Source organism: Tachyglossus aculeatus, unplaced genomic scaffold (genome assembly GCF_015852505.1).
Source record: "Tachyglossus aculeatus isolate mTacAcu1 unplaced genomic scaffold, mTacAcu1.pri SUPER_34, whole genome shotgun sequence".
NCBI lineage: Eukaryota > Metazoa > Chordata > Mammalia > Monotremata > Tachyglossidae > Tachyglossus > Tachyglossus aculeatus.
The window spans coordinates 2,354,805-2,426,893 of NW_024044839.1; the positions used below are offsets into that span (position 1 = coordinate 2,354,805).

The 72,089-nt window shown below is 47.8% G+C and overlaps 2 protein-coding genes across 3 annotated transcripts; both read left to right on the forward strand.

The window, feature by feature from the left end:
* The first annotated feature begins 15,859 nt into the window (after positions 1-15,859).
* ENPP7 (ectonucleotide pyrophosphatase/phosphodiesterase 7) lies at positions 15,860-27,933 on the forward strand. 2 transcript variants are annotated; one of them, XM_038742087.1, is made up of 7 exons: positions 15,860-16,155; positions 17,177-17,322; positions 19,631-20,257; positions 21,307-21,526; positions 25,197-25,238; positions 26,237-26,336; positions 27,693-27,933. In XM_038742087.1, exons 1-6 carry the CDS (start codon positions 15,903-15,905, stop codon positions 26,317-26,319), a joined length of 1,371 nt encoding a protein of 456 aa, XP_038598015.1. In that variant the 5' UTR covers positions 15,860-15,902; the 3' UTR covers positions 26,320-26,336; positions 27,693-27,933. The 2 variants fall into 2 exon arrangements, with proteins under 2 accessions (XP_038598015.1, XP_038598014.1); XM_038742086.1 differs by having other exon boundaries at positions 26,237-26,329.
* Positions 27,934-49,147: 21,214 nt separating this feature from the next.
* CBX2 (chromobox 2) lies at positions 49,148-62,348 on the forward strand. The gene is given in 6 exon segments (XM_038742051.1): positions 49,148-49,259; positions 49,348-49,391; positions 53,665-53,730; positions 57,922-58,027; positions 59,410-60,027; positions 60,029-62,348. Coding segments are annotated over 6 exon segments (1,506 nt in total). The 5' UTR covers positions 49,148-49,187; the 3' UTR covers positions 60,629-62,348.
* The last annotated feature ends 9,741 nt before the right edge of the window (positions 62,349-72,089 follow it).

Below are 72,089 nucleotides of genomic sequence, written 5' to 3' on the forward strand. Positions count from 1 at the left end.
ATTATTATTATTGTAAGTGCTTAATAAATGCCATTATTATTATTATTATTATTATTATTATTATTATTATTATTATTGTTAAGCGCTTACTACGTGCCAAGAACTGTACTGAGTGTTGGGGTAGATATCAGATCATTGGGTCGGACACAGTCCCCGTCCCACATGGGGGTTCTGGTCTAAGGAGGAGGGAGAATGGGGATTGAATCCCCATTTTTCCGATGAGGAAACAGAGGCCCGGAGAAATGGGCTTGGAATGCCCTCCCTCCTCAAATCTGACGGGCAACAACTGTCCGCCTCGTCAAAGCCTTACTGAAGGCCCATCTCCTCCAGGAGGCCTTCCCTGACTAAGCCCCCCTTTCCTCTTCTCCCACTCCCTTCTGCGCCACCCTGACTTGCTCCCTTCATTCCTTCCTCCCTCCCCGCCCCACAGCACTTCTGTCCATAGCTGTCATTTATTTATGTATATTTATGTATTATATGTGTATATTATTTATGTCTGTCTCCCCCCTAGACTGTAAGTTCGTTGTGGGCAGAGAACATGTCTGTTTATTGTTACACTCTCCCAAGCCTCTCCAACTCCCCCGTCTTACCTCCTTCCTTTCCCCACAGCACGTGTATATATGTATATGTGTTTGTACATATTTATTACTCTATTTATTTATTTATTTTACTTGTACATATCTATTCTATTTATTTTATTTTGTTAATATGCTTGGTTTTGTTCTCTGTCTCCCCCTTCTAGACTGTGAGCCCACTGTTGGGTAGGGACTGTCTCTACATGTTGCCAACTTGGACTTCCCAAGCGCTTAGTACAGTGCTCTGCACACAGTAAGCGCTCAATAAATACGATTGATTGATACAGTGCTCTGCACACAGTAAATGTTCAATAAATACTATTGAATAAATGAATAAAATAAAAAAGCCAGTTCCTTTACAGGTCCCCTCCTTCTCCAGCAAGTTCGTTCAACTATTAATCAATCAATCAATCAATCGTATTTATTGAGCGCTTACTGTGTGCAGAGCACTGTACTAAGCGCTTGGGAAGTCCAAGTTGGCAACATATAGAGACGGTCCCTACCCAACAGTGGGCTCACAATCTAGAAGGGGGAGACAGAGAACAAAACAAAACATATTAACAGAATAAAATAAATGGAATAAATATGTACAAGTAAAATAAATCAATAAATAGAGTAATAAATCCGTACAAATATATATACATATATACAGGTGCTGTGGGGAAGGGAAGGAGGTAAGGCGGGGGGGGTGGAGAGGGGGAGAGGAAACAATGAGAAATGGAAGGGATTGGTTTGGCCAAAGGCGAAAAATGGCTCAATTATTCCCTCTTCCAGACCGTGCCAAAAGCACTTCCCTGCATCCTTCCCGGCGGAAGGATTAGATTCTGTCGGAGGCTGGAAAATATCTGGAGAGAAAAGGGGAGAAGTGGGAAGACTGTTTCCCTTTCCCACGTACACACACGGGAGAGTTTTCACCCGCATGCAGGCACACGCTACCCAGGCACACACCAACTGCATGCATGCCCATTCTGCCCCACAACATGCACACACTCACCACATGCATACGGCACACATACATACACTGCACACACTGCATGCACGCAGTGAGCACACTCCCTCCTGGGGGCATGTGCGTGCACACTAATGCATGCAAACCACGTGTGCTCACACTGATGCATGCACTGCACGTACACACATAATTCATGACCCCCCCCCCAACCTTTCTACACACTGCATGTGCCTACACATTGCAGCTCTTTGGGTAAATGAGGCTTAAAAATATAGTTTGGCATGGATTATTTCAATATCTCATACTCCACAAAACGAATATTCCTGATATACCTGGATATTTTAGGGAAAAGCATATTTTGGCAAAGCATACGAGCAGTTATTCACACTTACACAACATTATACATATTTTCTCATACCCACAGTTTTTCATATTATTACCGTCAACCCAAATAACTTGTACCTACCCCCAGGATTAGTAGAGGGCTTAGCACGTAATAAGCCCTAGTGGAAAGAGGACGGGCCTGGAAATCAGAAGGACCTGGGTTCCAATCCCGGCTCCACCACTTGTTCATTCATTCATTCAATCGTATTTATTGAGCGCTTACTGTGCGCAGAGCACTGTCCTAAGCGCTTGGGAAGTACAAGTTGGCAACATATAGAGACGGTCCCTACCCAACAGCGGGCTCACAGTCTAGAAGAGGGGACAGTCTAGAAGGGGGGTGACCTTGCCTGCTGGGTGACCTTGGGCAAGTCACTTCACTTCTCTGGGCCTCAGTTCCCTCATCCGGGAAATGGGGATTAAGACTGTGAGGTCCATGACCGTGCTCAACTTGATTAGCTTGTATTTACCCTAGCGCTTAGTACAGTGCCTGGCACTAAGTAAGCGCTTAAAAAATACCATAAAGAAAATTAAAATACAACACACAGAATGGCACCCTTCTGGTTTAGGCTGCTGATGAGGGTCCCTACAGTCAGGCCCAAGGGGAAAAGTGGGTGGGATTGATAACACTGCGGAAGGGTGTTGGGCTGGCAGATATTTGCAAGGCTACATCATCATCATCATCATCATCAATCGTATTTATTGAGCGCTTACTGTGTGCAGAGCACTGATCGACCCCCGGCTCACGTCATCCCCTGGGCCTGGAATGCCCTCCCTCTGCCCATCCGCCAAGCTAGCTCTCTTCCTCCCTTCAAGGCCCTGCTGAGAGCTCACCTCCTCCAGGAGGCCTTCCCAGACTGAGCCCCTTCCTTCCTCTCCCCCTCATCCCCCTCTCCATCCCCCCCATCTTACCTCCTTCCCTTCTCCACAGCGCCTGTATATATGTATATATGTTTGTACATATTTATTACTCTATTTATTTATTTATTTTACTTGTACATATCTATTCTATTTATTTTATTTTGTTAGTATATTTGGTTTTTGGTTTTTTTGTTTTTTTTTTTCTCTGTCTCCCCCTTTTAGACTGTGAGCCCAATGTTGGGTAGGGACTGTCTCTATATGTTGCCAATTTGTACTTCCCAAGCGCTTAGTACAGTGCTCTGCACATAGTAAGCGCTCAATATATATGATTGATTGATTGATTGATTGGGAAGTACAAGTTGGCAACATATAGAGACAGTCCCTACCCAACAGTGGGATCACACTCTAAAAGGGGGAAGATGAAGTCAAATCCTGTGAACTGACAGTCACCCACAGCTTCTTGCTGGCCCTGAGGTGTGGCGAAAAGTGTCCCCTTTTGAAAAATGGGGAAGAAATAATAATAATAATAATAATAATGGTATCTGTTAAGTGCTTACTATGTGCCAGGCACTGTACTAATCGCTGGTGTGGATACAAGCAAATCAGGTTGGACACAGTCCCTGTCCCAAATGGGGCTCACTGTCTCAATCCTCATTTTACAGATGAGAGAACTGAGGCACAGAGAAGTGAAGGCACTTGCCCAAGGTCACCCAGCAGATAAGTGGCTAAGCCAGGATTAGAACCCAGGTCCTTCTGAAGTCCAGCCCTGTGTTCTACCCACCAGGCCATGCTGCTTCTCTGGAATAATAATAAGTATAATACTTATTAAGTGCTTACTACACACCCAGCACTGTACTAAGAACTGGATAATCAGGTCGGACACAATCCCTGTCCCACATGGGGCTCATCGTCCAAAAAGTACTGAGTCTCCATTTTACAGATGAAGAAACCGAGGCCCAGAAAGGTAAGGTGATTTGCCCAATGTCACACAGCAGGCAAGTGGCAGAGTCAGGATTAGAACCTGGGTCCTCCGATTCCCAAGCCCGGGTACTGGCATGCTGCTTCAAAAAGGAGGAAATAGAAAGGGAAAAGGAGACAAAATACCATCAGCCCTGGTTCAGTTATTTTCTCAATCGATCAATCAATCAATCGTATTTATTGAGCGCTTACTGTGTGCAGAGCACTGTACTAAGCGCTTGGGAAGTACAAGTTGGAGACATATAGAGACAGTCCCTACCCAACAGTGGGCTCACAGTCTAAAAGGGGGAGGCAGAGAACAAAACCAAACATACTAGCAAAATAAAATAGAATAGATATGTACAAGTAGAATAAATAAATAAATAAATAGGGTAATAAATAAATAAATAGAGTAATCTCACTCTCCGCTCCCCTTCCATTCCTTAACTCCGGGATCTTTGAAAACAGACGATGCGTAAGGGGGTTAAAATGTGTTCTTTAAACACTCGAACACACTCTGTCATCAAGAAAAATGATGTTGGCGAGAGAGAGCCCCGCTAGGTTGGTGGCAATTTTCCAGATCCCGGCACCTAGGAGTGTTTATCAGTAAATTCTGGGCATTTCCTGTCTCAGCCACTGATTTCCTCCTCCAGTTTCTCAGCCTGAAGAGAAACCACTAAGCAAGTCAGTTGTCAGGCAGGCTCCGAGGAAAATCATAATGACTAGAAAAAAACAAAAAATAAAAAATCAGTCCGCTTTTTCTCCCCAACGAAGATCTAAGTGATTATGAGGCTTCACCATTTCTCCTGCAGATTCTATTGGGGTCATTCAGAAAGGCAAATTGCAGCACCTTGAGACTGTCCAGTGTTTAATCCCATTTTGAACTCTGACTTGTTATTTGACAATGCAGCACCCAAGGTGTTGAAAAGAGAGACTGGAAGAGGAAGGTGGTGTTGGAAGAAGTAGCTGTTTCAAAAGCTTTATTTTATTTTTTTATGGTATTTGTCAACCCCTTACTCTGTGCCAGGCACCATAGTAAGCGCTGGGGTAGATACAAGGAAATCAGGTTGAATATAGTCCTGACTTGTTCCTCATTTTATGGATGAAATAACTGAGGCCCAGAGACCTGAAGTGACTTGCCCAAGGCCACACATCAGACAGGGAAGCGACAAGGTGTAATTGGATAGAGCTCAGACCTGGGAATCAGAAGGTGATGGGTTCTAATCTCGGCTCCACCGCTTGTCTGCTATGTGACCTTGGGGGATCACTTCATTTCTCTGTGTCTCATTCATTCATTCATTCAATCGTATTTATTGAGCGCTTATTGTGTGCAGAGCACTGGACTAAGCGCTTGGGAAGTCCAAGTTGGCAACATATAGAGACGGTCCCTACCCAACAAGGGGCTCACAGTCTAGAAGGGGGAGACAGAGAACAAAACATATTAACAGAATAAAATAAATAGAATAAATATGTACAAGTAAAATAGAGTAATAAATACGTACAAACATATATACATATATACAGGTGCTGTGGGGAAGGGAAGGAGGTAAGGCGGGGGGGATGGAGAGGGGGACGAGGGGGAGAGGAAGGATGGGGCTCAGTCTGGGAAGGTCTCCTGGAGGAGGTGTCTCAGTTACCTCATCTGTAAAATGGGGACTATGACTGTGAGCCCCATGTGAGATACAGCTCGGTGGACAGAGCATGGCCTTGGGAGTCAAAGGTCATGGGTTCTAATTCCGGCTCCGCCAACGTGTCTGCTGTGTGACCTTGGGCAAGTCACTTAACTTCTCTGAGCCTCAGTTACCTCGTCTGTCAAATGGGGATTAAGATTGTGAGCCCCATGTGGGACAACCTGATCACCTTGTATCCCCCCAGCGCTTAGAACAGTGCTTTGCACATAGTAAGCGCTTAACAAATGCCGTTATTATCATTATTATTATAGGGATTGGGTCCAACCTGATTACTTTGAATCTAACCCATCACTCAGAACAGTGCCTTTCACATAGTAAGCGCTTAACAAATACCATTTAAAAAGCACATACTCCCATAAACACACAAACTCACTAACAAAGATACACAACTTCTCCCCTGTGCATACCCTCACACACAATTCACGTACCTTTGAATTTTATTTATTGAGCGCTTCTGTGTGCAGAGTACTGTACGGAGCACTTGGGAGCGTATTTAACCAATCAATCGTATATATTGAGCGTTTGTTATGAGCAGAGCACTGTACTAAGCGCCTGGGGGAGTCCAATACAACAATATAATTGACACATTCCCTACCCACATCGAGTTTACAGTCTAGGCCAGGACTGAGGGGAAGTCAGGGGAAGGGGACTGAGCCCCTTCCTTCCTCCCCACCTCGTCCCCTTCTCCATCCCCCCCATCTTACCTCCTTCCCTTCCCCACAGCACCTGTATATATGGATATATGTTTGTACATATTTATTACTCTATTTATTTATTTATTTTACTTGTACATATCTATTCTATTTATTTTATTTTGTTAGTATGTTTGGTTTTGTTCTCTGTCTCCCCCTTTTAGACCGTGAGCCCACTGTTGGGTAGGGACTGTCTCTATACGTTGCCAATTTGTACTTCCCAAGCGCTTAGTACAGTGCTCTGCACATAGTAAGCGCTCAATAAATACGATTGATGATGATGATGATGGATGGTGGGCGGGAGGTGAACCAATGAGCAGAGAGAACCCATTTTAGGCTGCTCAGTGGCTCTGCCTGGACCCCAAAACAGAAGGACGGGGGAGGGAGGAGGAGCGAGACGGCAGTGAGAAAAACACTTTAAAGAGGGAAAAATAGCTATAAGTGGTGGTGAAACTCTCCAGATTAATGATATATTTTTAAACATTTTCTCATTAACTTTCTGAGCGCTCCCCAGGGTCTCCTGTCTGGAAGCAGGGGCTGGAAAACTTCACAGGGTGTTGGAGAGGAGGGGGTGTCTGGGTTTCTTTAAATGTCTTTCCTGCAAATATCCCACATAGAGAAGCAGCGAGGCCTAGGGGAAAAAGCCCAGGCCTGGGAGTCTCTCTCTCCCTCCTTTTTTTTAATGGTATTTACTGAGTGCCTACTGTGTGCAAGGCACTATACTAAGCGCTTGGGAGAGTTGCCATTTGCTTGCTGTATGATCTTGGGCAAGTCACTTAACTTCTCTGTGCCTCAGTTACCCCATCTGTAAAATGGGGATTAAGACTGTGAGCCCCACGTGGGACAACCTGATCACCTTGTATCTACCCCAGCGCTTAGAACAGTGCTTTGCACATAGTAAGCGCTTAACAAATACAAACATTATTATTATTATTATTATTATTACTTCTCTGTGCCTCCGTTATCCCTCCTACCTACCCTGTGAGTCCCACATGGGACAGGGACTGTGTCCAACCTAATTATTGTACCTATCCCAGCTCTTAGAACAGTGCTTGGCACATACACATACCATTTTTTTAAAAAAAAGCCAGTTGGAAGGGATTGGAGCCAAACCTTTCGGTCTTCTTATCATTATGGTTCTCATGAACCTGAGAGGAGGACAGGATATGGACTCACTGCTTCGGGGTGGGGGGCCTCTTTATTGATTGATTGAAAATGGCACGGGCTTGGGAGTCAGAGGGCTTGTGCTCTAATTCCGGCTCCGCCACTTGTCTGCTGCTGTGTGACCTTGGGCAAGTCACTTTACTTCTCTGTGCCTCAGTGACCTCCTCTGTAAAATGGGGATTAAGACGGTGAGCCCCACGTGGGACAACCCGATTACCTTGTAATCCAGCGCTTAGAACAGTGCTTGGCACATAGGAAGAGTTTAACAAATACCATTATTATTATTATTATCATTATCATTATTGATTGAACACTCGCACGTTTACGCCTCCACCTGGCCCTCCTGCGCCCCCTGCCGGAAAAAGCGGGGCATCACACCGCAGTCGCCCGAGTGCGCCCCCTGCTGGCCGCAAGGAGCAAGTTGCTATGTAGTTACATACTGCCACCTGGTGGTCATTTGTGAGACTGCTGGCTGTACTTCCATATAATAATAATAATAATAATAATAATGGTATTTGTTAAGCGCTTACTTTGTTCCAAGCACTGTTCTAAGCGCTGGGTTAGATACAAGGTCATCAGGTTGTCCCAAGTGGGGCTCACCGTCTTAATCCCCATTGTACAGAGGAGGGAACTGAAGCACAGAGAAGTGAAGTGATTTGCCCGAGGTTACGCAGCAGACAAGTGGCGGAACCGGGATTAGAACCCACGTCCTCTGAGTCCCAAGATCGTGTTCTTGCCACTAGGTCATGCTGCTTCCCTTGTTTTATATATATATATATATATATATATATATATATATATATATATATATATATATACACACACACACATACATACATACATGCATGCATATATATATACATACATGTATATATACATACATGTATATATATACCCTGTTATATGAACATATATATATTGTATATTGTATGTATATGTATATATTATGTGTATATATAGTGTGTATATATATACTGTGTGTGTATGTGTGTGTGTGTGTGTGTGTGTGTATATATATATATATATATATATATATATATATATATATATACACACCCTGCTTGGCATATATATATACACACACACCCTGCTTGGCATATATATACCAAGCAGGGTTGCGGTAAACAATTGGAAGAGGAAACGTGGCTCAACCTATCAATCAAGGGCAGTGGGTAGGGACTGTCTCTATATGTTGCCAATTTGTACTTCCCAAGCGCTTAGTACAGTGCTCTGCACACAGTAAGCGCTCAATAAATACGATTGATGATGATTTACGAACGCTCACTGTGTACAGAGCACTGTACTAAGCACTTAGGGGAGGACAATACAACAGAGTTGGTAGACATGTTCCCCACCACTAGGAGTTTACAGTCCAGAGGCCTGTAAGAAGATTCTAGTGGCTCTCTGTTCCCCCAAATTATTATTAGTATTAGTGTTCCTTCCATGGTATTTATTAAGTGCTGACTTTGTGCCAGGCACTGTACAAAGTGCTGGGACAGATACAAGCTCATCAAGTTGGACACAGACCCTGTCCCATATGGGGCTCACAGCCTTAATGCCAGTATTATTATTATTATCATCATCATCATCATCATCATCATTATTATCATTATTAATCCCCCATTTTACAGATGAGGGAACTGAGGCACAGAGAACTGAAGTGATTTGTCCAAGCAGACAAGTAGTGGAGCCAGGATTAGAACCCACGTCTTTCTGACTCCCAAGCCTATGCTCTATAATAATAAGCGCTTAGTACAGTGCTCTGCACACAGTAAGCGCTCAATAAATACGACTGATTGATTAATAATAATAATGGCATTTATTAGGCGCTTACTATGTGCAAAGCACTGTTCTAAGCGCTGGGGAGGATACAAAGTGATCAGGTTGTCCCACGTGGGGCTCACAGTCTTCATCCCCACTTTACAGATGAGGGAACTGAGGCACAGAGAAGTTAAGTGACTTGCCCAGGGTCACACAGCTCTATATACACTAGGCAATGATGCTTCTCTTATATACTCGGCGACGGTTACTGAATCTCCCCCTTTTAGACTGTGAGCCCACTGTTGGGTACGGACTGTCTCTATATGTTGCCAATTTGTACTTCCCAAGCGCTTAGTACAGTGCTCTGCACATAGTAAGCGCTCAATAAATATGATTGATTGATTGATTGATTGATCAACTAATGGGAGCACCAGATTTAGACACAACAGAACACAAGAGAGTAGGTAAAAACAAGCTTTGCCCTCAAGAAATTTACAGTCTACTGTGGTAAGAGGACCGGATTAGTGGATAGAATAATAATAATAATAATTTTGGTATTTGTTAAGCGCTTACTATGTGCAAAGCACTGTTCTAAGCACTGGGGGGGCTACAAGGTGATCAGGTTGTCCCACTTGGGGCTCACAGTCTTCATCCCCATTTTACAGATGAGGTAACGCAGGCCTGGGAGTTGGGAGGTCCTGGGTTCTAATACCGACTCCGCCACGTGCCTGCTGTGGGACCTTGGGCAAGTCACTTCACAGTTCCCTCATCTGTAAAATGGGGACGAAGACGGTGAGCCCTGTGTGGGACAGGGACTTCGTAGCGTGTACGGACTCCAGCACTTTGTACAGCGTCTGGCACATAGCAGGAGCTTAAGAAATACCATAAAAAAACTAAGTGCTGAGGAGAGTACAATGCAGTTGGAAGTCTCCGTTCCTGCCCTCAAGAAACTTTCAGTCTACTGTGTGCAGAACACTGGACTAAGCGCTGTAGATTGCACTACAGTTGGTAGTTACGAACCCTGCCCTCAAGGAGTTGACAATATTCCACCGCTCGTGTTGAGGGTTACAATCCTTTTAATAATTGAGGTATTTGTTAAGCACTTAATACTTGCCATGCACTGTACTAAACCCCGGGGGAGGGGTCCAATCAATCAATCAATCAGTCAATCGTATTTATTGAGCGCTTACTGTGTGCAGAGCACTGTACTAAGAGCTTGGGAAGTACAAATTGGCAACATATAGAGACAGTCCCAACCCAACAGTGGGCTTCAATTGTATTTATTGAGTGCTTACTGTGTGCAGAGCACTGTACTAAGCGCTTGGGAAGTACAAGTAGATCACGTCCCACATGGGGGTTCACAGTCTAGATGGGAGGACTAATGGGTATCAAATCCCCGATTCACAAAAAAAGGGAGGCGAGAGGGAACTGAGGAAAAAAGGATAGTATCTGCTAAGCGCTTACTATATGACAGACACTGTGCTCGGCGCTCCGGTGGATACGGACAAATGGGGTTGGACACAGTCCCTGTCCCATGTGGGGCTCGCTGTCCCCACTTCACAGAGAGGTAACTGAGACACTGAGAAGTGAAATGACTTGCCCAAGGTCATGCAGCAGACACGAGGCAGAGCCGGGATTAGAACCCAAGCCTTCTGACCCCCAGGACCGGGCTCTAGCCGCTACATCACGCTGCTTCTCATCTAAGCAATAAAAGGAGAGGGAAGTAAAGAGAAGCAGCGTGGCTCAGTGGAAAGAGCCCGGGCTTTGGAGTCAGAGGTCATGGGTTCGAATCCCACCTCCGCCACATCTGCTGTGTGGCGTTGGGCAAGTCACTTAACTTCTCAGAGCCTCAGTTACCTCATCTGTAAAACGGGGAGGACGACTGTGAGCCTCACGCGGGACAACCTGATCAACTTGTATCCCCCCCCCCCAGTGCTTAGAACAGTGCTTTGCACATAGTAAGCGTTTAACAAATGCCGTCATCATTATTATTATTCTTATTATTAAAGTGACTTGCCCAAATCACGCAGCAAGCGTCGGAGCTGGGAATGTCTGGGGTTTGCAGCTCTAAACTGTAAACTCACTGTGGGCAGGGAATGTGACTGCTTACTGTCAAGCACTTAGTACAGTGCTCCGCATCATCATCATCATCATCAATCGTATTTATTGAGCGCTTACTATGTGCAGAGCACTGTACTAAGCGCTTGGGAAGTACAAATTGGCAACATATACTGTAAGCGCTCAATAAAAATGACTGACTGAATGAATGGCTCTGGTTGGTCTTTTCTCCCTCCTTAGATCATCAGCTCCTTGAAGGCCAGAACGGCTTCCTCTCCTCCCTCGAGAGCCCCCACTCTCCAAACCTCACCCAACGTTCAATCAATCAATCAATCGTATTTATTGAGCGCTTACTGTGTGCAGAGCACTGTCCTAAGCGCTTGGGAAGTCCAAGTTGGCAACATAGAGAGGCAGTCCCTACCCAACAGTGGGCTCACAGTCAACGTTGTGCACAGAGTGGATGCCTGGGGCGGCAGTTAATTCCACCTCTAGCCTTCTCCCCAGTTCATCCCACTCACGGTCCCTCCGCGCTCATCCACTTTTACGGCTCAGAGATTACATCGTGGACATCTGCTGACGGAGTTCCCAATACTCTCGAGTTGCATTTTTTCTTTTTTAATCTCCAAGACTGCCCGTTTAATGGTTTTACACTGGGGTTTTATCTCGGGAAATCACCCTCCGCTGATGTGCTCATTGAGCTGACTAGCAGATAGGCCCTTAAAACCCCCAGGTAACCAAAACAACATTCCCAATTTATTCTTCCCACCCACACACCCTGCTGTAAAACTGATTCATTTCTTCCCAGGGAGTTCGGAACCCTGAAGGAACAGTCCCGGGGTGGGGTCGGACATCAGCGGATTAAGGAGAGGCAGTGCGGCCTAATGGATGGCGCGCTGACCTGGGACTCGGGTGGACCTGGGTTCTAATCCTACACTCACACCCCGCTGTAAAGCTGATTCATCTCTTCCAAGGACTCCAGAATGCCGAAGAAAAAGTACAAGCGTTGCACGCTTCAATCCGTCGACGAGAAGCAGCGTGGTCTGATGGAAAGAGCCCGGGCCTGGGAGTTGGGTGGACCTGGGTTCTAATCTAGGCTCCGCCACTTGTCTGCTGTGTGACCTCGGGCAAGTCACTTCACTGGGCCTCAGTTCCCTCACCTGTAAAGTGGGGATTAAGACAGTGAGCCCTAGGTTTGACAGCTCGTTGTGGACTGGGAATGTGTCTGTTTGTTGTTGTACTGTCCTCTCCCAAGCACTCAATACAGTGTTTTGCACAGAGTAAGTGCTCAATAAATATGATTGAAGGAATGATTGACAGGTACTATGTCAATCAAGTACCTGTCAATCAAGAGAAGCAGCGTGGCTCAGTAGGAAAGAGCCCGGGCTTTGGAGTCAGAGGTCATGGGTTCAAATCCCAGCTCCGCCAATTGTCAGCTGTGTGACTTTGGGCAAGTCACTTCAATCAATCAATCAATCAATCGTATTTATTGAGCGCTTACTATGTGCAGAGCACTGTACTAAGCGCTTGGGAAGTACAAATTGGCAACACATAGAGACAGTCCCTACCCAACAGTGGGCTCACAGTCTAAAAGGGGGAGACAGAGAACAAAACCAAACATACCAACAAAATAAAATAAATAGGATAGAAATGTACAAGTAAAATAAATAAATAAATAAATAGAGTAATAAATATGTACAACCATATATACATATATACAGGTGCTGTGGGGAAGGGAAGGAGGTAAGAAGGGGGGATGGAGAGGGGGACAAGGGGGAGAGGAAGGAAGGGGCTCAGTCTGGGAAGGCCTCCTGGAGGAGGTGAGCTCTCAGCAGGGACTTGAAGGGAGGAAGAGAGCTAGCTTGGCGGAGGGGCAGAGGGAGGGCATTCCAGGCCCGGGGGATGACGTGGGCTGGGGGTCGATGGCGGGACAGGCGAGAATCTGTGAGAATCTTCACTTCTCTGTGCCTCAGTTACCTCATCTGTAAAACGGGGATTGAGACTGTGCGCCCCATGAGGGACAGCCTGATAATCTTGCAGCCTCCCCAGCGCTTAGAACAGTGCTTTGCACATAGTAAGGGCTTAATAAATGCCATTATACTATGTCTAACCCAATTATCTTGGATCTACCCCAGCGCTTAAAACAGTGTCTGGCACATAGTAAGTGCTTAACAAATACCAATATTATTATTATTATCATCAAGTGATCTGCTCTCTGTCAGAACATTTCTAATCTGACCAAGGACAATATGGAGTGAGGAAAAGAGATGTGACCCTTTTTTCCACCCAGCTAGACCAAAGGTGGTATTTCTTATCTGCATCTGTGGCTCTCCTTGTTATCAGAGGGCAGACTGGGCCCAATGTTCATGTCATATGAGGAGGAAGATTCTCCGATGGGAGATTCCTGGTACTTCTCCTTTTATCAACTTGGAAATACCACCCTGATAAAGCCTCTCATCATTCGATAAGCCCTGAACAGATAAAGAGAGAAAGTTAAGCACAATTCCTCCAAGAGGCCTTCCCTTACTAGGCCCTTCTTTCCTCTTCTCCCACTCCTTTCTGCATCATCCTGACTTGTTCATTCATTCATTCATTCATTCAATCGTATTTATTGAGCGCTTACTGTATGCAGAGCACTGTACTAAGCGCTTGGGAAGTCCAAGTCGGCAACCTCTAGAGACGGTCCCTACCCAACAGCGGGCTCACAGTCTAGAAGGGGGAGACAGACAACAAAACAAAACATATTAACAAAATAAAAGAAATAGAATAGTAAATATGTACAAGTAAAATAGAGTAATAAATCTGTACAAACATATATCACCACCTCCTGCCCCCAGCCCCAAACCACATGTCCATATCCATACCCACAAGACGCAGCATGGTGTAGTAATAATAATAATAATAATAATGATAGCATTTATTAAGCGCTTACTGTGTGCAAAGCACCGTTCTAAGCTCTGGGGAGGTTACAAGGTGATCAGGTTGTCCCACAGGGTGCTCACAGTCTTCATCCCTATTTTACAGATGAGGGAACTGAGGCCCAGAGAAGTGAAGTGACTTGCCCAAAGTCACACAGCTGGCGATTGGCAGAGCCGGGATTTGAACCCCTGACCTCAGACTCCAAAGCCCGGGCTCTTTCCAATGAGCCACGCTGCTTCTCTTGTAGAGCTAGAGCCCGGGCCTAGGAGTCATCATCATCATCAATCGTATTTACTGAGCGCTTACTGTGTGCAGAGCACTGTACTAAGCGCTTGGGAAGTACAAATTGGCAACATATAGAGACAGTCCCTACCCAACAGTGGACTCACAGTCTAAAAGGGGGAGACAGAGTCAGAAGGTCATGAGTTCTAATCCCGACTCCGCCACTTGCCTGCTGTGTGACCGTGGGCCAGTCACTTCAATTCTCGGAGGCCCAGCTTTCCTCATCTGTTAAATCCTAATTAATCAGTCTAGAGGGAAAATCCGAGTTCCGTTTAATGGATCGATCAATGGTATTTATCGAGCGCTTACTATGTGCAGAGCACTGTATTTTGCTCTGGGGAACGTATTTAATCAATCAATCATATTTATTGAGCACTGTACTAGGTACAGAGCATTTGGGAGAATATTTAATCAATCAATCCATGATATTTATTGACCACTTACAAGAGAACTTCCCTAACTAAACTCTCCTTTCCCCTTCTCCCTCTCCCTTCTGCGTCGCCCTGATTTGCTGCCTTTATTCATCCCCCTCCCAGCCCCACATCACTTAGGTCCACATCTGTCATTTATTTATTTCTACTGATAACTGTCTCCCCTTCTAGACTGTAAGCTCATCATGGGCAGGGAATGTGCCAGTTATGTTGTCGTATCATCCTCTCCCGAGCACTAAGTCCAGTGGTCTGCACAGTTAGTGTTTAATAAATACTCCTGAATGAAGTATTAAGTGCTTGGGAGAGTCCAACAGAACTAATCCATTCTAAACCCACAGTGAGCTTACAGTCTACGGCTACGTGGACACAGCACGGGCCTGGGGGTTAGAAGGCTGTGGGTTCTAATCCCGACTCTTGCCAACTTGTACTTCCCAAGCGCTTAGTACAGGCTCTGCACACGGTAAGCGCTCAATAAATACGATTGAATGATTGAATGAATGACTCTGCCACTTGGCCGCTGCGACCTCGGGCGAGTCACTTTACTTCTCTGGGCCTCAGTTCCCTCCTCTGTAAAATGGGGATTGAGACTGTGAGCCCCAGGTGGGATAAGGACTGTGTCCATCACGGGGCCGTCTCTAGATGTACGTATGCTTGGTTTTGTTCTCTGTCTCCCCCCTTTTAGACTGTGAGCCCACTGTTGGGTGGGGACTGTCTCTATATGTTGCCAATTTGTACTTCCCAAGTGCTTAGTACAGTGCTCTGCACATAGTAAGCGCTCAATAAATACGATTGATGATGATGATGATGATGATGATGATGATTTGCTCACATCCACCCCAACGCTTAGCTTAGTGCCTGGCACCTACCAAGTGCTTAACAAATACCAATATTATTACTATTAGAGGGGAAGACAGACATTTAGCACTTTCATGCATCGGTCATTTTCAGCCATTCAATCGTATTTATTGAGCGCTTAATGCGTGCAGAGCGCTGTACTCAGCACATTTCCCCCTCCCAATGCCCCCGGGAGGGAGGGTTTAAGTACCCTAATTCATCCCTTTATCTGCCCGGAAAGTTCTTCCCCAGATAGGGCTGGATGAGAGTGAGCAGCTGACTGCAGGACTTTGCTCTGGTCCCTTGAAGAAGGCCAGCGCCGGACTCCAGGCCGAGTCAGATCGTCCGGCATGGGGGGCCTCCTGGTCATCCTCTGGCTGGCCCCGGCCCTCCTTTCCCCGGGGACCGGCATCCCCCTCCCCGGGAAGCCCCCCGCGGCCTCCAAGCTGCTCCTGGTGTCCTTCGACGGCTTCCGCTGGGACTACGAGAGGGACGTGGACACGCCCAACCTGGACGCCATGGCGGCGGCGGGGGTCAAGGCCCTCCACATGACCCCGGCTTTCGTCACCATGACCAGCCCCTGCCACTTCACCCTCGTCACGGGTGGGTCCTTCGTCGCCGGGGCCGGGGGACGGAGGGGAGGGGGGCGGACGGGGCAGCGGCGGGGAAGCAGTGCGGCCTAGTGCATAGAAGCCGGGCCTGGGAGCCAGAAAGTCGTGGGTTCTAATCCCGGCTCCACCGCTTGTCTGCCGTGTGTGGCCTTGGGCGAATCACTTCAATGGGCCTCAGTTACCTCTTCTGTAAAATGTACTTTCCTGGAGAGCAGAGAATGGGGAAAAGAACGCTAGAGCCGTCCTCTGGAGCTCAGATCGTCCCTCCGTCCGTCGATCAATCAATGGTATTGATTGAGCGCTTACTGCGGGCAGAGCACTGGACTAAGCGCTTGGGAGGGGACAAAACAACAGAGTTGGTCGACCTGCTCGTAGGTCATGGGGCTTAAGACTGTGAGGGAACATAATAATAATTAAAGTATTTGTTAAGAGCTTACTACATGTCAGGCACTGACTACGTGTCCAGCAAATTGGGTTGGACACAGTCTCTGTCCCACATGGGGCTCACAGTCTTGATCCCCATTTTACCGAAGAGGGAACTGAGGCCCAGAGAAGTGACGTGACTTGCCCAAGGCCACACAGGAGCTGGGATTAGAACCCATGACCTACGAACAGGTCGACCAACTTTGTCCTCTCTCAAGCGCTTAGTCCAGTGCTCTGCCCACAGTAAGCGCTCAATCAATCAACATCATCATCATCAATCGTATTTACTGAGCGCTTACTATGGGCAGAGCACTGTACTAAGCGCTTGGGAAGTACAAGTTGGCAACATCTAGAGACAGTCCCTACCCAACAGTGGGCTCACAATCTAAAAGGGGGAGACGGAGAACAAAACCAAACATACTAACAAAATAAAATAAATAGAATAGATATGTATAAGTAAAATAAATAAATAAATAGAGTAATAAATATGTACAAACATGTCAATACCATTGATTGATTGATGGATGGAGGGAGGATCTGAGCTCCAGAGGACGGCTCTAGCGTTCGTTTCCCCGTTCTCTCCTCTCCAGGCAAGTACATCGAAAACCACGGAGTGGTGCACAACATGTACTACAACGTCACAACCACAGTCAGACTGCCATACCACGCCACGCTGGGTATCGAAAGGTGGTGGGACAATGGGTCCCTGCCTATCTGGATTTCTGCCCAGAAACAGGTACTGCCCCCATCCCCGGCCCCCACCTCAGCCCCTTGGGCAAGTCACTTCCTTTCTCTGGACCTCAGTTTCCTCCACCGCAAAAGGGGGATTGAGACCATGAGCCCCACATGAGACAGGGACCATGCCCAGCCCAATTTGCTTATATCCATCCCAGCGCTTACAGCATAGCCTAGTGGATAGAGTACAATCCTGGGAGTCAGAAAGTCCTGAGTTCTAATCCCTGCTCCGCCTCTTATCTGCTGGGTGACCTTGGGCAAATCACTTTTCTCTGGGCCTCAGTTCCCTCATCTGTAAAATGGGGATTAAGATTGTGAGCCCTGTGTGGGACAGGGACTGTGTTCAACCCAATTATCTTGTATCTACCCCAGCCCTTAGTGTCTAGCACATAGTAAGTGCTTAACAAATACCAGAATTATTATTATTATTACTATTACAGTGCCTGGCTCATAGTAAGTGCTTAACAAATACCATTTAAAAAATTGGAGGGGGTAGAGGGTGATAAAGTAATAATAATAATAATAATAATAATAATAATGATGGCATTCGTTAAGTGCTTACTATGTGCTTACTACAATCAATCAATCAATCGTATTTATTGAGCGCTTACTATGTGCAGAGCACTGTACTAAGCGCTTGGGAAATACAAATTGGCAACACATAGAGACAGTCCCTACCCAACAGTGGGCTCACAGTCTACCAGAATTATTATTACTATTACAGTGCCTGGTTCATAGTAACTGCTTAACAAATACCATTTAAAAAATTGGAGGGGGTAGAGGGTGATAAAGTAATAATAATAATAATAGTAATAATAATGATGATGATGATGGCATTTGTTAAGCGCTTACTATGTGCAAAGCACAAATAACGAATACCAGAATTATTATTACTATTACAGTGCCTGGTTCATAGTAACTGCTTAACAAATAACATTAAAAAAATTGGAGGGGGTAGAGGGTGATAAAATAATAATAATAATAATAATGGCATTTGTTAAGCGCTTACTATGTGCAAAGCACAAATAACAAATACCAGAATTATTATTACTATTACAGTGCCTGGTTCATAGTAACTGCTTAACAAATACCATTAAAAAAATTGGAGGGGGTAGAGGGTGATAAAATAATAATAATAATAATAATAATGGCATTTGTTAAGTGCTTACTATGTGCAAAGCACAAATAACAAATACCAGAATTATTATTACTATTACAGTGCCTGGTTCATAGTAACTGCTTAACAAATACCATTAAAAAAATTGGAGGGGGTAGAGGGTGATAAAGTAATAATAATAATAATGATGATGGCATTTGTTAAGCGCTTACAATGTGCAAAGCACAAATAACAAATACCAGAATTATTATTACTATTACAGTGCCTAGTTCATAGTAACTGCTTAAAAAATACCATTAAAAAAATTGGAGGGGGTAGAGGGTGATAAAGTAATAATAATAATGATGGCATTTGTTAAGCGCTTACAATGTGCAAAGCACAAATAACAAATACCAGAATTATTATTACTATTACAGTGCCTAGTTCATAGTAACTGCTTAAAAAATACCATTAAAAAAATTGGAGGGGGTAGAGGGTGATTAAGTAATAATAATAATGATGGCATTTGTTAAGCGCTTACTATGTGCAAAGCACTGTTCTAAGCGCTGGAGTAGACTGGGAAGCAAATGGAAAATGAGAAGCAGCATAGCCTAGTGGAAACATCCCAGGCCTTGGAGTGAGAGGACCTGGATTCTCTTCCTGGTTCTGCCACTTGTCCGCCGTGTGACCTTAGGCAAGTCACTTCACTGGGCCTCAGTTCCCTCATCAGTAAAATGGGGATTAAGACTGTGAAACTCATGTGGGACGGGGACTGTGCCCAAGACAATCCGCTTGGATCTACACCAGGGCTTAGTAGAGTTCCTGGAACATAGTAAGCGCTTAACAAATACCTTAAAAATACAAAACAGTAATCCTTGACCCAAATAGGGGATGCTCACAGTGGAGCTGAGAAGCAGCAGAGCCGGGATCAATCAATCAATCAATCAATCAATCGTATTTACTGAGCGCTTACTATGTGCAGAGCACTGTACTAAGCGCTTGGGAAGTACAAATTGGCAACACATAGAGACGGTCCCTACCCAACAGTGGGCTCACAGTCTAAAAGGTGGGCTCACAGTCTAAAAGAGATGAGAACCCAGGTCCTTTGACTCCCAGGGCTCTTTCCACTGGGCCTCGGTCTTGCTCCTCTGCACACGGTAAGTGCTCAATAAACACGATCGACTGACTAATTCACCCGAATTACCATGACTAGGGGCTGAAGACAGGCTCCTTCTTCTACCCCGGCGGCAACGTGACCTACCAGGGTCAGCCTGTGACCCAAAGTCGGAAGGAGGGGGTGGGCCACAAGTACAACAACGAGACGGAGTGGAGGCAGAACATCGACACGGTCCTCCGCTGGTTCGTCCAGGATGACCTGTCCCTGGTCACCCTCTACTTCGGCGAGCCGGACTCGACGGGCCACAAGTACGGGCCCGACTCCCCGCAGAGGAGGAGCATGGTAGCCCAAGTGGACCGCACGGTGGGCTACCTGAGGGACCGGATCGAGAGCAGCGGGCTCCGGTCCGTCCTCAACCTCATCATCACCTCGGACCACGGCATGACCACGGTCAGGAAGAAGGCCGACGACCTGGTGGAGTTCCACAAGTTCGAGAATTTCACCTTCCGGGACATCGACTTCGAGCTCCTGGACTACGGGCCCAGTGGGATGCTGTTGCCCAAAGAGGGGATGTTGGACCAGGTCTACGACATTTTGAAGGACGCCCACCCGAGGCTGCATGTCTACAAGAAGGAGGACTTCCCCAGAAAGTTTCACTATGCCAACAATTCCCGGATCACCCCACTGGTCATGTATAGTGATCTCGGCTACGTCATCCACGGGGTAAGACGGTGGGCCGGGGTGGGGGGCCGGGGAGGGGCCCAATCCTGCCGAATCGTCCTCCCGATCGCCGCTATTTATAGAGCACTTGCTGCTGATCATCATCATCATCATCAATCGTATTTATTGAGCGCTTACTATGTGCAGAGCACTGTACTAAGCGCTTGGGAAGTACAAATTGGCAACATATAGAGACAGTCCCTACCCAACAGTGGGCTCACAGTCTAAAAGGGGGAGACAGAGAACAAAACCAAACATACTGACAAAATAAAATAAATAGAATAGATATGTACAAGTAAAATAAATAGAGTAATAAATATGTACAAACATATATACATATATACAGGTGCTGTGGGGAAGGGAAGGAGGTAAGATGGGGGGGATGGAGAGGGAGATGGGGGTGCTGGAGAGGGTGATAGCAGTATTTCTTAAGCACCAAACAGTGTACTGAGCGCTGGGGTAGACAGAAGCAGCCCGGTGTAGTACAGAGAGCCTGGAAGCCAAAAAGTCATGGGTTCTAATCCCGGCTCTGCCACGTGCTGTGTGACCTTGAAGTCCCTTCACTTCTTTGGACCTCAATTACCTCATCTCTAAAATGGGGATTGAGACTGTGAGCCCCACATGGAACAGGGGCTATGTCCATCCTGGTTTTCTCGGATCGACCCCATTGCTTACTAAGTACCTGGCACAGAGTAAGCACCTAACAAATACCATTAAAAAAAATGTGGATAGAGCCCAGGCCAAGGAATCAGAAGAACCTGGGTTGTAATCCTGGCTCTGCCCCTTGTCTGCTGGGTGACTTTAGACAAACCACTTCACTTCTCTGGGCCTCAGTGACCTCATCTGTCAAATAGGGATGAAGACTGTGAGCCCCATGTGGGGCAGGGACTGTATCCAATCTGATTAGCTTGTATCTACCTCAGAGGAGTGACTTGCTCAAGGTCACCCAGCAGATAAGCAGCAGAGCCGTGTGTCCCCCCCTCCAGAAGGTTGGGAGCGAAGGGGGACTTGGAGGCGAACAGAAGACTTAGTCTGCCCCCTTTCCCTTGCAGAGAATCAACGTCCAGAACAACAACGGCGAACACGGCTTTGACAACGGGGAGATGGACATGAAGACCATCTTCCGAGCCGAGGGTCCCAGGTTCAGGAAGGGGCTCGTGGTGGAGGGCTTCGAGAGTGTCCACGTCTATGAGCTCATGTGTAAAATTCTGGGCATCATACCCGAAGAAAACGATGGCTCCCTCAATGTCACTCTGCCCATGCTCATTCAAGGTCTGTGGGGGACAGAGGGTGGTAGTGGGGTGGTCTTTGTAATAATAATAATCATAACGGTATTTGTTGTTAAGCGCTTACTATGTGTCAAGCACCATTCTAAGCGCTGGGGTAGATTCAAGCTAATCAGGTTGGATGCAGTCCCTCTCCCACATGGGGCTCCCAGACTTCATCCCCATTTTACAGAGGCGGGACCTGAGGCACAGAGAAGTCAAGGGACTTGCCCCTGATCACGCAGCAGACAAGAATAATAATAATCATAATCGTGGTACTTGTTAAGCGTTTACTATTTGCCAGACACAGTACTAAGTTCTGGAGGAGGTATGAGATAATCAGGTTGGACTGATTGACTCATTCACACACACACACACACACATTTCCATTCATTCATTCAGGTGTGTTTATTGAGCGCTTACCGTGTGCAAAGCACTGTACTAAGCACATGGAAAGTACAATTCAACCCAATTCAGAGAGCTTTCTCAGAGAGTGACACACAGTGAGAGAAACAGATGGAGACAGAGGGAAAGTCAGACAGGAGCAAAGTTCCAGATGGGCAGACACACTCACTATGTGCAGAGCACTGTATTAATCGCTTGGGAGAGTCTAATAGTCATTCAATCGTATTTAGTGAGCGCTTACTGCGTGCAGAGCACTGCACTAAACGCTTGGGAGAGTACAGTATAACAATAGACATATTCCCTGCCTAAAAGGAGCTTCCAGGCTAGAGGGGGACTGTAAGGAAGATAGGTCAACCCCCTTACCTGAGCAATATGGGCCAACAGAAAGCACACAGGCTCGGGAGTCAGGAGACCTGGGTTCTAATCCCACCTGTGGCCTTCGGAAAGTCCCGGCTCCGCTGCTTGTCAGCTGTGTGACTTTGGGCAAATCACTTAGCTTCTCTGTGCCTCAGTTGCCTCATCTGTAAAACGGGGATTAAGACTGTGAGCCCCGCATGGGACAACCTGATCACCTTGTATCCTCCCCAGTGCTTAGAACACTGCTTTGCACGTAGTAAGCATTTACTATTCTATTTATTTTATTTTGTTAATATGTTTTGTTTTGTTGTCTGTCTCCCCCTTCTAGACTTTGAGCCCGCTGTTGGGTAGGGACCGTCTCTAGATGTTGCTATCTTGGACTTCCCAAGCGCTTAGTACAGTGCTCTGCACACAGTAAGCGCTCAATAAATATGATTGATTGAATGAATGAATGAAAAATACAAACAGGTTAGAAGAAGTAACCCTTACCTTCAAGGAGCTGACAACTGTAAAATGGAGATGAAATGCCTGCTCTCCCTCCCACTTAGACTCTGAACCCCGTGTGGGGCAGGAATTGAGCCTCATTTGACTCTCTTGTACCTAACCCAGCGCTTTCGAGGCTCAGTGGAAAGAGCCCGGGCTTTGGAGTCAGAGGTCATGGGTTCAAATCCCGGCTCTGCCCATTGTCAGCTGGGTGACTTTGGGCAAGTCACAACTTCTCTAGGCCTCAGTTCCCTCATCTGGAAAATGGGGATGAAGACTGTGAGCCCTCCGTGGGACAACCTGATCACCTTGTAACCTCCCCAGTGTTTAGAACAGTGCTTTGCACATAGTAAGCGCTTAATAAATGCCATTATTATTATCATTATTATTAAGAGCTTGACAAAACCCTTATCTAACAGTGCGCATGCGCATTAGCCCCCCTCCCGCCCAAGACAGGAAACGGCGACGATTGGGCGATTTCTGTGGGAGCAGTGACATCTAGTGGCACAAGGAAATATTGCAACTTCCTATGAGCCCCCTAAATCTTTAACTCCTTTTTTATTATTTTTTGATGTTTGTTCATTCATTCAGTCGTATTTATTGAGCGCTTACGGCGTGCAGAGCACTGTACTAAGCGCTTGGGATGTCCAAGTCGGCAACATACAGAGACGGTCCCTACCCAACAACGGGCTCACAGTCTAGAGGGGGGAGACAGGCAACAAAACAGAACATGGAGACAGGTGTCAAAATCGTCAGAACAAATAGAATTACAGCTATTTTCATTCATTCAATCGTATTTATTGAGCGCTGTGTGCAGAGCACTGTACTGAGCGCTTGGGAAGTACAAGTTGGCAACATACAGAGACGGCCCCTACCCAACAGTGGGCTCAAAGTCTAGAAGGGAGAGACAAGCAACAAAACAGAGAGACAGGTGTCAAAATCGTCAGAACAAATAGAATTATAGGTATATTCATTCATTCAATCGTATTTATTGAGCACTTACTGTGTGCACAGCACTGTACTAAGCACTTGAGAAGTACAAGTTGGCAACATATAGATGGTCCCTACCCAACAGCGGGCTCACAGTCTAGAAGGGGGAGACAGGCAACAAAACAAAAAATGGAGACGGGTGTCAAAATAGTCAGAACAAATAGGATTATAGCTATATGCACACTATTAACAAAATAAATAGAATAGTAAACATGTACGAGTAAAAGAGTAATAAATCTGTGCAAATATATATATATATATATACAAGTGCTGTGGAGACGGAAAAGAGATAGGGCAGAGGGTGAAGATGGGGAGGAGAAGAGGAAAAAGGGGGCTCAGTGTGGGAAGGCTTTCTGGAGGAGGTGAGCGCTCAGTAGGGCTTTGAAGGGAGGAAGACAGTTAGCTTGGCGGATGTGCGGAGGGAGGGCATTCCGGGCCAGGGGAAGGATGTGGGCCACGGGTCAATGGCGGGACAGGTGAGAATGAGGCACAGTGAGGAGTTTAGCGGCAGAGGAGCGGAGGGTGCGGGATGGACTGTAGAAGGAGAGAAGGGAGTTGAGGTAGGAGGGGGCGAGTGATTTGTTAAGCAGTTACTATGTGCCAGGCACTGCACCAAGAGCTGGGGTAGATAGAAGCTAATCAGGTTGGACACAGTCCACGTCGTACCTGGGGCTCACAGTCTACATCCCTATTTTACAGATTATGGAACTGAGGCACAGAGAAGTTGTGACTTTTTTATAGGGTATATGTTAAGCGTTTACTACGTGCCAGGCACTGTGCTAAGGGCTGGGATAGCTACAAGGTAATCAGGTGGGACCCAGTCCATGTCCCACATGGGGCTCACAGTCTTCATCCCCATTTTAAGTCTCCCCCTTCTAGACTGTGAGCCCGTTGTTGGGTAGGGACCGTCTCTATATGTTGCCGACTTGTACTTCCCAAGTGCTTAGTACAGTGCTCTGCACACAGTAAGCGCTCAATAAATATGGTTGAATTAATTAATTAATTTTACGGGGGAGGTTACTGAGGCACAGAAAAGTTAAATGATTTGCCCAAGGTCACGCAGCAGACGAGTGGCGATTAGAAACCAGGTCCTTCTGACTCCTAGGCCCGAGTTCTTTCCACTAGGCTACACTGCTTCCCTTTCTTCCTTCCCCTTCCAATTCCCTCCCTTCCCCTGTCTGCCGCATGACCTTGGGCAAGTCACTTAACTTCTCTGGGCCTCAGTTACCTCATTTGTGAAGTGGAGCTTACGAGTGTGGCCCCATGTGGGACCGGGTCCAACCTGATTAACTTGTATCTACCCCAGCACTTGGAACAGTGCTTGGCACATAGTAAACACCTAACAAGGACCATAATTGCTCTTCCTATTTTTATTCCCCTCCCTCTCCCCCTTCACTTGCAGTTTCTTCTCTTCCTTCATTTTCCTCTTGGTTCTTTTCCAGATGATGTGATCCCAGAGGCAACAGAGAAGCCACCACCCAATGGTGAAACCAACTCCCCATGCCCCTCCTAGCCACCCACCCACCATTCCTGCCTCTCTCTGCCCATGCCTTCTTGCCCCCTTCACCCACTCCTGCTTCCATCTGCCAGAGGGTAGATTCCTGCCTCCGTCTAATGATGCCATCCCCTGCTCCCACCCACACCTGCCTCTATCTGCCCATGTCATCTGCCCCACCCCACCCACCAATCCTGTCTCTACCTGCCCAGCTATCTGCCCCTCCCTATTTGCCCTGACACCAGCCCGCCCTCCTATTACCCCACACCCAAGCCCTATCCCCAGTCTTTCTTTCCACCTGGCAGTGTCTGTCAGTCGGGGAATGGGCTTGGAGGAGTGGAGAGGAGTGGGAGGTGCCACCCTGGGGCGTCCAGCCTGCTGCCCACCTCTGTGGCAAGGCCAAGGCAGTGTGATTTCCCCCACCTCTCCCCTTCCTCCCTGTCCTCAGGAACATCCTCACTCAGGGGGAGCCACAACCAGGTGACTCTTGGGGCATCTCAGTGAATAGTTACCCACCCAGCGGCAGGGTATCATCATCATCAATCGTATTTATTGAGCGCTTACTGTGTGCAGAGCACTGTACTAAGCGCTTGGGAAGTACAAATTGGCAACATATAGAGACAGTCCCTGCCCAACAGTGGGCTCACAGTCTAAAAGGGTATGGACTGGCACAGCCCCCAACACCCCCAGGAGCGAGGCGGGGAGGGCACCAGTCAATCCCGCTCCCAAAGCTCAGAGGTCTGTTCCCCCTCCCCATCCAGGAGTGGTAACCATGGCAACAGAGAGGGCCAGCGGGCCCCAGTGGGCAAAGCCCAGCAAGGCCTAGAGCTGCAAGTGTGACCTCCCCCACCTGAATTCCCGTTACAGTCCCCTCTGCTCTCCAAAAACACGTGCGCACACACACATAAACACATACCCAGTAGGACCCCCAAAGCCTAGCAGAGGGGGCAATAGCATCTCACAAAGGCTGTCTCTGACTCTCCACAGGGGCTTCTCTCCCGCTGACTGGACAGTTGGCCCTGCTGCTGGGGCTTGCGGTGGCCAGGGGAACCCTGGGCAACTGGGTTTGATGGCTGCACGGTATGGAGTGAGTGGTCAATACTCCTGCTGACCCACGGTGACAGGCCCCGGGGGGCCCCCAGACCCTCCAGCCAATCAGGCCTCCAGACCGGTGTCCCCGGCCCTTCCGGCCATCAGCTTCCTCGACCCAAGAGCCCCAAACTCTCGAGTCCTGCCCCCCCTTCCCCTCCCTGCCCACCGTGAGAGGGGGCAGACCGACTGGGGCAGCAGACGGCATTCTGGCTCCGGATACTGCTGGGAAACGTGGGAGGAGAGTTCGAGAGGGGCTGAGTATTTTGGGAGGATCTGGGGGAACAGGGGGTAACTGGGTCTGGAAGAGGGGGTGGTGATTGTGGTTCTCAGGTGAAGGGTGGGTGACTAAGGATCTGGAAGATTGTGGATTTCTAGGTGCAAGGAGAGTGATCGTGGATCCCTGCATGTTAAGTGGGTGATTGTGGGTGTTTGGGTTGTAAGATGGGTGGCTGTGAGACTGTGGGTACGGGATGGGTGTCTGGGGGTGTCTGGAGGCAGAGTGGGAGATTGTGGGGGTCTGGGTTCAGGGGAGGTGATTGTGGGTCACTGGGTGCAGGGGTTGGTCTGGATGCAGGAATGTGGGGGCGGATATGAGGGGGATTGTGCCTGGATACAGGGTGTGTCTGTACATGTCTGAAGATCTGCCCTCCCAACCCTTCCCACCTCTCCCCGTTCCTTGGCCCCAGAGGCAGTGGGTTCAATACATGGGGGTCCCACAGTCTAGTACAAGGAAGTTCCTGGAGTCTGGTACCCAGAGGTCCCGGAGCCTTATCACTCAGTCACTCATTCAGTCGTATTTATTGAGTGCTTACTGTGTGCAGGGCACTGTACTAAGCGCTCGGGAGAGTATGATATATAACAATAGAACAGACATATTCCCTGCCCACAACGAGCTCACAATCTAGGAGGGGGAGACGGATGTTAATATAAATAAATAAATGATAGATATGTGCATCAGTGCTGTGGGGCTGGGAAGGGGGAAGAATAAGGGGAGCAAGTCAGGGTGACGCAGAAGGGAGTGGGAGAAGACGAAAGGGGGGCTTAGTCGGGGAAGGCCTCTCGGAGGAGATGGGCCTTCAATAAGGCTTGAAAAGTCAGGAGAGTGTGGGTTTATCAGATATGAAGGAGGAAGGGGGAGTAAAATTGTCTGTCGGGTATGAAGAGGGAGGCCGTTCCGAGCCAGAGGCAGGATGTGGGGGAGAGGTCGGTGGCGATATAGACGAGATCAAGGTACAAGGAGGCTTCTGGAGCCTGGTACCCAGGAATGGGGGTCCCACAGCCTGGTTCACAGAGTCACCCCTGAACAGAAGCGATTGCATCCCCCTTTCCCTCTCCTTTCTTCCACCCCCAGGGCCAACCCAGCACCTCTGACAAGCACTTTCACTGAAGTCTCACAGGACCATCAATTTCCACTGGTGTTGACTGAGCGCTAACAGTAGAACTGGAATGAACGCTGGGGAGACTCTGGACAAACTAAAGCACTCTGCCCCTGCCCTCGATAACCTTCCCATCTAAAGGAACCCTAGCAGGCATAAATTATTTTCAAAAAGGAGGAGCGGGAGGAAGCACACGGAATTGCTAAAATCAAGAGAACGGGAATATGAATAATAAATCACCAAGTGGAGCATGTAAAACTTCATGTATATATTCATTCATTCATTCAATCGTATTTATTGAGCGCTTACTGTGTGCAGAGCACTGTACTAAGCACTTGGGAAGTACAAGTTGGCAACATATAGAGACGGTCCCTACCCAACAACCGGCTCACAGTCTATTATATCGATATTGTTAAACACTTACTCTGTGCCAGGCACTGTTCTAAACACTGGGGAGATACAAGCTAATTGGGCTGGACACAGTCCCTGTCCCACTATAATAATAATAATAATGATGGCATTTATTAAACGCTTACTATGTGCACACTGTTCTAAGCGCTGGGGAGGTTACAAGGTGATCAGGTTGTCCCACAGTGGGCTCACAGTCTTCATCCCCATTTTACAGATGAGGGAACTGAGGCACAGAGAAGCGAAGTGACTTACCCAAGGCCACCCAACAGATAAGTGGCGGAGCGGGGATCAGAACCCAGGTCCTTCTGTCTCCCAGGCTCTAGCCACTAGGTCTTGCTGCTTCTCAAAAGGATGAAGATTTTGGTCTCGGCCCGGCCCATCTCCACCTCGTGATGGACGAATCAGTTCATCAGTTTTCAGACTGTGAGCCCACTGTTGGGTAGGGACTGTCTCTATATGTTGCCAACTTGTACTTCCCAAGAGCTTGGTACAGTGCTCTGCACACAGTAAGCGCTCAATGAATACGATTGATTGATTCATCAATCGGAGTGTACAAATATGCTATTTACACAAATATCCCCTATCCATCTTTCCATTCTTTTTATCTGGTCTGTTACTCTGATTCCGTCACCCCCCCATTACCTTGTAAACGCCTTGAGGGCAGAGATTTTGTCTTCTACCCTTATCTTGCTCTCCCAAGGATTTAGGACAGCGCTCTGCACGTGATAAATACGACTGATTGATTGATTGATTGACTGAGAGAATTCAGCACAGCCCAATCAAGCTCTTGATTAATTGATTGATTGATTGATTGATTGATTGAGTGTGAGCCCACACTTTTAGACTGTGAGCCCACTCTTTTAGACTGTTATACAACAGTGTTATATAACAGTGTTATATTGTACCCTCCCAGGCACTTAGTACAGTGTTCTGCACACAGTAAGCACTCAATAAATATGACTGAATGAATGGAGGGGGAGAATGTTAATGGTCGTATTTTTGTAATGGTACTAAGCCCTTACTAAGAGTATGCTTGTACCCTCCCAGGCACTTAGTACAGTGCTCTGCACACAGTATATAGTGTTATATAACACTGTTGGGTAGGGACTGGCTCTATATGTTGCCAATTTGTACTTCCCAAGCGCTTAGTACAGTGCTCTGCACATAGTAAGCGCTCAATAAATACGATTGATGATGATGATGATTGAGTGAGTGATTGGGGTCCAGTCCAATCAATCCCCAGCCTTGCCCCAGGGTTGGGGGAGGAGGGGGGGGCTTCATGCGGGCCCCAAAGGGGCGGCCTTGCGCATGCGCAGTGCATTCGCAGGTGCACGCTCACCTCTGGCCTGTAGGGGGCAGTCAAGGGGCATTTTGCGCATCATCATCATCAATCGTATTTATTGAGCGCTTACTATGTCATCATCATCATCATCAATCGTATTTATTGAGCGCTTACTATGTGCAGAGCACTGTACTAAGCGCTTGGGAAGTCCAAATTGGCAACATATGGAGACAGTCCCTACCCAACAGTGGGCTCGCAGTCTAAAAGGGGGAGACAGAGAACAAAACCAAACATACTACCAAAATAAAATAAATAGAATAGATAGGTACAAGCAAAATAAATACAGTAACAAATATGTACAAACATCATCAATCGTATTTATTGAGCGCTTACTATGTGCAGAGCACTGTGCAGAGCTTAGGAAGCCAGTCAATCACCAGTATTTATTGAGCGCTTTCTGTGTGCAGAGCGCTGTACTAAGCGCTTGGGAGAGCACACTATAATAGTATAACAGACCCATTCCCTGCCCATAATGAGTTTACACTTTGGAGGTGAAGTGACTAACCTTATAGTGACTGACCTTATGGAGAAGCAGCGTGGCTCAGTGGAAATAGCCCAGGCTTTGGAGTTAGAGGTCATGGGTTCAGATTCCGACTCCGCCAACTGTCAGCTGGGTGACTTTGGGCAAGTCACTTGACTTCTCTGGGCCTCAGTTACCCCATCTGTAAAACGGGGATTAAAACTGTGAGCCCCCGGTGGGCCAACCTGATCACCTTGTAACTTCCCCAGCACTTAGAACAGTGCTTTGCACATAGTAAGCGCTTAACAAATGCCATTATTATTATACATTACTTATGGATATTAATGGATATTAATTACAGTGCTCTGCACACAGTAAGCGCTCAATAAATATGATTGAATGAATGAATGGCCATCTCCCCCTCTACCCATCCAACAGACAATTTCCCTCATTCATTTATTCATTCATTCGATCATATTTATTGAGCGCTTACCGTGTGCAGAGCACTTGGGAGAGTATAATACAACAAGAAACAGACACATTCCCTGACAAGCTTACTCTTAGTAAGGGCTTAGTACCATTACAAAAATACCACCATCAACATTCCCCCCTCCATTCATTCAATCATATTTATTGAGTGCTTACTGTGTGCAGAGCACTGTACTAAGTGCCTGGGAAGGTACAATATAACAGCGTGGCTCCGTGGAAAGAGCCCGGGCTTTGGAGTCAGAGGTCATGGGTTCAAATCCCAGCTCCGCTGCTTGTCAGCTGTGTGACTTTGGGCAAGTCACTTCACTTCTCTGTGCCTCAGTTACCTCATCTGTAAATGGGGATTGATTGTGAGCCCCACATGGGACAACCTGCTCACCTTGTACCTCCCCAGCGCTTACAACAGTGCTTGGCACATAGTAAGCGCTTAATACCAAAAAAACCCCCCAAAAAACCAATAAGTTGTTGCCTACTTGTACTTCCCAAGCGCTTAGCACAGTGCTCTGCACACAGTAAGCGCTCAATAAATACGATTGAATGAATGAATGAATAAACAGACACATTCCCTGCCCACAATATGTTTGCATTCTAGAGAGGGAGACAGGCTGTCTTCTCCTTGTGGAAAGGGAACATGTCTGCCAACTCTGTTGTATTGTCCTCTCCCAAGCGCTTAGTACAGTGCTCTGCACACAGTATTATTATTATCAAGCGACATCGAGTCGTTTCCGATTCATGGCGACTCTAGGAATGTATTTTCTCCAGAACGTCCTGTCTTCTGCCATAATCCGTAACCTTGCTAACGGTTCTTCCGTTATCGTTGTTACGGTTTCTATCCATCTAGCTGCCGGCCTGCCTCACCCACGTTTTCCCTGGGCTCTTCCTAGCGTTAGTGTCTTCTCCAGAGAATTATTCCTCTTGATCATGTGTCCGAAATACGCTTATAATAATAATAATGGCATTTATTAAGCGCTTACTATGTGCAAAGCACTGTTCTAAGTCATTTGTTCTAAGTCAGAGAAGCAGCGTGGCTCAGTGGAAAAGAGCCCGGGATTTGGAGTCAGAGGTCATGGGTTCGAATCCCGGCTCCGCCACATCATCATCAATCGTATTTATTGAGCGCTTATTATGTGCAGAGCACTGTACTAAGCGCTTGGGAAGTACAAATTGGCAACATATAGAGACAGTCCCGACCCAACAGTGGGCTCACAGTCTAAAAGGGGGAGACAGAGAACAAAACCAAACATACTAACAGAATAAAATAAATAGAATAGATATGTACAAGTAAAATAAATAAATAAATAAATAAATAGAGTAATAAATCTGTACAATAATAATAATAATAATAATGGCATTTGTTAAGCGCTTACTATGTGCAGAGCACTGTTCTAAGCGCTGGGGGTGGATACAAAGTGATCAGGTTGTCCCATGTGGGGTTCACAGCCTTAATCCCCATCTTACAGATGAGGGAAGTGAGGCTCAGAGAAGTTAAGTGACTTGCCCAAGGTCACACAGCAGACATGTGGCAGAGCCAGGATTTGAACCCTTGACCTCTGACTCCAAAGCCCGGGCTCTTCTCCACTGAGCCACGCTGCTCCACATATATACATATACATATACATGTACAAACATATATACATATATACAGGTGCTGTGGGGAAAGGGAAGGAGGTAAGATGGGGAGATGGAGAGGGGGGCGAGGGGGAGAGGAAGGAAGGGGCTCAGTCTGGGAAGGCCTCCTGGAGGAGAGTATTCCCGGCAAACGACATACGTTGCTTTTCTCTGGATAAGACTGACGACGGCGTCCCACCATGACTTCTGTCGTTCCATACAGAGCTGCTTACACACGGGCAAGGGCAAGCAGGGAGGCTGGTGTGCGCTGAATTGAGAGCTCGACTTCTCCCGCAATTGTAAGTGACCGGTAAATACCACTCCAAGCAGAAACACTTCTAGATCTAATATACAAATTGACTCGGGAATGTTGGTTTCCAGTCTTGAGGTCTCCTGGGGTAAGTGATGAAAGAGCTGCTTTAGCCACTTGCGGATCGCAGGCATGGTGGACGTGGAGTTCCACTGTAAGCCAAGCCAAGTGAGGTGCTGGATGTCTGCTGTGTGACCTTGGGCAAGTCACTTCACTTCTCTGAGCCTCAGTTACCTCATCTGGAAAATGGTGATTAAGACTGTGAGCCCCACATGGGACGACTTAATCACCTTGTATCCCCCCAGCGCTTAGAACAGTGCTCTGCACATAGTAAGCGCTTAACAAATGCCATCATTATTATTATTATATTTGGCTTTCCAAGGGCCACTTTAAGGGCTCAATAAATACTCCGGAATGAAGGAATGAGTTATCCAGAGGCCCATCTCTCAGGCCCTCAGCTGCCAAGAGGAGGGGGAACTCTTGGTCTCCCTACAGTCTCCCTCAGCCCTTATCAGCCTATTTTCGGACAAAAAAAGGAAAATTCTGCTTCAAAAAGCCAAGCTGGGGTGGGAGATCCCTCATTCTCTCACTCAGGTGGACTGGGTGCAGCCTGCAGGGCCTCTCCCTGGCTCTGGCTTGACTCTAAGGTCGCTGTGCACAGGGAATGTGTGTGTTTATTGTTCTATTGTCCTCTCCTAAGTGCTTAGTACAGTGCTCTGCACACAGAAAGCGCTCAATAAATATGATGATGGACTGTTGGACCCCAAGAGGCTTCAAACCCCCCAAGTCTCCAGAGGGCAACCCTCCCCGACACCTCTCTCCTCTTGGGGGTAGGGCAGGGTAAGGTCAGCAGCCAGGGCCACCAGTCAGTCAATCGTATTTATTGAGCGCTTAATGATGATGATGATGATGGCATTTATTAAGTGCTTACTATGTGCAAAGCACTGTTCCAAGCGCTGATAATAATGGCACTTATTAAGCGCTTACTATGTGCAAAGCACTGTTCTAAGGACTGGGGAGGTTACAAAGTGATCGGCTGGTCCCCCGGGGGGGTTCACAGTCTTAATCCCCATTTTACAGATGAGGGAACTGAGGCCCAGAGAAATGAAGCGACTTGCCCAAAGTCACACAGCTGACAATTGGTGGGGCCGGGATTTGAACCTCTGACTCCAAAGCCCGGGCTCTTTCCACTGAGCCACTTGCAGAGCAGTGCAAGAGCTCTGTACTAAGCACTTGGGAGAGTACCCTAATACAATACCAGAGCCTCAAATGCCAGATACAGTGCTCACTGCCCAGCTCTACAAATCCCATTCACCCACTGACCGATTTGATTAAGTGGAATGAAGCTAATGAACCCAGGCCTGGATCAGGAAAGACCTGGGTTCTCATCCCGGCTCTGCCACTTCTCTTCTGAGTGACCCTGGGCAAGTCATTTCCCTTCTCTATGCCTCACTTCCCTCATCTGTCAAATGGGAATTAAGACCGTGAGCCCCAGGTTGGCCAGGGACTGTGCCCAACCTGAATATCTTGTATCTACCCTAGTGCTTAGTTCAGTGTCTGGCCCGTAGTAAGCACTTAACAAATACCATTAAAAAAAAAAGGTGAGGGTCGCAGGGACAGGAGCTCTAGGTTCGATCTCCAGTGGCTACCAATCAATCTGCGCATCAGGCAGAAACTCCTCACCCTGGGCTTCAAGGCTGTCCATCCCCTCGCCCCCTCCTACCTCACCTCCCTTCTCTCCTTCTCCAGCCCAGCCCGCACCCTCCGCTCCTCCGCCACTAATCTCCTCACCATACCTCATTCTCGCCATCGACCCCCGGCCCATGTCCTCCCCCGGGCCTGGAATGCCCTCCCTCTGCCCATCCGCCAAGCTAGCTCTCTTCCTCCCTTCAAGGCCCTACTGAGAGCTCACCTCCTTCAGGAGGCCTTCCCAGACTGAGCCCCCTCCTTCCTCTCCCCCTCCTCCCCCGTCCAACCCTCCCACCTTACCTCCTTCCCTTCCCCACAGCACCTGTATATATGTATATATGTTTGTACATATTGATTATTTATTTATTTTACTTGTACATATCTATTCTATTTATTTTATTTTGTTAGTATGTTTGGTTTTGTTCTCCATCTCCCCCTTTTAGATTGTGAGCCCACTGTTGGGTAGGGACTGTCTCTATATGTTGCCAATTTGTACTTCCCAAGCGCTTAGTACAGTGCTCTGCACACAGTAAGCGCTCAATAAATACGATTGATGATGATGATGAGCTGAAGGTGTTTGCGGTCAGTAGAGGGTCTCCCTGAGGGTCTCTCTTTCTTCTGTGTGAGCACACCTCCCCCCCGCCAGCCCCGAGATTTGCCAAGGCCGGGCTCGGGTCTGACGTGCACATCCCGGGCCTCCAATGCCCTCTCCGGGGCTTGATAAGCATCTGTTGCCATAGTTACCTGGCCTCGCAACTCTCACCGGATGAGTTTCCTCCAATGGCAGCTAAAGCAGCTGCAGTTTGGCTAAACAGAGCTTTCCTTAGAGGTGTGGGCAGGTGCCCACAAACACACGCAAAATCCCGGCTCCATCGCATGTCTGCTATGTGACCCTGGGCAAGCCACAGCATTCATTCAGTCGTATTTATTAAGCGCTTACTGTGTACCATGTATGGTGTAGACTAAGCTCTCAATAAATACGATTGATTGATTGATACCTAACAAGTTTTCATAATAATAATAGTAATTATGGTATTTGTTAAGCGCCAAGCACTCTACTAAGTGCCCCAAGGTGTAGGCCATAGAAATGGAAGTTGACAAGTTGGCTCTCTGTTGGGGGGGGTTACCATTAGCAATGATCCCTGGAGGTCTGAATCCCAAATAAGGAGAAGGGGAGACCAGCCACCACTTTAACTTGCTCTGGGTTTGTCTGTCGATCTGTAACTTATTTATATATCTGTAGTAATAATAATAATAATAATAATAATGGCATTTATTAAGCGCTTACTATGTGCAAAGCACTGTTCTAAGCACTGGGGAGGTTCCAAGGAGATCAGGTTGTCCCACAGGGGGCTCACAGTCTTAATCCCCATTTTACAGATGAGGGAACTGAGGCCCAGAGAAGTGAAGTGACTTGCCCAAAGTCACCCAGCTGACAAGTGGCAGAGCTGGGATTCGAACTCATGACCCCTGACTCCAAAGCCCAGGCTCTTTCCACTGAGCCACGCTGCTTCTCTAATATACAGATTACAGATATGTAATATAACAAATATTATTAATTTGTTATATGTAATATAACAAATACTGCATATATATGTGTAATATAACAAATAATAAACAGATATGTAATGTATTTACATATCTGTTTACCTATTGTATCTATGATTTTTATTTATATGTATGTCTTCCTCATCATCCTCATCATCATCAATTGTATTTATTGAGCGCTTACTATGTGCACAGCACTGTACTAAGCGCTTGGGAAGTACAAATTGGCAACATATAGAGACAGTCCCTACCCAACAGTGGGCTGGTTGCTCAGAGGAGTATTTATTGAGCACTTAGAGTGTGCAGAGCACTGTACTAAGAGCTCTGGAGAGGACAATACAACAGAGTTAGTAGTAACATTTCCCTCCCACAGTGAGCTGACAGTCTAGAGGGGGCTTAACTGGATGGTCTCTTCCCCTCTCCCGGGCCTGCATCAGAAAATCACAATGGTACACCACACCCGAAGAAACCTAGGGGCAAAGTGAACGTAAAAACAAAGGCTATTTGATCTTGATGTTTTTTCAATCATAGCAGGGGTAATGTACATTTGTTCTATATGTACTATATAGATTGAGAAGGTATGTACATGTACACTTCTTTAGTTTACAGATATACACATTATATATTTGGGAGGAGATATTTCTGTTTGGTACATACACACACCTCCACTGAGTGGAGAGACAAATGCCCAAATACATACACACACACACGCATACACACTTGTGGTGATCTCAACATTAAAATATTTTCTTCTGAAATGTACTAACACTGTAGAGTGTGGGGAGGAAAGAGGGAGGATCATGAGGAGTGAAGCCAAGAGCTGATTGGGAAGGAGGTGGGGAAGAGGAGAGAACAGAGTTTTCTTTTGATTTCCACTCTTTCGCAGCCTGCGGGGAGGGGGGTGGGGGCTCTCAAGGCCACATTGAGAAGAACGGGAAGGGGAGGGGGGTCCCTGGGGACAAGAGGAATGCCCAGTCTGAGAAGACTTTATTAATAATAATAATAATGGTATTTGTTAAGCACTGGGGTGGATACAAGCAAATCAGGTTGGACACTAAGCCCTGGGGCAAGTACAAGCAAAGCAAGTTGGACACAGGGCCCATCCCAGGTGGCTCACAGTCTCAATCCCCATATTACAGGTGAGGGAACTGAAGCACAGAGAAGTAAAGTGATTTGCCCAAGGTCACACAGCCAACCCTGGTAAAAAAAAAATCCAGAGCCCAACCAAATACTCCATCCACTCCGCCGTCCGACAGGGAGGCAGACACCCCCAAATAGGGAACCAAGGCAAGAAGAGAAGTAGTGTGGCCTGAGAGTCAGACATACAGACTTGAGACTACAGAGTTGGAAATGGTTCACTACTCACAAGGACTCTTGTGTCCTTGTGTGTCAATCAATCAATCATATTTATTGAGCGCTTACTATGTGCAGAGCACTGTACTAAGCGCTTGGGAAGTACACATTGGCAACATATAGAGACAGTCCCTACCCAACAGTGGGCTCACAGTCTAAAAGGGGGAGACAGAGAAGAAAAAAAAAAAAAAAAACCAAACATACTAACAAAATAAAAATAGAATAGATATGTACAAGTAAAATAAATAAATAGAGTAATAAATATGTACAAACATATATACATATACACAGGATCTTACCATCTTAAGTACCATCTTAAGGTGTCCATCTTACCTCCTTCCTTTCCCCATAGCACCTGTATATATGTATATATGTTTGTACATATGTATTACTCTATTTATTTATCTTACTTGTACATATCTATTCTATTTTATTTTGTTAGTGTGTTTGGTTTTGTTCTCTGTCTCCCCCTTCTAGACTGTGAGCCCGCTGTTGGGTAGGGACTGTCTCTATGTGTTGCCGACTTGTACTTCCCAAGCACTTAGTACAGTGCTCTGCACACAGTAAGCACTCAATAAATATGATTGATTGATTGATTGATTGATTGACTCTGGTAGCTGGAAGTACTTGGTCTAACCATCCTGTTGATCTCTGGTCCTCTAGCCCAGAAGTAGCTACATTTTAAAACTGAAAGAAAACAATTCCTTCCCAGGCTCTCTCTGGCCACCTTCCCTTTTCTACAGTATTTGTTAAATACCTATTTATGTGCCAGGCACTGTTCTAAGCGCTCAGGTTGATACACGCTCATCAGGTTGGACACTGCCCCACATGGGGCTCACCGTCTTAAACCCCATTTTACAGATGAGGTAACGGAGGCCCAGAGAAGTGAAGCGACTTGCCCACAGTCACACAGCAGATACGTGGCAGAGCCAGAGCACAACATCCTCTGAATCCCAGGCCCGTGCGCTTCCCATTAGGCCACACTGCTTATATATCATATATATATCAATCGTATTTATTGAGCGCTTACTGTGTGCAGAGCACTGTACTAAGCGCTCGGGAAGTACAAATTGGCAACATCTAGAGACAGTCCCTACCCAACAGTGGGCTCACAGTCTAAAAGGGGGAGACAGAGAACAAAACCAAACATACTAACAAAATAAAATAACTAGAATAGATATGTACAAATAAAATAAATAAATAAATAAATAGAGTAAAAAAATATGTACAAACATATATACATATATATATATCAGTCGTATTTATTGAGCGCTTACTGTATGCAGAGCACTGTACTAAGCACTCAGGAAGTACAAACTGGCAACATATAGAGACAGTCCCTACCCAACAGTGGGCTCACAGTCTAAAAGGGGGAGACAGAGAACAAAACCAAACATACTAACAAAATAAAATAAATAGAATAGATATGTACAAATAAAATAAATAAATAAATAGAGTAAAAAAATATGTACAAACATATATACACATATATATCAATCATATTTATTGAGCGCTTACTGTGTGCAGATCACTGTACTAAGCGCTCGGGAAGTACAAATTGGCAACATATAGAGACAGTCCCTACCCAACAGTGGGCTCACAGTCTAAAAGGGGGAGACAGAGAACAAAACCAAACATACTAACAAAATAAAATAAATAGAATAGACATGTACAAGTAAAATAAATACAGTAATAAATCTGTACAAACATATATACATATATACAGGTGCTGTGGGGAAGGGAAGGAGGTAAGATGGGGGGATGGAGAGGGGGAAGGGGGGGCCTTATTCTCCCTATATTCTCCTTACATAAGGGGGGGGGAACCTTATTCTCCCTATAACCAGGGGAGGAGAGGGAATTTGGACCCAGGGCCTCTCAAGGAGTTCACACAAGCTCCCTGTGGCCAGGATGCAGCTGGATGGGGCAGCCCCCCTCCTCGCCCCCCACAAGGCCTTTCCTAGACTCCTCCGGCGGGGCCTTGGGAAGCAGCCCAGCTGTGCTGAGCTAAAGCCCACTTTTCCAGTGATTTCTGCAGCTGAGAGGGACTTGGGGGTGGGGGCGGCCTGGCAGGCGGTAATATTAACGACCAAGGAAATTGGGATCCTGGAAGGGGGAAAGGGAGGTAACAGGGAAGAGGATGGGTCTCAAGGTTTTGCATCTGCTGCTGTCATCCAGATGAGATGCTGACTATTTCATTCCCCGACACTCAAGCTGGGTTAGAGGAAACAGGTGTTGTGGAGGCAATGATCCGTTAGCACTTTGTCTTTTCTGCACCTTTATAACCCCGGATTATGTGGTGCCGCTGGGAGCCTAGTTTCCGCTGCATTCCCAGGAGAGGACCTTAACAATAATAATAATTGTGGTGTTTGTTAAGTGATGATGATGATGATGGCATTTGTTAAGTGCTTCCTATGTGCAAAGCACTGTTCTAAGTGCTGGGGAGGTTACAAGGTGATCAGGTTGGCCCACGGAGGGGCTCACGCGTGGTTCTGTGGAAACAGCCCGAGCTTTGGAGTCAGGGGTCATGGGTTTGAATCCCGGCTCTGCCAATTGCCAGCTGTGTGACTTTGGGCAAGTCACTTCACTTCTCTGTGCCTCAGTTCCCTCATCTGTAAAATGGGGATTAAGACTGTGAGCCCCCCGTGGGACAACCTGATCTCCTTGTAACCTCCCCAGCGCTTAGAACAGTGCTTTGCACATAGTAAGTGCTTAATAAATGCCATCATTGTTATTATTATTATTATTATTATTAATCTCCATTTTACAGATGAGGAAACTGAGGCGCAGGGAAGTTAAGTGACTTGCCCAAAGTCACACAGCTGACAATTGGCGGAGCCAGGATTTGAACCCATGACCTCTGACTCCAAAGCCCACGCTCTTTCCAATGAGGCATGCTGCTTCTTGCTTAGTATAGTTCTTGCTTACTATATACCAAGTGCTGGGGTAGTTACAAGATAAAAGCAGCATGGCCAGTGGATAGAGCCCGGACTGGGAGTCAGAAAGACCTGGGTTCTAATCCCACTCCACAATTTGTCTTCTGTGTGATCTTGAGCAAGTCACTTCACTTCTCTGGGCCTCAGTTACCTCATCCTGTAAAATGGAGATGAAAACTGTGAGCCCCGTGTGGGACATGAACTCTGTCCAAACCTATTAAGTATTTACCCCAGCGCTTAGTACAGTGTCTGGCACATAGTAAGCACTTAATAACAAAAAAAGTCAATGTAGGAGGGAGAACAGATATTGAATCCCTCTAGACTATGTTTATTGTGGGCAGGGAATGTGTCTACCAACTTGGTTATATCATCATCATCATCAATTGTATTTATTGAGCGCTTACTATGTGCAGAGCACTGTACTAAGCGCTTGGGAAGTACAAATTGGCAACATATAGAGACAGTCCCTACCCAACAGTGGGCTCACAGTCTAAAAGGGGAGACAGAGAACAAAACCAAACATACTAACAAAATAAAATAAATAGAATAGATATGTACAAATAAAATAAATAAATAAATAGAGTAATAAATATGTACAAACATATATACATATATACAGGTTATATGGTTATAGTGTACTCTCCCAAGCACTTGGTACAGTGCTCTGCACACAGTAAGCACTCAATAATAATAATAATAACTGTGGTATTTATTAAGCACTTACTATGTGCCAGAACTCAGCACATAAGATCAATCAATCAATCAATCAATGATATTTATTGAGCCCTTACCATGTGCAGAGCACTGGACTAAGCTCTTGGGAGAGTACAGTATAACAGCCTTGGTAGACACGCTAACAGGCGCTTAATCAATAGTATTTCAGCCCTCCCTTTTGGGGTCACTCACTGAAATGTGGCCTCTTCCTATGGATATGAAAACTGGTCTTAGGGGAGTCTGGGAGCTCTAACATATGCCTGTATGCCTCACTTTCCTCTCCGAACGCTCATTCCCAAATCCCTTAGGGGTTCCAACGGGCTTGGAATGTTTTCCAAGCACTTTGGGGGCTCCAGCCCATTCCCAAAAAATGCTTTTCATTACCATTCTCTCTGACCCATGGAGGTGAGTAAGGCTTGACCTCTGAAAAATTCAATAAGAGGTAACTTTTAAAAGAACACGTGAGGGGAACAAGATCCAGCTGAAGGATTGTTCACAGCCAGAGCAGAGATGGGATGGGGGAATGAAGCATGGCTGGGGTGGGGGAGGATGAAAGCCCAGGGTCCAAATAATAAAAATAATAATTGTGGTATTTGTTAAGTTCTTACTATGTTCTAGGCACTCTACTAAGCACTGGGGTGGATATAAGCAAATCAGGTTAGACACAGTTCTACTTAGAACCAATCTGTGGGAAGTAAAGAAGACCCTGTACTAAGTGCTGAGTGCTTTGCACACAGTAAGTGCTCAATAAATTTGATTGAATGAAGGGGTCAACACCCTTCCACAGTGGAGTTAAACAGTCAATCAACTGATGATTTTTTGAGAGCTTACTTTCTGCAGTGCCCTTCACTAAGCGCTCAGGTGAGTAAAAGAGGGATAGTAGATGTGACTCCTGCCCTCAAGAAGCTTACAGTCAATCAAAACTAATTTTTTAAATTGTATTTGTTAAGCATTTAGTATGTGTCAAACACTGTTCTAAGCGCTGCCTGGAACTTGGGAAGCGCTTAATGAATGCCATAATTATTATTATAATAAATACAATTGACTGACTGGCAGGGAAGAGGGAATCTGCTAACTCTGCTGCATTCTACTTTCCAAGCGCCTAGTACAGTGCTCTGCATACAGTAAGCTCTCAATATGTATCATTGATGGATTGATTGATCTCTGGAACTGCCCAAGGAGAAGGTTCACACATACTGGCATCAAAACAAAGGTTTCTTAAGGAAAACTGTTCCCGCATACTATCAACAAAGGGGAGGAATCAAGATTGTTTGCATCACCAGAGGAGAAATTTCCTTTGGGAAGAGATTCCCACATGTTCCCACATATTATCATCAAAGGACAGAGGAAGCAGGACTGTTTACATTTTCAGAAGAGGAATTTTCAAGCAGGGGTTTTCAGTGACTATGGGTAAGGAAGGAGTCTACTTACTCTTGCTTACTCTTCTGTATTGTACTCTCCCAAGTGCTTGTACAGTGCTCTGCACACAGTAAGCGCTTAAGAAATACCGTTGATTAACTGACACCATGCTGAAGTAGCGTGGCTCAGTGGAAAGAGCCCGGGCTTTGGAGTCAGAGGTCATCAGTTCAAATCCGGGCTCCACCACTTGTCAGCTGTGTGACTTTGGGCAAGTCACTTAACTTCTCTGTGCCTCAGTTACCGCATCTGTAAAAAATGGGGATTAAGACTGTGAGCCCCCCTTGGGGCAACCTGATCACCTTGTAAACTCCCCAGCGTTTAGAACAGTGCTTTGCACATAGTAAGTGCTTAATAAATGCCATTATTATTATTATTATTAAGTAGCAGTGAACCTCTAGCAGTCCAAGGTGCTATACATCCTTATCAAAAATAATACAATTTTCTCTTCCTTATCTGCACTTGAATAAACTCCTCTTCTTAAATGAATGGGCCAGAAGAGGCAAGTATTCTCCAAGGGAATCACTACAGATAAAAAAAGTTCAATCACTGTAAATCCAAGAGGCGAGTAACTGTTGAAGAAATTCCCTCTGCCTCTTCTCTTTTTATGGTAATTTGTTAAGTGCTTTCTATGTACCAGGCACAAAATACAGAACAACAGAGTTGCTCTCAAGGAGCATACAGTTTGGAGAGCGAGAAAGACACTGAAAGAAATTACGAATATGTGCCTAAATGCTATGGGGCAGAGGGTGGCAGTCTCTTGCCTCTGTTTCTTTCTCGGAGTTGGCAAAATTATTGTTTTACAGAAACCAAAAACTGGTTTGGAAGTCGCTGCATTATTTTAAGACTAATGGTGTCTCTAAAGAACAAAGTGGTGGTTGGAAAATCAGGTGATTCTGCCGTCCACAGATCCAAACTTAAGAAGCAGTGTAGCTTAGTGGATAGAGCATGGATCTGGGACTCAGAAAGACGTGGGCTCTAATCCCAACTTTGCCATTTGTCTGCTGTGTGACCTTGGACAAGTCACTTAATCAATCAATCAATCGTATTTATTGAGCGCTTACTATGTGCAGAGCACTGTACTAAGCGCTTGGGAAGTACAAATTGGCAACACATAGAGACAGTCCCTACCCAACAGTGGGCTCACAGTCTAAAAGGGGGAGACAGAGAACAGAACCAAACATACCAACAAAATAAAATAAATAGGATAGAAATGTACAAGTAAAATAAATAAATAAATAGAGTAATAAATATGTACATAATAAATATGTACTTAACTTCTCTGTGTCTCAGTTACCTCATTTGAAAAGTGGGGATTAAGACTGCGAGCCCCATTTTGACTGTTTGACTGGGACTGTGTCTAACCTGCTTATCTTGTATCTACCTTAACGCTTAGTACAGTGTCTGAGATATAATAAAAATGATAATGGCATTTGTTAAGCGCTTACTATGTGCAAAGCACTGTTCTACGCACTGGGGGATACAAGATGATCAGGTTGTCCCACGTGGGGCTCACAGTCTTCATCCCCGTTTTACAGATGAGGGAACTGAGGCTCAGAGAAGTTAAGTGACTTGCCCAAGGTCACAAAGCAGACAGGGGGCGGAGCCGGTATTAGAACCCATGACCTCTGACTCCCAGTGATGATGATGATAGTATTTGTTAAGCGCTTACTATGTGCAAAGCACTGTTCTAAGCACTGGGGAGGTTACAAGGTGGTCAGGTTGTTCCACGGGGGGCTCACAGTTTTCATCCCCATTTTACAGATGAGGTAACTGAGGCGCAGAGAAGTTAAGTGACTTGCCCAAAGTCACACAGCTGAAAAGTGGTGGAGCCAGGATTTGAACCCGTTACCTCTGACTCCAAAGCCCAAGCTCTTTCCACTGAGCCACGCTGCTTCGTGGCTCAGTGGAAAGAGTAAGTGCATATAGTAAGCACTTAACAAATACCATAAAAAAAATTGGATGGGGCACCTCTCACCATTCAGGAGGTGATCAATTAATTAATCTAGGTACCTTACTTCGCTCACCTGTAAAATGGTGACTATCATAGGGATGTTTTAAACGTTATTTTTAACACATTTTGATATCTGTGGGAAGTAATGGCATAAAGTACATTACCATCAACATTAATATCATTTGACATTTTTCTCCAGTTGCTTCATGAATAAATGCATACAAGCATACGCTCTACGTTGCCTGGACTTAACCATTAGCATGGAATTAATTACATTTCCGTTCTTCTATGCGTAATGCGATTTAAAGGAAAGTCATTATGTGTGTTCCTTTTTTTTTAAGGTTTTTGTTAAGCGCTTACTGTGTGCCAGGCACTGCTCTAAGCACTGGAGTAGCTACAAAATAATCGGGTGGGCCACAGTTCACGTCCTACATGGGGCTCACAGTCTTCATCCCCGTTTTACAGATGAGGCACTCGAGGCCCAGAAAAGTGAAGTGACTTGCCCAAGGTCATACAGAAGGTAGGTGGCGGAGCAGGGATTAGAACTCAGGTCCTCCTGACTTCCAGGCCTGGGGTCAATCAATCAATCAATCGTATTTATTGAGCGCTTACTGTGTGCTTACTGTGTTTTTTTTTTACTCTATTTATTTATTTTATTTGTACATATCTATTCTATTTATTTTATTTTGTTAGTATGTTTGGTTTTGTTCTCTGTCTCCCCCTTTTAGACTGTGAGCCCACTGTTGGGTAGGGACTGTCTCTATATGTTGCCAATTTGTACTTCCCAAGCGCTTAGTACAGTGCTCTGCACATAGTAAGCGCTCAATAAATACGATTGATGATGATGATGCAGAGCACTGTACTAAGCGCTTGGGAAGTACAAGCTGGCAGCATATAGAGACAGTCCCTACCCAACAGTGGGCTCACAGTCTAGACTAGCCACGCTGCTTCCTTGGCATTCTTTATCTATTACACAAAATAACTGTAGGTTGGTGTTTGAATAAATACGATTGAATGAATGAACGTTTGAAAAGTCAACACAGTATAGCGTTGTTATCATCTGCCCTATTCCAAAGCCATTATTCTTACCGACATCAAGCTGGTCAGCACGATTCCAGGAGTTTTCCTTTGTTCATCTTCCGACTTTCAAAGATCCTTAAAGAAGTCTTGGCTCATTCCACATTTATCTGATAATTCCATTCCAGCCATAAACTCCTACGTGTTCTACAAAGCAATTTTACCCAAAAGACACCATTTTAAATATTTGGATGAACAAGACAGCTATCCAGTAAATAGCATTTTAAATGTCTCTGAATTGGATTCAGGGGACTTTTTTTTTCCCTGGGAATGGATACAATGGAAGGCAGAAATATTTCACTTAGCTTCTTTCTCTCCCCCGACACCATCCCCTTCTCTCAAAGACCCCAGGAAAACTGTGGCTACACAGGGGTAGATTTGGGAGGGATTTTTTTTCTCAAACTAGAAACTTCCTGTGAGTAATGTCACCCCAAAGGTGAATTCTTCAAGAGAACGTGAGTTGAAACCGATCCAACTGTTTCTAGAATTACAGTAAATATACCTTTACACACAGTGTCGCATATTTTTGGGTTGGGGTGCCAAGGATTGGTATTAATAAATAACTCAAAATGGTTGAGTTTTCCCACATCACACTTCATATACAATTTATCAACTGCCAACTGAACGGCATTGCGAATGTCCTGCTTTAGTTTCTGCGTTTTTTTTTTCCAAGAAACACTCTCACCTCACCACTTTCTGTTTTCCTGTCTCCTGTGCAGTAGTGTCTGTTTAAAATATCACACGAGCTCTACTAGTGGGCTCAACTAAACCCTGAAAGCTGGGTAAATAAATACCTTTTTTAAAGTATTTTCTAAAGTGGGCCTGTTCAGTTTTGTAAGGGGGGGCATGGGCGTTCAGAAAACCTTTTATAAATATGGTTTTAATGCCCGATTCTACATTTACCCAGCTTCCTCGCTGAACAACTATTTCATTCACTTACCAGAAAGCGCTCTTGGCAGTCGCATTCAATGGGGAAATATGAAACCAGAGAATGCATTTTCATTGAGTTAAATTGCATTGCCGTGAATAAAAGTCAAGGCTAATGTGTTCCTCTTTTATTGTAGGCTTTATTTTCCCCTGACCCCAGATTTAAAGGACTTCAATGGTCATTGAGTTATTCGATAGAAACCGGCGCTAACATGGTAGAGGAAAACACAAACTTAACATGTCAAAGATGAGCCTTGAAGAGGGGATTTGCAAAGAAGGCAGAGTCTGTCTAAATTTCTGCTTTGTAACATAACACGGTATTCGGGTTTGTTGTTTTTTGTCCACCGACAGGACATCTGTAGAAATAAATCTCCCCTGCTTTTGAATTTCAAAAGGCGGCAGGTAACTAAATCTTTGGCCAGAAATAGGTCCTGCTTCGATTATCTGACAAAACGGGGATCCTCCGGGCAGCCAGATTCACATCTTTCATATCTGCCTAAAGAGAAAAAGAAGACGATGCTCGTGCTTTTCCCGGAGAGGGCTCAGAGCATTTTTTGAGACTTTATTTAACGATTCCTCCTCTAATTTTATCAAGTGGGATTCTTTCAAATCTCCAAAGCCCTTAGCTGGACCTTTACTTGGTGTGTGTCCCTCCTCTCCACCCCCACCCCCCCACATTTTATCTTCTAAAGAAACAAAGAAATGTGCAAAGAAATTAAGTTTACCTGGAAGATAAGGGGGAAATTAAGGCACACAAAAGTTCCACGGAAAATACACCTTGTGAGCAGGTTGGGGATGACTTCTGCTCCGTCCTGTCTCTCTTTGGTTTAGGGTTCTCAAGGTGCTCGACTGATCAATCGATCATAAGTCTGAGAAGCAGCGTGGCTTAGTGGAAAGAGCCTGGGCTCTGGAGTCAGAGGTCATGGGTTCTAATCCCGGCTCCACCACTTGTCAGCTGTGTGACTTTGGGCAAGTCACTTAACTTCTCTGTGCCCCAGTTACCTCATCTGTAAAATGGGGATTAAGACCGTGAGCCCCTTGTGGGACAACCTGATCCTTTTAATAATAATAATAATGGTATTTGTTAAATGTTTACTATGTGCAAAGCACTGTTCTAAATGCTGGGGGGATAGTGCTTTGCACATAGTAAGCACTTAAAAAATACCATCATTATTATTATTATTATTAAGTCCATGCATTCATTCAATCATTCACTCATATTTATTGAGCGCTTACAGTGTGAATAGTACTGGACTAACCCCTTTCATTCATTCGCTCAGTCCATCGTATTTATTGAGCGCTTACCGCAAAGCACTGGACTAAGCGCCTGGGAGAGTCCAACAGCTCGTCTACGCTTCCATTCATTCCATCGTATTTATTGAGCACTAATCCCGGCTCCGCCACTTTGCTGCTGTGTGACCTTGGGCAAGACACTTCACTTCTCTGGTCCTCAGTGACCTCATCTATAAAATGGAGATCAAGACTGTGAGCCCCACGTGGGACAACCTGACTACTTTGTATCTCCCCCAGTGCTTAGAACAGTGCTTGGCACATAGTAAGTGCTTAACAAAATGCCATCATTATTATTATCATTATCATTATTATAGACTGTGAGCCAGTTGTGGGCAGGGATTGTCTCTCTTTGGTAGCCAAATTGTACTTTACAAGCGCTTAGTCCAGTGCTCCACCCACAGTAAGCACCCAATAAACACGATTGAATGAATGCTTGGCACATAGTAAGCGCTTAACAAAATGCCATCATTATTATTATTACAGTGCTCAGAGCACTGGGCTAAGCGCTGGTTGTGGGCAAGGACTGTCACTCTTCATTGCTGCATTGTACTTCCCCAAGCACTTAGTCCAGCACTCTGCGCGCAGCAAGCGCTCAATAAATACGATTGAATGAACGAATGAATGAGTTAATGAATGAGTGAATTCATTTAATCGTATTCATTGAGCGCTTATTGTGTGCAGAGCACTGGACTAAGCACTTGGGAAGTACAAGTCGGCAACAGACAGAGACGGTCCCTACCCAACAGTGGGCTCACAGCCTAGAAGGGGGAGACGGACAACAATGAGTGAGTGAATGAATGAGTGAGTGAATGAGTGAGTGAATGAGTGGGTGAGTGAATGAGTGAGTGAATGAGTGGGTGAGAGAATGAGTGAGAGAATGAGTGAGTGAGAGAATGAATGAGTGAATAAGTGAGTGAGAGAATGAGTGAGAGAATGAGTGAGTGAATGAGTGAATGAGTGAATGAGTGAATAAGTGAGTGAGTGAGTGAATGAGTGGGTGAGTGAATGTGTGAGTGAATGAGTGAGTGAGAGAATGAGTGAATGAGTGAATGAATTGGTGAATGAGTGAATAAGTGAGTGAGAGAATGAGTGAGAGAATGAGTGAGTGAGTGAATGAGTGAATGAATGAGTGGGTGAGTGAATGAGTGAATAAGTGAGTGAGTGAGTGAATGAGTGGGTGAGTGTATGTGTGAGGAATGAGTGAGTGAGAGAATGAGTGAATGAATTGGTGAATGAGTGAATAAGTGAATGAGTGAGTGAGTGAGAGAATGAGTGAGTGAGTGAATGAGTGAGTGAGTGAATGAGTGAGAGAGTGAATGAGTGGGTGAGTGAATGTGTGAGTGAATGAGAGAATGAGTGAATGAGTGAGTGAATAGGTGAGTGAGTGAGTGAATGAGTGGGTGAGTGAATGTGAGTGAATTAATGAGTGAGAGAATGAGTGAATGAGTGAATAAGTGAATGGGTGAGAATGTCTGAGTGAATGAGTGAGTGAATGAGTGAGTGAATGAGTGAGTGAGAATGAGTGAATGAATGAGTGAATGAATGGATGAGTGAATGAATGGATGAGTGAGTGAGTGAATGAAGGCTAAGCCTCCGGCGAACAATGGCGGCCGCGGCCCCGGCCCCCTCCCCCTGCCGGCTCCCGCGCGGGCGCTGCGCTCCCATTGGCCGGCCCGGAATTTGGAGGGGGCCCCCGGGTGGGCGTGGCCACGGGAGGGAGGTGCGCGCGCCGGTGCCCCGCCCCAGCCCCGCGGGAGGGGGGCGTGGCCCTCTGCGCAGGCGCGCGCGCCCCCCTCCGGAGCGGGGCGGCGCTTTGTGTGCCGGGCGGCGCGCGCCGGGGAGGCGGGAGAGGCCGGGGGCGCGCGCGGGGGGGGCGGGGCGCGCGCGCGCGGCGCGCGTCCCCGGGGGCTCCCCTTTTTGTGTGCGCCCTGGCGCCCGGCGGCGGGATGGAGGAGCTGAGCAGCGTCGGGGAGCAGGTCTTCGCCGCCGAGTGCATCCTCAGCAAAAGGCTCCGCAAGGTGCGAGCTTGCAGACCCCCCCTTTCCCCCCCCCAGCCCCCCAATTTTTCCCTCCCCGCTCAGCCCCCCGCTTTTCTCTCCTCCGCAGGGCAAGCTGGAGTACCTGGTCAAGTGGCGAGGATGGTCCTCCAAGTGAGTGGGCGAACAATGCATCCCCCCCCCAATTAGGGGAGGGATGAGAAGTTGGGTTTTTTTTTGGGGGGGGGTCTGTGTTGGGGTTGGGTTATTTTGGGGGGGGGGAGGGGGCTTCCCGCTCTCCGCAGGGAGGTCCCGGGGGCCGGGGTGGTGTCTTTTGTTTCTTCATTCAGTCGTATTTGTTGAGCCAACTTGAGCCAAGCGCTCGGCAAATGCGGTTGAATGAATGGAGAGTGAATTGAGCGCTTACTCTGTGCAGAGCACTGTAGTAGGCGCCTGGGAAGTCGGCAACTGATAGAGGCGGGCCCAACTGCTCAATAAATGCGAGGGAATTGAGCGCTTACTATGTGCAGAGCACTGTAGTAGGCGCCTGGGAAGTCGGCAGCAGATAGAGGCGGGCCCAACTGCTCGATAAATGCGAGGGGATTGAGCGCTTACTATGTGCAGAGCACTGTAGTAGGCGCCTGGGAAGTCGGCAACTGATAGAGGCGGGCCCAAGCGCTCAATAAATGCGAGGGGATTGAGCGCTTACTATGTGCTGAGCACTGTAGTAGGCGCCTGGGAAGTCGGCAACAGATAGAGGCGGGCCCAACTGCTCGATAAATGCGAGGGGATTGAGCGCTTACTATGTGCAGAGCACTGTAGTAGGCGCCTGGGAAGTCGGCAGCAGATAGAGGCGGGCCCAACTGCTCGATAAATGCGAGGGGATTGAGCGCTTACTATGTGCAGAGCACTGTAGTAGGCGCCTGGGAAGTCGGCAACTGATAGAGGCGGGCCCAACTGCTCAATAAATGCGAGGGGATTGAGCGCTTACTGTGTGCAGAGCACTGTAGTAGGCGCCTGGGAAGTCGGCAACTGATAGAGGCAGGCCCAACTGCTCAATAAATGCGAGGGGATTGAGCGCTTACTGTGTGCAGAGCACTGTAGTAGGCGCCTGGGAAGTCGGCAAGAGATAAAGGCGGGCCCAAGCGCTCAATAAATGCGAGGGGATTGAGCGCTTACTGTGTGCAGAGCACTGTAGTAGGCGCCTGGGAAGTCGGCAGCAGATAGAGGCGGGCCCAAGCGCTCAATAAATGCGAGGGGATTGAGCGCTTACTGTGTGCAGTGCACTGTAGTAGGCGCCTGGGAAGTCGGCAACTGATAGAGGCGGGCCCAACTGCTCAATAAATGCGAGTGGATTGAGCGCTTACTATGTGCAGAGCACTGTAGTAGGCGCCTGGGAAGTCGGCAACAGATAGAGGCGGGCCCAACTGCTCAATAAATGCGAGTGGATTGAGCGCTTACTATGTGCAGAGCACTGTAGTAGGCGCCTGGGAAGTCGGCAACAGATAGAGGCGGGCCCAACTGCTCAATAAATGCGAGGGAATTGAGCGCTTACTGTGTGCAGAGCACTGTAGTGGGCGCCTGGGAAGTCGGCAACAGATAGAGGCGGGCCCAACTGCTCAATAAATGCGAGGGGATTGAGCGCTTACTATGTGCAGAGCACTGTAGTAGGCGCCTGGGAAGTCGGCAACTGATAGAGGCGGGCCCAAGCGCTCAATAAATGCGAGGGGATTGAGCGCTTACTATGTGCAGAGCACTGTAGTAGGCGCCTGGGAAGTCGGCAACAGATAGAGGCGGGCCCAAGCGCTCAATAAATGCGAGTGGATTGAGCGCTTACTATGTGCAGAGCACTGTAGTAGGCGCCTGGGAAGTCGGCAACTGATAGAGGCGGGCCCAACTGCTCAATAAATGCAAGGGGATTGAGCGCTTACTATGTGCAGAGCACTGTAGTAGGCGCCTGGGAAGTCGGCAGGAGATAGAGGCGGGCCCAAGCGCTCAATAAATCCGAGGGGATTGAGCGCTTACTGTGTGCAGAGCACTGTAGTAGGCGCCTGGGAAGTCGGCAGCAGATAGAGGCGGGCCCAAGCGCTCAATAAATGCGAGGGGATTGAGCGCTTACTGTGTGCAGAGCACTGTAGTAGGCGCCTGGGAAGTCGGCAACAGATAGAGGCGGGCCAAGCGCTCAATAAATGCGAGGGGATTGAGCGCTTACTGTGTGCAGAGCACTGTAGTAGGCGCCTGGGAAGTCGGCAACAGATAGAGGCGGGCCCAAGCGTTCAATAAATGCGAGGGGATTGAGCGCTTACTGTGTGCAGAGCACTGTAGTAGGCGCTTGGGAAGTCCCAACTCGGCCACAGATAGAGGTGGGCCCTACCCACCAACGGGCTCACAGGCTAGAAGGGGCTCCCACTTTACAAATACGCGGGCCGCGGAGTTTGGCCCTGTATATATGTTTGTAAATATTTATTTTACTTGTACATATCTATTCTATTTATTTTATTTTGTTAGTATGTTTGGTTCTGTCTCCCCCTCTTAGACTGTGAACCCGCCGTTGGGTAGGGACTGGCTCTAGATGTTGCCAATTTGGACTTCCCAAGCGCTTAGTACAGTGCTCCGCACACAGGAAGCGCTCAATAAATACGATTGATGATGATGGCCCGCGTTGGGCTGGAGGTTTATTCCCAGGACACCGACTCCCTCCTCCCCATGTGTTGCAGCCGCCCCCCTTTATGCACACACGCACTCGCACACTCCTCCCCCGGGGAATTTGGAGGGAAGCCGGAGGAGGGGGGAGTGGGAATGGGAAAGCGACCTCCCTCCAAAAAAAAAATCCCCGGCCTCCGTCCGTGAGCCCCTGTTTTTCCCCCCACCCCTCCCCGCTGTAACCTGAGCTCCCGCTTGATTTCTGCGGGTGTTTTTTTTGTAACGGAAAAAGGAGGGAAGGGATTCGGCAGGCGCGGAGGGGAGACCCCCTTTCTGTTTACTCCTGCCAGCTGCTCTGCAAGACCGATTTAACTTCTCCCTCCTCCTCCTCCTCCTCCTTGGGTTTTCCCTTCTTTGATTTCTGCCCCCTCGGACAGAAATCTCTGCGCACCCTCTCCACCTCAAGCCCCCCAGTACACACACAAATACAGGGTCCAAACTGAAGCCTACTAAATACTACTACTAATAATGATGGTGGCATTTATAAAGCGCTTACTATGTGCAAAGCACTGTTCTAAGCGCTGGGGAATCTCTGGGAAAACACACACACACACTCTCCAAATTGGAACCTGCTGGAATCGCTGGGAGAAGACACACACAAACACACACGAGGTCCAAACTGGAGCCTGCTGGATCACTGGGATAAACACACACACACACACACACACACTCTCTCTCTCTCTCTCTCTCTCTCTCTCTCTCCCTCTCTCTCTCTCTCTCTCTCTCTCTCTCTCTCTCTCTCTCTCTCTCTCTCTCTCTCCCTCTCTCCCTCTCTCCAAACTAGAGCCTGTTGGATCACTGGGATAAACACACACACACACACTCTCCAAATTGGAACCTGCTGGAATCGCTGGGAGAAGACAACACACAAACACACACACGAGGTCCAAACTAGAGCCTGTTGGATCACTGGGATAAACACACACACACTCTCCAAATTGGAACCTGCTGGAATCGCTGGGAGAAGACAACACACAAACACACACGAGGTCCAAACTGGAGCCTGCTGGATCACTGGGATAAACACACACATACACGAGGTCCAAACTGGAGCCTGCTGGATCACTGGGATAAACACACACATACACACACACAAGTTCCAAACTAGAGCCTGTTGGATCACTGGGATAAACACACACATGCACACATGAGGTTCAAACTGGAGCCTGCTGGATACCTGGGATACACAGACACACACCCTAAGTTGGAACCCACTGGATCTCCGGGCAAATACACACGCACACATGAGGTCCATACCAGAGCCCGCTGGATCCCTGAGAAAGTACACATACACACGAGAACCAACTTGTAGTGTGCTGGATCGCTGAGAGAATACACACACCTACGCACACCACACACACGAGATCCAAGTTGGAGCATCCTAGATCGCAGTGAGAACGCACACATCCACACACAAACACACCCACACGAAATCCAAGTTGGAGCCTGCTAGATCGCTGTGAGACTACACACATACACACACAGGAGGTCCAAGTTGGAGCCTGCTGGATGGCAGGAAGATGGGGATGAACTTGCCTTTTTGTGAGAAGGAGCTGTATCCTCTGTATCTTTCCCATTTGGTGCACTCCGGACCCCCAAAATGGTGAGGTCTGGAGGTGCGGCCCCGCGTGGGACCTTCGGCCTCTTGCCAGTTGCTCGGCCCTCACTTGCTCATTTGGTTTTCCCACATTCTTCCCCGCCTGGGGGATGGATTTCAGTCCGCCCTTGTGCTTTATTTCTCCAGACACAACAGCTGGGAGCCTGAAGAAAATATTCTGGATCCCAGACTGCTCCTCGCCTTCCAGAAGAAGTGAGCAAGCTAATGCTTTTTTTGTTTGGTGGGGTCACTTTTTGGCTTGGACTCCTGGTTGGGGTACTAGTTTTTTTTTCCCCCCCCGTTAAGGGGTTGAGATTGAGTTGGAGAGCTGAGGGAGGTGAGAGGGAGGAATGTTTTACCCAGCTTGGCAATGTCAGTCATTCATTCCTACAGTCAGGAGCTTACTGTGTGCAGAGCACAGTGCTAAACGCTTGGGAAAGTACAGTACAACAACAAACAGTAGCATTTGTGCAGAGCCCCCCCAGTGTAAGCTCATCGTGGGCAGGGAATGTGTCTGTTGATTGTCTACTCTCCCAAGCGCTTAGTACAATGCTCTGTACACAGTATGCGCTCAGCAAATACTACTGAATAAATGAATGGCTCCTGGGAGAGGACAACAGAGTTAGTAAACAGGATTCCTGCCCTTGAGGAGTTTACAGCCTACTGTGTTGCAGAGCACTGTATTAAGCTTTTGAGAGAAGACAATAGAGGTAGTAGATACCATCCCTGCCATCCTGGAGCTTTCAGTCCAAACAGCATTGTAGGAAGTGCTTGGGAGAGGACAGTAGGGATGCCTGCCCTCAAGGAACTGGGGAAATGGACCCTGAAATAAATTACAGGCGATGGGGACCCCTTTGGCTTTTAATTCATCCTCCCTACCCCCCTTAGCCCTCAGAGTTCCTCCGCAGATAAGCAACCTACAGGAAACTGGATTCCCCAATTTATTTTAGGTTACAGCCTGTCACTTAAACTTTTCTGTGCCCCAGTTCCCTCATCTGTAAAATGGGGATTAAGACTTTGAGTCCTATGGGAGACAGGGGCTGTCCAACTTGATTAGCTTGTATCTACCCCAGGGTTTAATACAGTGTCTGGCACATAATAAGCACTCAATACCATTTTTTAAAAAATAACGATTAAGGCTCCTAGAGGTACAATCCCTCCTTTGCCTCTTCTGTTTATCTAAGTGGTGCTAGCAACAGTTTCTGTTTTCAGGTAGAAAGTGAGGTTCGGGGGGAAATCTTCCCCTGGAATAATAACTGTGGTATTTGTGAAGGGCTTACTGTGTGCCAACCCCTGTACTAAGCAGAGAAGTGAAGTGATTTGCCCAAGATCACACACCAGACATATGGCGGATCCAGGATTAGAACCCAGGTCCTTCTGACTGGCTCTGCCACTTGTCTGCTGGGTGACCTTGGGCGAGTCACTTAACTTCTCTCTGCCTCAGTTACCTTATCTATAAAATGACATTTAAATGTCACATTAAATGACACATCCCACGTGGGACATAGATTCTGTCCAACCTTAGTCATTTGTATCTACGTCAGCACTTAGTACAGTGCCTGGCATATAGTGAGCCTTTAACAAATACCTTTAAAAAAAAGAAGTAGGAGTAGGAAAAGCCAGAGTTGTCTAAAGACACTGTGGGAGTGGTCTGGGGGAGGAAATTGTCATCTTCACTAGGGAAATGGAAAGAGAAAAGGTCAGGGACTGTGGATTTCAATAAATCCCACTGATTGATTGATAGATTTCCCCCTCCCAAAGGGAGCTGCCCCATGACAAAGGCATTCCTGCTGCAAGGCAGTAGTTGTGGGTGGTTTTTTTGTTGTTTTGTTTTTACGGTATTTGTTAAGCGCTTACTATGTGCCAGGCACTGTGCTAAGCACTAGGGGTAGATACAAGTGAATCAGATTGGACACACTTCAGCCCCACATGGGGCTCACAGCCCTTGTATTGTACTTTCCCAAGCACCTAGTGCAGAGATCTGCACATAATAAGCACTCAATGAATATGGTTAATCCCCATTTTATAGCTGAGGTAACTGAGGCCTGGAGAAGTGAAGTGATTTACCCAAGGGCAGACAGCAGACAAGTGGCTGTCCTGAGTGCTTGGGACAGTACAATATAACAGACACATTCCCTGCCCACAACGAGCTTACAGTCTAGAAGGGGAGACAGATATTAATATAAATAATTGAATTAGGGATATGTACATTGGTGCTGTGGGGCTGGGAGCAGGATGAATAAAGGGAGCAAGTCAGGGTGATGCAGAAGGGAGTGGGAGAAGAGGAAAGGAGGGCTTAGTCAGGGGAAGGACTCTTGGAGGAGATGTGACAGCGTGGCTCAGTGGAAAGAGCACGGGCTTTGGAGTCAGAGGTCGTGGGTTCGAATCCCGGCTCCGCCACATGTCTGCTGTGTGACCTTGGGCAAGTCACTTAACTTCTCGGAGCCTCAGTTACCTCATCTGTAAAATGGGGATGATGACTGTGAGCCCCGCGCGGGACAACCTGATCACCTTGTATCCCCCCAGCGCTTAGAACGGTGCTTTGCACATAGTAAGCGCTTAACAAATGCCATTATTTCTATTAATAAGGCTTTGAAGTGGGGGAGAGAAATCGCCTGTCAGATTTGAGGAGGGAGGGCATTCCAGGCCAGAGTTAGGACGTGGGCGAGAAGTCGGTGGCGAGATAGAGGAGATGGAGTTACAGTGAGAAGGTTGGCACTAGAGGAGCGAAGCAAATTAGAGGAACAGAGAAATTAAGGGAACAGCAAATTCTACTGTTACTGTTAAATCCACCTCTAACAGAACATAACCCTGCCCCCCCCGTTGCTTAGTCCCTTGCATTCAATACAAAGTTGCAAAAGCTCAGGGACACGATGCAAGCAGATTGGAGGGGAGACTGGAAAGCATAGACCAAGGCCATGAACGCAGTCGTTGGAGCAGCCTTTTTGTGGGAAGAATGTTCCCTAACCCCTGAGAAGCAATGCAACCTAATGGCTAGATCCCGGGCGTCAGAAGGACCTGGGTTCTAATCCCGCCTCTGCCTCTTGTCTACTGTGTGACTTCAGGCAAGTCACTTCCCTTCTCTGGACCCCAGTTACCTCATGTGGAAAACAGGGGTTAAGACTGTGAGCCCCATGTGGGGGGGGACTGTGTCTGACCTGATTAACTTGTAACTACCCTAGTGCTTAGAACAGTACTTGGCACATAGTAAGAGCTTAACAAGTACTATTTAATACATATGTCTGTATAAATGTATCTGATCTGGTTATCTTTGCCAGAATTATAGCACATAGTAAACAATATTAATAATAATGATGGCATTTATTAAGTGGTTACTATGTGCAAAGCAGTGTTCTAAGCGCTGGGGAGGTTACAGGGTGATCAGGTTGTCCCACGGGGGGGTTCACAGTCTTCATTCCCATCATCAATCGTATTTATTGAGCGCTTACTGTGTGCAGAGCACTGTACTAAGCGCTTAATTCCCATTTTACAGATGAGGTAACTGAGGCCCAGAGAAGTGAAGTAACTTGCCCAAAGTCACACAGCTGACAAGTGGCGGAGCCGGAATTTGAACCCCTGACCTCTGTCTCCAAAGCCCATGCTCTTTCCACTGAGCCACGCTGCTTCTCATTAATTAATTAATTAGAATAGAACATCAATTGCTGAGGTTGTTAATAATCATTTAATAATAATTATTGTTGTATTGGTAAAGCACTTACTATATGTCCAGCACTGTCCTAAGCGCTGGGGAAGATATGGGATAGTCAGGTCAGACAGTTTCTGTTCCACACAGGGCTCACAATCTAGGTAGGAGGGAGAACAGGGACTGGAGAAGCAGCGAGGCTCAGTGGAAAGAGCACGGGCTTGGGAGTCAGAGGTCATGTGTTCTAATCCCGACTCCGCCACTTGTCAGCAGTGTGACTTTGGGCAAGTCACTTCACTTCTCTGGGCCTCAGTTACCTCATCTGTAAAATGGGGATTGAGACCGTGAGCCCCACATGGGATAACCTGATCACCTTGTACCCTCCCCCAGCGCTTAGAACAGTGCTTTACACATAATAAGCGGTTAACAAATACCATTATTATTATTATCATTATTATTATTATTATTGAATCCTCTTGTTACAGATGAGGTAACTGAGGCCCAGGGAAGTGAAGTGACTTGCCCAAGATCACACAGCAGACAAGTAGAGGAGCAGGGATTAGAACCCAGGTCCATCTGACTCCCTAGCCCTCGCTCTATATACTAGACCACACTGTAAAGTGGTTGGGAATTGAGTCTGGGGGAGTTTCCTCTGATGCCCTGGAGGGATCTGAGGAGGGGAGCAGAATGGCCACTGGATGGTGAGTTGGGGGGACTTACTAATGAGGCCGGCCCCATCTCGGACCCTCACATTTTTTTAGGGAGCACGAGAAGGAGGCGCAGAGCCGTAAGAGGGGTAAGCGACCCCGGGGAAGACCGAGGAAGCACGTGGTGCTGGCAGGCTGCGGCCGGCGTTCCAACATCAAGGTATGTCTCCTCCCGCTCCCCCCCGGGGCTTCGGAAAACCGACGCTTGGCAGCCAGATCCAAATGGGATCGGGTGGTGGTGGGGCGTGCTTCTCCGGTTCCCTAATGACGCATGGAGTGAAAACACGCGTGACGCGGGGAAAACATGGGTAGAGCCGTGTGTGGTGGGAAAGTTGTGCTGCTTTCTGCTGGGACTTCAGTAAACAACCAGAGGGGGGCGCTTGCAGCCTGTAAAATGTCCTCTCCCTGCCCTTTCCCGTCCCCCAAGTAGGAAAAGTAGTAAGGGTATTTATCCAGCATTTATAAAAAAATGTGCTAATACTTATAAAAGTATTGTGCACCGTATTAAGCGTCTGGGAAAGCCCTAGACGTATTCCCTACCCACAAATAAACACTAATCTCCCTGCCATGACTTTTCACGTGACCTCTCCATCCCCCCGTTAACGTCTCTAATAATAATAGTGGCATTTGTTGCCAAGCACTGTACTAAGCGCTGGGGTTGGTACAAGATAATCAGGGTGGACACAGACGCCCCCCCCCACCTCCCCATCCCACACTGTCGGAGTAGGAGGGAGAGCAGGAATTGGGTCCCCATTTTACAGCCGAGGGAACTGAGGTCTAGAGAAGTGAAGTGACTTGCCCAAGGTCACACCACAGTGATAGAAGCTGGGATTGAAACCCTGACTCTCCCAAGAGTAGAGAAAAATCAATAGGATGCTGTGGCTAGAGGAACAGAATTTTAGGCTTTTTGTGATTGAGTCCACTGGTCACAGGCATCCTATTGGGGCATTGAGGCAAGGGACAGATGAGCCAGTTTGAGGACTGGGAAGGCCCAATGAGAATAGCAAGAACAGGATTTGGAAGATTCCGTGAGGGCCTGGGGAGCCAAAGAAAAGGCTAGTGAAGGATTCTCGCCTAGTAGATACAAGAACAGGCCTGGACCGATCCCGGCTGTGCCACTTACCTGCTGTGTGAAGATGGGCAAGTCAGTTCACTTCTCTGGAACTCAGTGAACTTGTCTGTAAAGTGGAGATTAAGACTGTGAGTCCCATGTGGAACATGGACTGTGTCCAACCCGATTTGCATGTATCTACCCCAGCGCTTACTACAGTGCCTGGCACAGAGTAAGCACTTAAACAACATTTAAAAAAAAAACAATGGAGGAAATTCCTGGTGGAGAGAGCCCTTGAGCTCCTTATGGGCAGGGAATTTTGTCTACCAACTCTTGCCGTATTACCCTTTCCCAAGCACTCATTCCAGTGCTCTGCACACAGTAAGTGCTCAATAAATACCCCTGATCGATTGATTGATGGAAAGAACCCCCGAAACCTTGGGATGCTGCTGAAAACTGAACCAGTACCCCCTTCCCGCTTTCTGCCGTAGGAGCCGGAAGAATCCAAATCCAAATCCAGTAGCTCCTCATCGTCCTCCACGTCCTCCTCTTCCTCCTCCTCCGACGAAGAGGATGACAGCGACTTAGAGGCCAAGAGGAGCCCCCGGGGCCGGGAGACCCACCCGGTGCCCCAGAAGAAGGCCCAGATCCTGGTGGCCAAGCCAGAGTCGAAGGACGCCTTGCGTCAGAAGCGGGGTCGGAAGCCCCTGCCCCCGGAGCAGAAGGTGGCCCGGAGGCCCGTGAGCCTGGCGAAAGTCCTGAAAAGCGGGCGCAAAGAGCTGGGGGCTGGGGGAAAGGTGGCAGGCAAGCTCCCGCCCCCTCTCACCACCCCCGCCGTGGCCGGGCTGGTGGCCCTCAAGGCCCACACCAAGGAGGGCCCTGGTGGGCCCGGCGGCACCACCACGGAAAATCTGGCCAGCCTGATGAAGGGGGTGGCCGGGAGCCCCAACCGGGGGGGCATCAGCTGGCAGAGCTCCATCGTGCACTACATGAACCGCATGTCTCAGAGCCAGATGGAGGCGGCCAGCAGGCTGGCCCTTAAGGCCCAGGCTGCGGCGAGCAAGGGGCTCGATCTGAAAGCCAGAGGCCAGAGGGGCGAGCCGAGCCCGGGGGGGTGCCAAGCCTGCCAGGGGGCCCGCTGGCGGGAGCGGAGCAGCAGGCCTGTCCAACGGGGGCAAGATCCCGCCCGGCTCCCCCGGCCCCCAGCCCCCAGCTTCCAACCAGGAGCTGAACCTGCAGGCCTTGAACTTGCAGAGCGTCAAGAACGGACCGGGGGGCGGCGGAGACCTCCCCCGGGCGGCCGGCGGCCGGGCGGCCAACACCACCGGCCTCTCGGCCGGCAAGGGCGGGACCACGGCGGCCGGGGCGCCCCCAGACACTGGCAAGGGCGAGAAGCCGCGGGGCACGGGTCCCGCCCCGCCCGGGGGCAAGAGGGACGAGGGTGCCGAAGGCCGGAAGCCGGCGGCCCCATCGGAGCCGAGCACTGGCTCGGAGAGCAGCGCCTCAGACTCGGATCGGGACTCCGCCTCCTTCCCTGGCCCCGGCCCCGGCCCGAACCTGTCCGTCTCTGTCCAGACCAGCCAGGACTGGAAGCCTCCCCGCAGCCTGATCGAGCACGTCTTCGTCACGGACGTGACCGCCAACCTCATCACCGTCACCGTCAAGGAATCGCCTACCAGCGTCGGCTTCTTTAACCTGAGACATTGCTGAAGGCGGGGCGGGGGGCTCCGCCGCCCCTTCCCACCCCCGGCCGCCCCTTCCCCTTTCGTCTTCTAGTCTCTCGTCCAAGCGCCCTGCTGGAGAAAGGGTAAGACTGGGCACGGGCGGATTTGACCTCAGCACCCTGTCTTCTGCCTCCTGCCCAGCTGGCTGAGAAACTCTTGTTCAAACACTGCGGGGACCACAAGATACTTAAAGATGACAACATGATCTGTCCCCCCGGGGGACCTCCAAGCCTCAAACTCTTTGGCCGTCCCCACGACGGACCCATACGATGGTGCTGCCGGTCTCTGACCCCGCTGCCGAGGTTTCTGGGAAGGCGGGATGGGGAAAACCTACCCAAGGGTCAGGCCACTCAGAGATAACCCTTACGTTGCTTTGCGATGGTTCTGTTTCCGGGAGAGTTTTTCAAACGCTTCTCGTCCTCAGCAGCTGCTGAAGCCACAGAGGGAGGGTCCGGGACGTGTTTGCCCCCCACCCCGAGGTTGGGGACTGTGGCCCGGGAATGTCAAAGTGCCATCTTGGGACCATCTCTCTGCCATCCTTCCTCCTGGCCCCAAGCACTACCCACACCGGAGACCAAACAGGCAGGGCCGAGAGGAGCCAGTGGGAGCTCCCCGGCAGCCTCAGAGAAGGCTCCGCCACCTCATATACTCTCCAAGGTCCCTCATACTCTCCCAGGTGCTTAGTACAGTGATCTGTTCACAGGAGGCGTTCAGTTCATACTATTGAGCGGTTGCCCGGTCAGGAACTAGCTCCTTTCCTCCTGTTGGCTCCTGTGTCAATTGGGAGAGTTAGGGGGGCTTCACAGCTGTGGCCTTTTCCTCCCAAAAAACCTTCCTGACAAGGGGCAGAGGGATTCTACGAATCGGCCCCTGGGCCCGCCCCGTTCTCTGGGCCCTACGTCGGATGGTCCCTGAGAACCGGCCCCCTTCTCTTAGCCACCCGGAGGAGATGGGTCCAAGTGTTTCCTGGAAGTGGGTGTTTGGGTGATGACACCACAACTCCCAGCTGTTGTGCAGATGTTAGCCGGGGCACAGACCCATGCCGTCCTCCACGCTTACTGTGAGGCGGCCAGGGGCATTAATACACTAGTCGGGGGGCAGGGGGGATCTCCCACCTTGATAGAGGTTAAAGGAGGATCTTTTGGGGTGCCCAATTCACTCATTCAATCATATGCCCCTGCTTCCAGCACGGATTCCTTACCTGTACCTTCCGGGGCTGGGATTTGTTTCCTGAAGGAGGAGAGGAAAGTATGAGGTATGTGTTAGCTGACAAGATTAGGAGAAGGTTCTTCTCACTCCCCTCTCTGCCTTCCTAATTCTCCTTTCCAGCCAGGTGGTCCCTTGGGCTGCCACTAGTTTCCCCCCCTACCCCATCCCCAGCCCCTCTAAAAATTTCCCAGCTCAGAGAGAGAAGGAGGAGCCATACTACGGTGGGGTAGGGTCTTCCCAGCTCGGCACCGCAGGGGCTCAGGATGCCAAAAAAGGGTTTCCAACGAGTCACTTTGCTCCCGTCCATCCTTCCCCGTCCCCGGTTTTACCAAAAGAATGAGCTTGTGGCTTCTTCCTCCTGGGGCCCCCATGCCACATACCAAATAATTTTGGAGGTGGCCTTGTAATTTCCAAACCAAACCTAACCACGTGCCTTTCGGGATTGGCGGAATGAGGGAAGCAGCGTGGCCTAGTGGAAAGAGCATGGGTCCAGGAGGCCGAGGGCCTGGATTCTAATCCCGGCTCCGCCACGTACTTGCTGTGTGAATTTGGGCGAATCACTGTCTCAGTTCCCTCACCTGCAAAATGGGGGGGTCTCAATCCCTGGTATCTCCCTCCTACTAAGACTCTGAGCCCCATGTGGGACCTGATGATCTTGTACTTACCCCGAGCGCTTAGTTGGTACGTAGTAAGGGCTTAACAGATACCATAGTTATCATTATTGGTAATCTGGGGAAAACCCTTCAAGGTCATTGCTGCTTTCAGTGGTGGGGGAGAGGTGTCAACTGTTTGGAGTCCCCATTCCAGTGGCTGGAGGGAGACAATCAGGTAATCCCCAGTTACTCTGGCTCTGAGTTCAAGGAAGGCAGTCTCTCTGCTTTGGAATAGACTGGGGAAAAGAGGTCTCTCACCTGAGAGTCAGAGGACCTGACTTCTAATCGTAGCTCTGCCATTTACTTGCTGTGTGACTGGGCCAGTCACTTAACTTCTCTGAGCCTCAGTTCCTTCCTCTGCAAAATGATGATTCAATACCTGTTCACCCTCGTACGTAGACTGTCAGCCCCATGTGAGACCTGATTAACTTGTATCTACCCCAGTGTTTAGTACAGTACTTAGCACATAATAAGCATTTAACAAATACCACAGCCAAGAGATGGGGGTGAGCGAGGGTGACGCCTGATACTCGGGGGGACAGCTGGAAGAGCTCCTGTCTAAATTGAGATTCCTTTCCACTGTGGCAGGAATCAGTTTCCAAACCTTGAGCCTGTGCCTTTCTCCAAACCAGCTATCTCGATTCCAAAGTGAACCTGGAAACACCTTACAAACCAGCTTTGCCTTCTTGCTTCATTTTTTTCTTAATTTCATTCTTATCCCCAGGGGGGCATGCCGGAGAGAAAAGAGAGAGAGAGTGTGTGTGATGTGTGTGTGTGTTTGTGACAGAGTCTTCTCTAAAGAAGAATCGTGCGTTTAATTTAATTTCATTTATTCGGTTGTGGACAGATGTTCTGAGCTGGTTCATTTTATGTTTACCAGTAAATAAAATTAGTATTCAGAAGTCCACCTTTTTTTTCCTTGAAGTTTGCTGCTATGTGTGTGTGGGGGTGTGTGTTTAGCTAACAGTGTGTGTTGCATCTTTTTATTTCTGAAAGTTTCCTAAATGTACTGCAGTACAGTATTTGTAAATCGAATGGATATTTTAATCCTGAGTTTAAGTGCAGCGTCTCCTTGTTTTTTGTTTTGAACTGGAAGTGGTCAATTCTCATCTGCCTTAGAGGTTTAGCATATATTTTTATATATATATTTTGTATCCAAAAAAAGTTCATCTTGGGGAGGGTTCGGGTTTTTTTTTTCATTGTTCTTATATTCAGATTCTAACCTAGATGTGAAGGACTGCGCCTACAAGTTTTACTTAAAAGAAGCTGTAGTGGGGAGTGGAAGAGAGAATTGTGCCAATCATTGGCTTGATTTGTGTTTTTTCATTTTAAAAAAATCCAAATCATTCACGAATGCCACTTCCAATTGCTTTAAACTACAGCTTGTTAATTTGCCTTTAGAAAAAAAGTGAATATTTCTTTTACCCTGGGAAAGTTCTTTGTTGAAACAGTACAACAGTCCAGCTGCATATTAAATCAGGACAAAGGTAGTTGAAAGAAATATTCTTCCCCTAACAGCCCACAATGGTTTAGAGATTTGGGGTGGGGGGTGGGAGAAGCTGGGAAGATTGGGTGTGAATGACAATTCTTTTCCTCACTTATCTCGTGATCATGTTGTATTTCTAGGGTTTTTTTTGGGGGGGGGACTAACACTAGTATAGATGGCAGAATTTTTAGACCGTTAATTTATTTTGCATTAAAACACTAGAAAATGGTGTCAGATTTTGTACAACTCTTTATTAACATCTTAGCCTATCAATAAATATTTTTATAAACTTTTCAGCCTGGCCTGTGTCTCCAGTTATGATACCCGGTGCCTGGTACGGTTTCCTTAAGCACTGATATTCTGGTAATAATGGAAGGTGGAAAAGATTGGCAGTATCAAAGTGGCATTGTCAAACTGGGGGCAGAGAGGAGAGGAAAGGCAAAAAGATGAAGCCTTGGACATTTCCCATATCTGACCTGATTGTGTTGTATTTTCCCTAGTGCTTAGCACAATCCTTGGCACATAAGTAGGCACCATGTAAGCAGAAGCAGTGTGGTCTAGCGGAAAGAGCCTGGGAATGGGAGTCGGAGGACTTGGGTTCTAATCCCGGCTCCACTACACTTCTGCTGTGTTACCTTGGGCAAGTCATTTCACTTCTCTTTGCCTCAGTTATCTCACCTGTAAAATAGTCAATCGTTCATATTTATTAAGAGCTTACTGTGTGCAGAGCACTGTACTGAGAGCTTGGGAGAGTACAGTGTAACAATATAAATAGGAATTAATAGTATGAGCCCCATGTGGGGCAAGGATGGTGTCCAACCTGATTAGCGTGGATCTACCCTACTGCTCAGTACAGTGCCTGGCACGTAAGTGCTTAAATACCATTTTTAAAAAATACCACAATTACTCCCTTTATCACACCCCCCACTCTACTCCAGATCTCCTTTTCAAGAACCATTTAGTTCCAGAAGCTCTCCTGGCCTCTTCAACAGAAGCTATTTAAAATAAAATAGTCTAAGCCAGAATAACGTTCTCAAGTCACTCCTGTTGTTGAGCACAGAACATGTGGAAACACTTTAGAAGATACTACTATTAAATTCCAGGGGAATTGCTGTTTCGCACAGACAGACGAGACGCTACAGGACGAGATTATAATAAAGAGATGATTTCCTTATTATATAACCTTGCCTGATCCTTTAAGGTTTGCATTACTCTTCGGCATGAATTTATTCATAAATTTCAGGCCTCCAGGGCCGGATCGGCTGTCTTTGAAGGTGGGGGCGGGGAGCTAGGCTTGGCTCGAGGCCTGGATGCTTTTATTTTCCGGGGAGAATCCACCCCCTGCAAAGCAGAAATGCACCCCAAAAAAGTGGAGCTTTTCGGGAAACCGGCCTGGGAAGGTAAAAGGAAAGGGGGAAGGAGGGTGTCACATCCTCCTGCTTCCTCCTCTGTGGATGAAACCACAGCCAGAACTGCTAAAGTTACAATCCTGCAAAGGAGAGTGCCAGGGCCTTGGGAGTATGTGGAGGCTCAGACAGATGTGAACCCCACATGGGGCAGGGACTGTGTCCAGCTCGATTTTGCTTGTATCCACCCCAGCGCTTAGTACAGTGCCTGGCGCATAGTAAGCCCTTAACGAATACCATTATTATTATTATCATATTACTATTATATGGACAGGGCCGGGCAGACAGCCAGGTCGGTCCCCAAGGGATTGAAGCACACAGACAAGTGCCAGAGCTGGTTGGGTACAGACTGAGGCTGCTTTTTCACATGGGCGTTATAGGGAGGGAGTTTGAACACCTAGAAGTTCAGCTGCTCCTGGGGTCTCCTCCGTAGAAAGAGGAGGGGGAAGAGAAGACCATTCCAACTTCTCACCCTAAAAGCTGAGAGGAGAATAGTCCTGACCACCATGGGAGAGGAGAGAAACAGTGCTTGGCACATAGTAAGTGCTTAACAAATACCATAATAACAATAAAAATGGGAAGGGCCGTGTCACTTTAGCGCTGTTGCAGGGACTAATTTAATCGCCTTAAATTGCGGGGTGGGGGGGCTTGCTTCCTCCAGTTCCCAGAGCACCCCCCCAAATACACACACACTCACGTGTGTCCAGGAGGACTCATTTCAAGGGACCCCACGATGCCTGAACTGTCAGCTCGTTGTGGGCAGGGAAAGTGCCTTCCCACCCTCTTGTCCCCTGCCTGTCCCCTCCCAAGCGCTTAGTACAGTGCTCTTTACACTTTAGACTGTAAGCTACAATTCTAATACCAACTCTAATAATAATAATTATTATTATGGTGTTTAAGCGCTTACTGTGTGCCAAGCGCTGTTCTAAATGCTGTAGATACAAGGTATTGAGGTTGTCCCACGTGGGACTCACAGTCTTAATCCCCATTCTACAGATGAGGTAACTGAGGCACGGAGAAGCAAAGTGGCTTGCCCACAGTCACACAGCAGACAAGTGGCGGACGTGGGATTAGAACCCACGTCCTCTGACTCTCATGCCCGGACTCTTGCCACTAAGCCACGCTGCTTCTCATGTTGTATTGTGCTCTCCGGAGCGCTTAGCACAGGGCTCGGTACACAGTAAGTGCTCAAAAAATGCCATTGATCGATCGATTGGCACACTGCAGCCCTGCGGGATGCAGGCGGCTGGACCCCAGAATACCTGGGTTTCCCCACCAACTTGCTGGCCCCTTGGTTTGACTTGGGGGAGCTGGAGTCTGGGAACTCAAGGGTCCCCCCCGAAAGGAGCGAAGGGGGCTTCAGGGCTGGAATCGAGGGGACTCAAATTCCCAACTCCAAAATCCACACTGAGAATAACTGGGGGGAATTCCCCATCCGAGCCCAGCAGCAGAGGCTTAGTGGAGAGAGTCTAGCTCTCTTCCTCCCTTCAAAGCCCTACTGAGAGCTCAACTCCCCCAGGAGGCCTTCCCAGACTGAGCCCCCTTTTTCCTCTCCTCCTCCCCATCCCCCCCACCCTACCTCCTTCCCCTCCCCACAGCACTTGTATATATTTGTACAGATTTATTACTCTATTTTACTTGTACATATTTACTATTCTAATTATTTTAATGATGCGCATATAGCTATAATTCTATTTGTTCTAACAATTTTGACACCCATCTACATGTTTTGTTTTGTTGTCTGTCTCCCTCTTCTAGACTGTGAACCCATTGTTGGGTAGGCACCATCTCTATCTGTTGCCGACTTATACTTCCCAAGCGCTTAGTACAGTGCTCTGCACACAGTAAGCGTTCAATAAATACGATTGAATGAATGAATGGGGATCAGGGGACCTGGGTTCTCATCCCGGCTCTGCCCCTCGCCTGCTGAGTGACCTTGGGGAGGTCACTTCGCTTCTCTGGGCCGCAATCAATGGCATTTATTGAGCGCTTCCTGGCCCGCTGAGCCTCAATTTCCTTCTCTGTACAATGGGAATTCAATACCTCTTCTAACTCCCCCTTGGCCTGGGAACCACAGGCTGGATCCGACCTGAAGATCTCGCATCTGCCCCCAGCATGTAGGGCAGTGCTGGGCACCTCGTGCGACCTTAACCAACAGCACAATCATTATTATCATTATTATTATTAGGCCGAGGAAGTAAATTCAACGCTCCTAGTTGTCGCTGGGTATAAACATCAAGACTATTCCACGTCCTCCTCGTCTCTCTCACCCCCCCACTAATTAATTAATGGGCTGGGGGGTGGGGGGGAGCCAGGAACCTCTGTTCAGGGACTTTGACGACTAATTGTTTGATACACACACACACTCACACACCATAAGACAGGCGTGGGAAATAACCTTAATTCCCAGGCCTCTCGCCGCCGCTGGGCACCAAAACGAGAGGAAAACAGAGAGGGGCTGGGAAGTGAGGGGTCCTGGGTCCCTAGAGGAAACGCTGAGGGTCCCCCCCCCCCCATCTTCCCTCCTTCCGACCCTCAGTTTACCCCTCTGTAAAATGGGGGTGAGCCTCCAGGCACATACAATTGAATGAAGGGAATGTGTCATCCTATTGTTCTATTGTCCCTCTCCGGGATGCTTTTAGCCCAGTGCTTTGCACACAGTAAGCGCTCAATAAATACGATTGAATGAATGAATTCATGGAGGGTTATTCGCGGGGTGGGAGGGGTCCTTAGAACAGGGCTTGGCACATAGTAAGCGCTTAACAAATACCATCATTATTAAGAGGTGGGGTGGTAGATTTAGATGCTCCTTTGCTGCTCTCTTTCGCATCAGGGCTTAAAACAGTGCTTGACACATAGTAAGCGCTTAATACCATTATTATGATTCATTATTATTGTTATCATTAAAAGGCAGGAAGGGGGAAGGGGGATGGACAAGCAGCAGCAGAGGCTTGGGGTCTCGGTTAACTAACTAATCATATCAGCGGGCTCTCCGCCTCTTCCCAGAAGCCTGTTGCCTAGCAATGCCCGAGAATTAAATTCCTCAAATCAATAGCCTCGAGGGGCTCTGTTTAGGGGAGAGCAGGGGCTGGGGGCTCCCGCCAGGGTCGACATTGGTGCCAAGGGCCGTAGTGTCAGCCCTGGTGCCAATGGGCATGGGAAGGGAGGGCATGGAAAGTGAGAGAGGCTGGAATTGGGGAGGGGTCCTAGCTCAGCTTTATTATTAATAATAATAATGATATTTGTTAAACACTATGTGCCAAGCTCTGCTCTAAGCACTGGGGAGGGATGCAAGGTCATCAGGTTGTGGAAGAGGCTGGATTTTTTTTTGGGGGGTGGTCCCAGCTCAGCTTTACTACTACTAATAATAATGGTATTTGCTAAGCACTATGGGCCAAGCACTGCTCTAAGCGCTGGGGGTGATACAAGGTCATCAGGTTGTGGGAGAGGCTGGAATTTTGGGGGGGGGAGGGTCCCAGCTCAGCTTTATTAATTATAATAAAAATACCAATAATGGTATTTGTTAAGTGCTGTGTGTCAAGCACTGCTCTAAGCGCTGGGAGAGATAAAAGTCATCAGGTTGTGGGAGAGGCTGTAATTTTTTTGAGGGGGGTCCCAGCTCAGCTTTATTAATTATAATAAAAATACTAATAATGGTATTTAAGCGCTGTGTGTCAAGCACTGGTCTAAGCACAGGGAGAGATACAAGGTCATCAGGCTGTCCCACGTGGGCCTCACAGTCTTAATCCCCATTTTCCAGACAAGGTCACTGAGGCTCAGAGAAGCAAAGTGGCTTGCCCAGGGTCACACAGCAGTCAAGTGGCAGTGCCCACGTCCTCTGACTCCCAAGCCCGGGCTCTTTCCACTAAGCCACGCTGCTTCTCTAATAATGGGGGGCAGAGGGCCGGGAATTATGACCACTCCCTTTGCAGGTGAGATGGGGAGAAAAAAATAAATAAATGAATCAGAGGAAGGGGGCGGCCTCCCCAGAGGCTCTAAATCCCCCCCAGCCCCTCTCCCCACTTTCCGCAGCACAATAAACCCGAGACACGTCTCTATTTACAAAGTATATATTTAAACTCACATAAAAAGCGGGTTACGGGTATAGACATTTACGATTTGCAGAAGACATGTATTTTGAAGTTCCACCGTTAGCTCGGAGGCAGAGATCGATCCGGAGTTTTATACAAATCTTAGAATTAAATAAAATCCAACACGCACATTCAGCATATATGTAGAGGTCTACATACACACGGCTCCCACCCACCCAAGATCCGGGTCGAAGACCCTCCCACCAACCCACACCCATGCCTGACCTCTGAACCGGCGTGGGAAAATCTCACCTGGACCCCAAGGAGTGAGAGGGGCAGAAAACAGGGCCTAGAAAAAAGTGGGGGGAGGGAGAGCCAGACAGGTACCCCGAATCATCATCACACACGTGGTAACATACATGTCTCGCATTGTTTCATCGGAAAATAGCATCGACATTGAAAGTAGATAGACGTGCTCACCAGTTCTTTATACAAACTAAGTTTAAAATACCAGTTTCTTACAAATATGATCAGATTTTTTTTAAAAAAAAAACCAAAACAGAAAAAAAAAATCAACCCAAAACCAAATCCCTTCCGGGCGCTCCTCTGTATAGGTGCTGTTTGCAAGTTAAAAAATAAAATAAAACAAAATCGAAATGTGTCTTTAAAAGTCTATTCACCCCCTCCACCCACAACTTTGCAAGGCGACATGTGGGGAGAGGGGGCTGGGGGAGGGTCGCTCCATGGACACCCACCCCACACATCAGTAAAGAAGGGTCTTGCCCAGATCCTGGGGTGGCCCCGACTCTGTGCTTTGGGTCTTCGTCCGAGAAAGCGCTCAAAGTTGGGGCAGTGGGGGGGAGTGGAAGGGAGAGAAAGAGGGGGTGGGAGGGGGAAAAAGAGGGGGTGGGAGGGGGAAAAAGAGGGGGTGGGAGGGGGAAAAAGAAGGGGTGGGTGGTGAAAAAGAGGGGGGTGGGAGGGGAAAAAGAGGGGGTGGGAGGGGAAAAGAAGGGGGTGGGAGAGGAAAAGAGGGGGTGGGAGAGGAAAAGAGGGGGTGGGAGAGGAAAAGAGGGGGTGGGAGAGGAAAAGAGGGGGTGGGAGGGGAAAAAGAGGGGGTGGGAGGGGAAAAAGAGGGGGTGGGAGGGGAAAAAGAGGGGGGGGGAGGGGAAAAAGAGGGGGTGGGAGGGGAAAAAGAGGGGGTGGGAGGGGAAAAAGAGGGGGTGGGAGGGGAAAAAGAGGGGGTGGGAGGGGAAAAAGAGGGGGTGGGAGGGGAAAAAGAGGGGGTGGGAGGGGAAAAAGAGGGGGTGGGAGGGGAAAAAGAGGGGGCGGGAGGGGAAAAAGAGGGGGCGGGAGGGGAAAAAGAGGGTAGGAGGGGGAAGAGGGGGTGGGAGGGGGGAAGAGGGGGTGGGAGGAGGAAAGGGGGTGGGAGGGGGAAAGAGGGGGTGGGAGGGGGAAAGGGGGGGAAGGGGGGGGAAGAGGGGAGAGCCCTATCCCAATCTTAAGGGGCGGCTGGACGGATTTGTGCTTTTGAACCAACAGAGATGGGGGATCAAATGATGCCTCGAGGCTCCGGACCACAGTTAAGTCTGAAACATACCTAGACATTTAAAAATGCGCCCTCCCACGCCTCTCCAGACTTTCCAAACCAACCTCCCCTCCCACTCTGGCTGAGTTCGAGTAGAGGGTTCAAACAGAGAACAGTCCTCCGATCTAAGCAGCCTATAAATTACAGTTTTTGCCTTATTTGAAAAGCCCAGGGTCGGCGGGGGAGAAAAAGAGCAAAAATTCCGGTGCATTTTTGGAAGAATAAACAAAACACTGAGTTTCCACCTTGCGCCCAAGTCCAGGCCTCTTGAGATGCAATCTCGCCCGTCTGGGCCCAGAACAAGCACGTGGCATCTCATGCCCCCGTCCGAAGCCGCCAAGGTGCGACGCCAAACGACCCCCACCCCAGACCCCTTCCCATCCCGCTTCCACTGGCAACAACCTCCCCCCGCCCCCCAACACACAAACACACACTTCCGACCTGGAGAAGGGCAAAGTCCAGAAACTCCAAAGGGATGGAGTATTCCTTGGGGAGCAGGAAATATTTATAATACTTTCCCCGGGGGCCCTAAGCTTACTGAATATATCTGGGTGAAACACTTTTCTTAGAAAAGCAGCCACAGCCTCGAATGCTGGGCAGGGACACGCGATCTTCCCAACATTTTCTGGCATTTCGGGAATGTAAACAGATCTTTTTTTCTTTCTTTTTTTTTAAAGCATAAGGAATCAAGCAAAGAAGGGGAGGGAAAAACGGGGAAAAAAAAAAACCATCATGCTTCGCTCTGGTTCCCATAAAGTGCATCTTGTAGAGTTCCTTCTGCAGAAATTTCCCCATCTCTTACCTTCATGAGGACCCCCAACAACAAAAAAAAGGTAATCCACTTTAACACTTTTCTAACGATTTTAATCCCTTTTTGCTTGTTTGTTTTTAATACAGATTTCAGCTTGTTTGGGGGTTCCTGGTGGCTACAGCCGGGAGAGAGGGAAATTAAACAATACTGGGAATTCAAGTGCTTCATTCATTAGCTGCTGTGAGGCCTGGCTTCCATCAGCCCAGGAACCTCTTTACTGTCAGCTCCTTGCAGGAAGGGAACGTGTCTACCGTTCTGTTCCATCG

Coding starts and splice junctions, on each gene's coding strand:
- ENPP7 (XM_038742087.1), top strand. CDS start 15,903: ATGGGGGGCCTCCTGGTCATCCTCTGGCTGGCCCCGGCCCTCCTTTCC. Junction 16,156..17,176: donor CCACTTCACCCTCGTCACGG/GTGGGTCCTTCG, acceptor TCTCCTCTCCAG/GCAAGTACATCGAAAACCAC. Junction 21,527..25,196: donor TCTGCCCATGCTCATTCAAG/GTCTGTGGGGGA, acceptor GTTCTTTTCCAG/ATGATGTGATCCCAGAGGCA.